This window comes from Cupressus sempervirens, chromosome 6, assembly GCF_028749045.1.
Source record: "Cupressus sempervirens isolate cs-2001-9-10 chromosome 6, ASM2874904v1, whole genome shotgun sequence".
Lineage (NCBI taxonomy): Eukaryota > Viridiplantae > Streptophyta > Pinopsida > Cupressales > Cupressaceae > Cupressus > Cupressus sempervirens.
In genome coordinates, this window is record NC_143123.1 from 28,226,894 (window position 1) to 28,298,982 (window position 72,089).

Sequence of the window (72,089 nt, forward strand, 5' to 3'; positions counted from 1 at the left end):
TATTTCTTATTTTTGTGACTATGATTTTACCTTCTTCCCTACACTTAGAGTTCTTTTTAATGATTTTACCGTATTTCTAATACATATAGCCAAAAAAAATTGCCTCATTAATAAATTCTAGAAGTATATTTTAAAAGCATATACTTAACAAAGAGTTGTCCTTGCAATAAAATAATTAATTAGAATTTTATTTGAATTAGCTAAATCATAAATTGATTTTGATGCTCGGTTATGTTTTTAACTATCTAGTGATTATGTTTATATTTAGAATTGTGCTATTACCCTTTATGCTTTTAGTTACTTACTAATTATGATTTAACCATCGCACAAATCTATCTTTTATTTTTTACAAAAGGTAGGGACTCAAGCTCTATTAGAGCTCTTATTTATATAAAGTTGATAAGTAGGAGATAATTTCCACAAGAAGTCAACTTGTGATATTCCTATCAAGATTTAACTGTGTGATTTTGAGTCAAACTCAATGACCCATTTTTCATAAGTAGTGATTCAACATGAATCCATCTCTCATGAGAATAAATGGGGTAGTACTAGGATGGGTGACCTCCTGGGAAGTCCCAGTGCTTCACCCCTGTGAGCATCACCTAGATCCAATGAGTGTTGAATTGTTCCATTTATTCTCATGAGAGATGGATTCATGTTGAATCACTAATCATGAAACATGGGTCAATGAGTTTGACTCAAAATCACACAGTTAAATCCTAATAGCAATATCACAATTCTATAAAGTTGCTTCATTCTTTGATTGTATTGACATTATAGACCTTATAGATGTTATTTTAGGTAATATTTTATATATTTATTTGATTTATTTCTTTTTATCAATATATATTAATTTCTTTTTTACTTCAAATGTTTTTGGGTGAAGTCATTTTGTCAGGTATTCAAATTTAGTTTTCTAACAGTACAAAATAATCATTTATTAGTTTTTATCTCTCTCTCTCTCTCTCTCTCTCTCTCTCTCTCTATATATATATATATATATGTGTGTGTGTGTGTGTGTGTGTGTGTGTGTGTGTGTGTGTGTGTGTGTGTGTGTGTGTGTGTGTGTGTGTGTGTGTGTGTGTGTGTGTGTGTGTGTGTGTGTGTGTGTGTGTGTGTGTGTGTGTGTGTGTGTGTGTGATGACTTCAAATATTTTTGGGCCAAGTCATCTTTGTCAAGTATTCAAATTTACTTTTCATATTGTACAAAATAAATCATTATTAATTTTTGTCAGTATATTAATTTTTTTTTAAATGCGATGACTTTAAATGTCTTGGGGCCAAGTAATTATTTTCAACTATTCAAATTTACTTTTTGCAAAACAAATCATTTTAAAAAAATCAAAACTCCTATTGACTAGTTGTTACACATACAAAAGTGCACAAATGCTAGTTAACATATTTTATATTGGTAAAGAAATTTATAACTAGTTAGACAATATTTAAAATTTAAAATTTCCTTACTATTTAATTTCTTAAATCTAAAATAAAATATGAAAAATGTTCACTTGTACTTTAATGTTCCAAAGCTCTAGGTCTAAATGGTTTTCCTCTTCCTTCAATGATGACCTAAGGTTTATTTTATCTCCACAATACAAGAATAATGTTGGAACATTAATGATAATGGGTTCAAATGTATGAGGTATCTGCACAACCTCTAAAAAGATTTTAACTATTTGACAAAGCCAAACAAATCTCAAAATTGTCATCTAGTCATGATAAAATTGAGTATAGGTAGTCTCAAAATATTTGTATAAGTAGTCTCAAAATGTTTTCTAGGTAGGCAATGGGAATGTGCTTTTGGATTTCATAGTTTCATTACATTATTAATTTTTTTTAAAAATTAGAGCTAGTGTAAATGAGTTTGTCTTTTATTAAGGCAAAAATAGGTTTTGAAGGGATCCAAAGCCCTTTACAAAAAAATTACATAGGATATAACATGAAAGCAAATCAAAACAAGAAGGAACAAACTAAGAACAACCAGTCTAGAAGAGAACATAGACAACAAAAGAGAAATCAACCAAACACAAGCATAAAGCTAGGAAAGGGACACAATAATACCAACGGAAAAATCATCACCATCTCAAATTCTTTAAAGTCTCTACCACTTTGACCTCTAATTGGTTTATCTTTAGAGATACATTTTTTAGATAACGATGTCCTTGGACATCTTAACAACCTTATTTTTTGTGTTTTCCCTAGTTCTTTTTCTTGGGCCCGATGTATCCTACATACCTTTTTCCATTTCCTTCTCAAGATCAACAAGAGGCTTATCTTGTTGCAAATTCTCCAAGTTGAAAACTAAGGTGTTCATGTTCTCAATAATTGACTTGATCAATTTGTGCCTTTGATCCATAACATTCTAAAGTGTAGCTTCAACCTTTTCAAAACTCTGGTCAACATCCTTAAATGTTTTAGCATATAATCCATTCAAATTTTCAATGAATTCCATATCTTTGGATAAAGTAATTCAAAACAACCTGCTTAAATCCTCTTCAGACCAATGAGCACTAGTTGTAGCAACTTAAGAAATATCTTTAACCAAAATTATAGGTTAGTTCTCTATGGGGACCTTCTCCGACTCATAGGAGACCTTCACCAACTGAGAATTAGTAGTAGGTTGAGTATCAACAATCACACCCCCCTTAAACTAAATATTCTCAAGCTTAGAAAGCAAGGCTCTTTGCTTCAAATAGAGGCTTTAGAGGAGACCTTCATTGACTAAGAATTAGTAGAAGGTTGAGTGTCAACATGCACACCCTCCTTAAGATAAAAGTTGTCAATACTAGAAGGCAAGACTCAACTTCAAATAGAGGCTTTCAATTTCATAAAAAGCCCATCTTATAAGTCTAAAAAAATATACAAAGTAGTATTTAGTAGTTTCCAGAACAACAAACATCACAACTTGCTTGGTCTAAAAATCTCCAAGGTTCTGATTAATAGAAGAATGAGAGTTAACATCCTTGTTGTGAGAATAGGATTGATAATTTGTAGAGGGTAAAAGCACAAACCTGTGTCACCTTTTATTAAAAAAAGGACCCCAAAACGTAAATTGTTCAACTTTAATGACGTAAAAAATGGTATTTGTGTTTAGAATTTGAAGATGATGTAAATTGATGAAATGTATGAAATTGGATGAATTTTAAGCCTATAATTTATTATTATTTTTTTAGTAAGAATTTGTTCATTTTTTAAAATTTTGAATTCCTTTTTTTAATTGCAAAAAAAAATGGTGTAGCTCTCGTCAAACAAGTATATGCAAATCATCATGTTTTGCTCTAATTTGAAAATATGTTATAGAAGATAGTATATCTAGGGAACAAAAAAATAAATATTAGTTTTTGATATATGTTTTCTTTGTTATAAGTACTTGAGTTCAATCTTATCTGAAACCAACAATTTTTACCTCCCGTCAAAACTTCCTTATCAAATCCACACCCTTTTGGAAAAAAAAAAACATATTCTTCAAGATGACTCTCTCCTCTAGGGATAAATATAAATTTTAATTTTTTAATATGGTTTACTATTTTTTTCAATTTTCAAGTTAGCATCTTCTCAAATGTCAAAATACCTACTTATAATATTTTGAAATTATAACATATTATAACTATTAGAGTAAAGGGTTAATTTTATTTTTGGCGAAGTAGAAGAAGAATTGGCATGGTGGGAAATTTTTGTTTCACAGAGGTCGAATGTTGGAAGAAATGATGGAAGTGCAGTGCAGCCTCATGGAAGATAATGAGAATCGTGCGAGTTGCAGGTGGTGGAAGTAGGGAAAGAATAGAAGGATAGCTAGTGTAAAGGCTTAAAGCCCTTTGTTTTTGTAAAGTTAAGATGAATTTGTGAACCATGTAAATGATATAGATGATAAAGTGGCAATCGATGTATAAAGCTATAGAATGTTTAGGTAAGAGATGTTTAAGTGAAGTGTAAAGGAGAAAGTAAGGCTAACCAATGGAGCCTATTTTGAAATGTTGTATAAACTCATTTATTAATAAAATAAAAAACTATTATTGATTTAAAAAAGGGTTAATTTTATTTTATTTATTAAATTACTTTACTCCCTTCTTAAGATTTCCCTTTATACACTTGTAGTTCCATTTAATAATTAAATAGTAATAATCAAATGTCATTTACCTCTTAGGTTTTCCCCTATAGGTTTTACGATTTCCTTCTATATGGATTGATCAATTGTAAATTTCATTTATTCTTTTAGTTTGATAATATAATTTTCCATATTCTCATAGCAAAACCCTTGCCTCCTCTTTATCTTTTCTTCTCTATGATGGGTTCTTGTATGCACGTGTTCTTTAGGTTTTGTGGATTTGTATTGCTCAAATCCTTCATGGTATCATAACATGACCTGCTATAGCTTTTTCTTATTTGGAGAAAAAAGAGGAACAAGGGTTTGATATAATAGATCTCATTATTTTTGGGTATTTTTTGTGAAAATAGGGGGTCTCTAAAATTCAGAACACTCTGAGGCCAAATAGACCTCACGGTTGGCTTCAAAAAATGTCAAAACCACTATTTCCATATAAAATACATCAATTTTGGCCAACTTTGCATTTTGAGGCAACAAAAAATTGCCTACTAGTGTCGTACGACCCTTGGCACACACTCCGAAGTGAAAAAAATAAAAAATAAAAATAAAAGTTGCAATTTTTTAACCATTGGTAGTATTATTAATACTGTCACAATTTATAGACGACTAACGGTTAATCTTTGGTGTTCATTGGTCACCACCAATAATCACATCCGCTCGGTTGTCATTGCGCCACCACACTGCCTTTGATGCGCTGCTCAGCCACCACCCATGCACCACCACAACTAGTTGCACTACCTAAACTCCTCTCTCACTCCATTTGGCCACCATCCCATGGTCATGTGGTGGCCAGGGGCTAGAGTTCAGCCCCTTTGTATTTTTTTGAATTTTTTTTACTACAGAGGCCCCATTGGTTTTTTGGTGATATCTTGACCATGCAGAGGTATTTTTTGGATATGAAAAAAGCGTTGAAAAGCTAATTCTAAGACGGACATGATGGTGAAGGTATTTTTTTGGATTTTTTTCAAGTTTGGTACCTTTTTTTTGTTCGAAGTCAAATGATGCTTTCCATCTTCTGGGAGGATAACTTGCTTGTTTTAGCTCCATTTTCCAATTTGAAAAAAGTGTCAAAAAACTCTTCTCAAGTAGTATCCAGATTATCTATTATCTTCATTAGTATTTCTCAAAGGTATATGTAATTCTCAAAGTGAATATTTTTCTTTTCTTTTCTTGTATACACATTCCTTCTAGTAGCTGGGGTTTGGTTTTTTGCATTGTGGGGGGTGTTTTGTATTATTGTTTATGTTATTTACATCAGTAAACTAGATTTTTTTTCAAAAAATAATCCAACACCTTTTAAAAACAATGGCTGAGACCTCTTTTTATCTAGAACTTCTGACCCCTCATAACTATCACACATTGAAGTCCTTGATGACATGACTTCTCCAATCAAAAGGGTTGTGTTCTTGTTTAGATGCAATGTAGCTAGTTTTACAGAGGCCTTTTGAGGTCATGTAGCATAGGGAAAAGATGGATGAGGCAATGAGGTTGATTGCTTTATAGGTATCTGACAGTCTATAGTTTCGTCTTGATGGGTGCAATACCCCTCTACCTATGTGGACCAAGCTTGATGACTTATTTGGTATAATGAATGAGTTCAAGACACTTTAGATTGAGGCATAACTTACCTCTTTTGTACCAAATTATTTTCCTTCCATTGAGGACTTCTTGATGATGAAGCTCAAACAACTGAGATCTTTATTGTAGGGTTGTGGGAAAACCAAGACTGACACTAAGTGCATTTACCTGATTCTTTCTAAGCTTCATGGAAACTTTTAGATTTTTTTCTTCTACCTTCTATTCCAGCAAGGATGCTTTGGGTACTAGATTTACCATGCCATCCTTTGAGGTTTTTGTGATAATTTGATTCGAGAGAAAGCTAAGCTCTTTTAGTTTGACATAGTGAGAATTCAAGGGTACCCCTATTGGAGGTAAGCTAGATCCATGCAAATAACCACACAACAAAAACACAACAAAAAAGAAATATCTAATACCAAATCATAATACTTTATTCATATATAATTGTTTACATGTAATATGCCTGATTGTAAGGCCTTCTGGGTTAGGGCCAAATACAACAATAATTACAAAATAGTTCTACAATATCCCACAAGATCCAACTCACAAACACTAATCCCAGCTAGTCTAGATCCACACTTTGGTATAAACCTCCAATAAAATATTAACTTGTGCTCACAAGCCCACCAAGCAATCTCCTAGTTTTCAAGCCGCAACTACTAGCCCTTCAAAGTTTGCATCCTCTTCTCCAAGATGGATCATCATGACTAAAAGACTCCATAAGACCCCCTACTTATACCAAACTAAGCCACAAGTTAGCCCAGTTCATTACAAATTAAATTAAAAACCCTTACATTAAATATATGTTGAGCCACAAGTTAGCTACAACACAAATTAAATACCCAAAGTCGGCTACAACATGAATTAAATACCAAAAGTCAACTCACAAATAACTCGACACCTACAAGAACCAAGACTAGACCAAGTGTTAGGAAAACCAAGCCAAGCATTACCAAGCTTCTAGTGCATGTTGAGCCCCAACACATGCCAAGCACACACAGAGTGTTGAGAAACCAACACATGTTGAGCACATAGAGAGTGCCACACAACCAACACATAACATGCAATATAGTGATTGTCAAGCAATCTATATTTATCAAGCTCCTTCAGTGATTGAGCCCCTTCAATGATCGAGCTCCTTGGCCACAACTACATCCTTCAACGGCCTAGCACTATTGTTTAGTGGCTAAGTCCACAACATTTAGCCAAGATATCTCCAACATGTAGGATTGCTAAAAACCCTAGGATGCTCCTACATCATAGTTGGATTCTCTCACAAGCTCACAAACTTATGCATTGGTATCTCAGCCATCTTCGGGATGAAGCAGAAGAAACATAAGTCACATCCTGTAGAGTCTCAAATTGATTCTAGCCCTGACCATCAGGCCCACTTCCTCCTAAGGGAGATAAACCAAAGCCAGAAAGACCAAAGTGTGCTTATTGTAATAAGCCCAATCATGATGAGTCACATTTCTATGAGAAGAAGTTAGATGGCTATGCCAAACAAGTTTTAGATTTGACAACTCTACTTCCGAAGAGCAACATTGGTATTCCTTCTACTTCTCATAGATCTTCTTCATCATCATCATTTCAGCAAGATGGTAAAGATATAGGAAATGGTCATGCACTATGTGCAACTACTACTTTACATTCTTCTAGATGGTTACTAGATTGAAGGTTTTCATCCTTGTTGTCCACTAGTTTTTTTTCTTTTAGATTGGATCCACATTGTTATGTTCATCGACATAGGAGTTCTACCATTTTGGGGGGCTATGGAGTCTCAAGCCTCTATCATGGGGGGTTTCATTATACTTATGGTTTTGAGAGAGTCTCTTGAGACATATCATTTGTACTCTTTTTTTGCTATCTCTTTTTGGAGTAGGGTTTTTCCCACATGGTTTTCCCTGTTACTTTATTTCATAGAGATTTGTTTGTGATTAGGTACCTCATCAGGCCTTGTTGACAGGACCCAAGTTTTCTTTCAACATTGTACTTTCCTTTATTTTTCATGCATTATTTGTAGCTGCATTGTTGCTCATCTTAAGGGCGGGTGTTAAAGGGTTAATTTAATTTAATTTATTAAATTATCTCTACTCCCTTGTTAAGATTTCCCTTTATGCACTTGCATTTCTATTTAATAATTAAATAGTAATTATTAAATGTCATTTACCTCTTAGGGTTTCCCTTTTAGGGTTTATGATCTCCTTCTATAAGGATTGATCAAATGTAAATTTCATTCATTCTTTTAGTCTGATAATATAATTTTGCATATTCTTAGAGCAAAACCCTTGCCTCTTCTTTGTTGTTTCTTCTCTATGACAGGTTCTTGCATGCAAGCATTCTTCAAGTTTTGTGGATTTGTATTGCTCAAATCCTTCAATAACTAATCAAAATACTAAAAAATAAATATAATGATGATATTGATGTTGAGATCTACAAAAAGGTATTTTTAGTTCTTGAAAAAAGTTGAGTTTTGATAGAGAAATGAGATTTGACCAAAACAGGTTTAGAGGTCCTAAAAGGTGACACAAATCTATGCTTTTACCCTAGAACTAGAATAGGAAATTGGCTCATCACTCTCAGAAAAATAAAGAGTAACTCCTTCCCCTTTACCTCAATCCTTCTTCATAGTTTTTCTACCCGTTAAGGGAGACCCCTTCACTTTACTATTATCTCACAGGGAGGAATTGACCATACTCTTCACCTCCTTTCTAGGTATTTTAGGAGAGGAAGGAGAAGATTACTCCTCATCCTCCTCGTATTCCATCCCTCTTTGTCTAACTTACTACTACCCGCCTTCCCCCTCCCCACCAACACTTGAGATAGAAAGAGCCCTAGAAGGGGTTGTTGGAAACGTAGATGGATTAACTGAGAGGGGGGGCGAATCAGTTAATACAAAAACAAATCCACAGATTCCTTAGATGTCTGATAAAACTATTTGCTACTGTCACTCAATAAACATACTTAAAATGCTATAACTCGGTAAATGTAGTGTATGTTAACTTTAACAGATCTTAAACATTCATAGTGATTATCATGCGAGCATAAAAGAAATAACATGAACACATGAGACACCAGATTTAATGTGGAAACCCAATATGGGAAAAACCACCAAGTAAATAGCTACTGATTTTCACTCTTATGAAGTGAGCCCTGTTAGGAGCCAACCTGGTTAAAGGTTACAAAACACACTATTAGGTGTGACCTTATTAGAGGATTTAATCACCCTGTTAGGAGTGGCCTTGCAAGAGGTCTTTAGAACAATTCAATGGAATTGTCACCTTGTTAGAGGATTTACAACTGGCTGTTAAACCAACTCTGCTAAGAGATTTTAGAATCACTACTACAATGGTAAGAAAGTAACAATGAAATGACTTGAATGAGATGCAACTGAATTTGCTGATTACAGATCTATGTTCTGCTTCACGCTAGATCCTTCTTGATCAAATATAACTTTTTTGCTCCTCAAGGATCTCTGACCAACCTTCAAATTTGCTCACACTTTCTTCTCCAAACAATCAATACACTTTCATACTTGCTCATACATTTTAGAATCTCAACTTGACCTTTCATTTATACCATTCAGATTATCAAGTCAGCCCAATTACAACTCACAATTACCAATAATCATTACATCAGTTGGCTAGAATCAATATTTGAAATAATTAAACTTCATTTCTCAAATTAACAAAATCCTTCATTGGCCGACCTTGCTTGGTAAGCACTGATCCTGAAATGATTTCTTGTGTTGACCAACAGAAACTTGGTTTACACTGTAAACTTGCAAAAATCCTTTGGCAACCGAGTGAACTCGGTGAACACTAACTTTCCTTCATTAACCATGAGAGCTCGGTTAACACTACTTTTTGCTACAATTTCCTTCGACGTCCAAGTGAGCTGGGTAGACACTGTCTATGCAGAGTAATTTCCAAGAATGCTCGGTAGACACAGAAAATTGCCTTGTTGACCAACTGAGCTCAGTAAGCACTGACTGATAACTGATATGACATTTGTGTAACATCAAAAACAACACACAATTAGACAATTGTATCCAACAGGGGTAACAAAAACTTTAGCCTTGAAGTGTTCATAGGTGAACAAAATTAAACCTTGATGAAGAACATGTTTTTTTATGGGGGTTCTCTTTATGGTCGACAATGCTAGAACTTAAAGACAAGCATAGTTTCTATGGGGGTTCTCTCTATGCTCAACAATGCTAGCATTCAAGGACAAGAGCAAGTAATAAGGAAAGAAAATCCTTGCCTTATATCCAAAATGGTTGAGCAATACAAAATGATAGCTTTAAACTTTTGTAAATTAGTCATCAAGTGTAAAGAACTTTGTAATGGCTCTTAGAAGCTCCTTCCACAAGGTCTTAATCCACTTGGGATAAAAAATTGACTTATTAATCTTGACTAGTTTCTACTTCTCCTCCTCAGTATTCAAAAAGCTTCTTGACAACTTCCTCTAAAAGCTTCTTGTCCTTGTAACATGCAATAATATGAATTTGTCTTAAGTAAACACTGATTAGTATTTAAACATACCATGACTCAAAAAGTTATTCTAAAATGCCAAAGCTATGGCAAGCCATAACTTATTTTAATTCTATGCTTTCTTCATACCAAAGCTTTCAAGGTTAGAAGGAGTGAACCACTTACATGTACAATTCATGAATCATTTTCAATATGTATGAAGTCTTTTATTTTCTGAACATTATGATATAAAAATTTGATCCATTTTCACTTAGTGTCACAGTGGGGCATCCACCTTGGGTTTGTATTGTAAGATCTCCTTCATGTTTAATAGTTAATCTTCTGGTAGATTTTAATTATAAGTTTTGTTCAATCTTTAGAAACTATTGAGATACACATTGTAAAAGCATATTATAATACCTTGTATTCACATGTTTGGGTATTTAATGACTTGGAAATATAACTAGGACATGAAAAATAAGGCTTAATTAGTGCATAGTGTGTGTTTTAGAGATTGGACAACATAAAGCATGTGATATGTCAAGAAGTAGCTTAATTTTAGTTATGTCATTATATTACATTCATTATATGGAATTCAGTCTATAATAATCGATAGTATAAGTATATGACAATGTTTTCATCATAATATATGCAACATGAAGTAGATGACATGAAGGGTGGATGCTCGAAGGAAAAATATAATAGTAATTGAACATTTTACTACCTCTCTCCACTCTCAAAGTATGCAATGCTTGATAATAATGAAGTAAAGCCAAATCATCCAACGATGAAGGAAAAGTGAAGATAATTAAATCCCAGATGAGGAAAATTAATATATGTGGATATGATACTTTATTATATAAAGCGATCACATGAATTATGAGTAGAATGAAGATAAAGATTCATGTAAACATATCAAAATCAACACGTAAAAAATTAATACCTACCAATGATAGAAGGCCATGTGAATTCTTGATGTAAAAACAATAGTCTATCCAAGCATAAGAAATATGAGGGCCACAATAATACGCATCGAGGATATAAAACCTTGGCAATAATGACCAAATGCCATGCGTAAATGAGGCACACCATATTATAGACACTAGAAAATCATTTCTCTCTCTCTCTCTCTCACTATATATATATATATATATATATATATATATATATATATATATATATATATATATATATATATATAATGTGATTTCTAAAGGGATTATGAAATTGGATAAAGCTATGATACATGAATAAACACGCCAACCCCAAAGCAAGGAGGTACATATGAAGCATGTGCATGGAAAAGAAAATCCTTTTAAAAAACAAAAGTAAATTTTAAATGTTTTTTTTTAAAACACTAATAATAATGAAAAACTCAAAAAGGGAAATTGTATTTTGAAGAATTGTATGGTTTCACTACAATGGAAAGTAGAATACACTTAATACAACACTCTAAGTTAATCTAATCTAATGAAAACACACAAACATTTAAACATCTTAGATCAACAATTATAATGCAAGTACGTGTATTTTAAAATAGTAAATGTGAAAAAAAGGCACTTACACGTATGTGTTGGTACCTCTAACCACTGTTGTCTATTAGTGTTAACCACTTAGTCATTTACAAGGTAGAGTTAGAGGGTCATCACTATGATTGAGTTACTTTACATAGGTTGATTCATGTACATAAGTAAGTATATACCTAGCTCTATAGGAGTCGAGAAAGTATTTGGATCATAGAGTATTTTTGTATACGAGCTGAGCTCATCAGCGACTGAGCAAGTTTTGAGAATACATGTGTTGAGTTACTTAGTATGTACTAAGCACAAGGGAGGTCAAGCAACAATAATGTTGAGCATCGGGAAACAACAAAGGATGAGCTACGTAGAGTTTACATAAAAGTCAAGAATGCAATAGAGTTTTCGGAAAAATGATTATCAGGCAGACTTGGAAGGGATATTTAATTTTTGAAGAGGTTGTTATAGAATATTTAATACTGTCAGAGGTTGTTACATAGTATTTACACATTGTGGATCATCAGTCACTATGTTATGTGTTCAACAATCAGGATGAAGAAGCAAAACATGGAATCATCTAGAAAACTCTTTACGAAAATATTTATATAGTAACAATCTTAACCTAGACCATATACTAGTAGAGAAGGAGATGAAAAGAGTTTATGTGTGAACATGAAGCTATTGACATAAAAGGATTGAGATCAGTTTAGAAGTCATTGAAGGGTTTTGTTATCTTCTAACAGATTAAGTGACCTAGTCATTGTAGTGAAGTGAAAGGGAAAGGCAAACATATCATATTAGAGGAGAGGATCAGTTAGCAAGGAGAAGACTCAAAATTAGCTTATAGAGAAAACTAAGAGTCGGGTACTAAATTAGTTTTAATAGACTTGAATTAGGGTAAATCTCTTAATAGGGTGGTCTTAACAGATCTTTGTAAATCTCCTAATAGAGTCCTTACATTGTTGTGAGTGTTAAATCCTCTAACAAGGTGAGACCTAGTAGTCTCTTAAGCTTTTAACAGGGTAGACCCCTCATAGGGTAGATCATATTGGTTAACTTTATTACTGCAATAATGAAGATTTGTGGGTGTCATCCCCGTCCCAGTTTTACCTTCACCTTGGAGGGTTTCTATGAAACAAATATTGTGTTATGTGTTTTATTTTCATGCATGTGATTAATTAGATTTATATGTTACAACATTATAATTTTTACATGCACAAGTTATTGATAGTCGTGAATGAATTGACAAAAAGTTAGAAAGTGTTAAAGATTATGATTCACCCCCCTCTCAGTATCTTGTTTATCCTGTTTAATCCTCCATAAATCAATAATTGGTATTAGAGCCAGGTTCTCTAAAAGAAGCTTAAAGGCTTGGAGATTAGATCTTGTAGATGGAGACTTTCAAACTAGACAAAACTATTGACAATCATATGATTGACATTCAACTCACATGACTACAAAAACTTGAGAAGGCAAGACAAGATCTGAAGGATTCCCTAAAAAGGAGAAAGGAAATTGTCATCCAAATAAAGCAATACTCTTATGAAGAAGTTAAAATTGAAGGACTGTTTGAACCAATCAATCCAAATGATAAAGCATCTATTGATCTACTTGACAAGAACAAACTACTAAATGAAGAAGTGAGAGCAATGAAAAGAGAACATGAAATCCAATCAGTAAGACTGTGTGAAGTGACCGAACAAAGAAAGAAAGTTGAAGAAGATAGGACTATGGTTGAAGAAGAAAAAAAGGTAATGGCTACCAGACTTGAAGAAAGGATATCAGACGTACACAAGCTCACTAATACACAACTGGATATGATGAATCAACTCATGCTTGCAAATCAAGAATTGAATCACAAGGATGTGGAAATTGCAAATCTCCAATCACAAAATGACATGTACTGAATAATGAAATGAAAAATGAGAAGGAATCCATGGAGAGATTTAAAAAACCAAAGGAAGCACTATAGTATTTTTGAAGAACTTATGAAGTCATCGAGTTGTTCTAATGGGTCATGACATTCATGCACTTATTTAGTCATTTGTAACTATAAATTATAAAAAAATAGTGGAATGTGATTAGTTTTAGTCACGTGACTAAATGTTTTAGTGGTGTGACTAAAAGTTTTAGTCACATAGTCACATATTTGCCAAAATGTACTAGTGACATTGCAAAAACTTGAGAAGGCAAGACAAGATCTAAAGGATTCCCTAAAAAGGAGAAAGTAAATTGCCATCCAAATAAAGCAATACTCTTATGAAGAAGTTAAAATTGAAGGATTGTTTGAACCAATCAATCCAGATGATAAAGCATCTATTGATCTACTTGACAAGAACAAACTACTGAATGAAGAAGTGAGATCAATGAAAAGAGAACATGAAATCCAATCAGTAAGACTATGTGAAGTGATCAAACAAAGAAAGAAAGTTGAAGAAGACATGACTATGGTTGAAGAAGAAAAAAGGGTAATGGCTACCAAACTTGAAGAAAGGATATCAAGTGTACAAAAGATCACTAATATACAACTGGATATGATGAATCAACTCATGCTTGCAAATCAGGAAATGAATCACAAGGATGTGCAAATTGTAAATCTCCAATCACAAAATGACATACTAAATAATGAAATAAAAAATGAGAAGGAATCCATGGGGAGATTCAACAAACCAAAGGAAGCATTGAAGTATTTTGAAGAACTCATGAAGTCATCAAGTTGTTCTAATGGGTCAGGACATTCATGCACCAAGAAAGGAGAATCATCCAGGAATGGAGAAATGAGGAATACAAATCCAAAGGACAAACAATCAGGATTAACCTCAGACAAAAATAATAGTTACATGCAAATATAACCAATACCAGAAAATAGTAGATCGCATAAAAGAGAACACAAGACACCAAGATTTAACATGGTTCACCTAATCCCTGCGCTACATCCACCAATAACAAGTCCAATATTATTATTATCTAGTGATTACAACCTAATTACAATTCGTAATCCCATACAGCTCAATACCGCCACAAGAAGCTACAATATCACCATTCATCATGAAATCCCTAACCCTGAGCCTTCTTATACAAGCTTTTTTCACTTACAAAATTAGGGCTAGAATAATAGAAAAATAGTACTCGATGCCTTTTACAATATAAGGGCATTTTTGGTTTTGGGGGCGCTGCCCCCCAAAACTCCCACGAGGGCATTGCCCCTCAACCCCACCCTATATTGTAAGAGAGAGCACACCTAGGGCACTACCCCAGGACCCCACAAGGGCGCTGCCCCCAAACCCCTGTAGAAATAATATGGGGAGAAAATTGTGCCGAATAAACCTCTGAGTCTAATTAGGCTCCACATCACAACAATCTCCCACTTGGAGACTAATTGGACTCCACAACAATAACGCAAACCAACATGCTACCACTATGGAAAACTTGGTCATACTGCAAATATATGTCAAAGCAAACATGGTATGCAAAATTCTAAACCTAAGTTTACTAGTTACTATTTTTACTGCAAGAAACAAGGACATCAAACACACGAGTTCAGGTCAAGACCGAGGAATACACTGGCTACACATAAATTTGAAGGATATTGCTACAACTATTAGAAATATAGGCATAGAGAATATGAATGTAGATCACAGACAACACCCTACTCAACAAATCATAAAAAGAATTATGTACCTAACAATGCATGTTCCAAATGTCACAAATTTGGACATCAAAGTAAGAATTGTAGGACTTAAGTACATTTAGCAAATCAGGCAAAAGACTAAGGCAAAGGCAAAGTGGACATTGAGAAAATTAGGAATGAAATGAACCAAAAAGAAAAAAAGAAAACAAAAGATGAAAATAGTGGAGCTAATGGAGCTAAGGTCACCCAATCTAATGGAGAAGGTGGTCATGTCATCTCAAACTAAGCAAGAGAGGTATGTATGGAACTGCATATTTAATTGATATATCATACATTGGTTCTTTACATATAAATGTGCCAAAAGTTTATATTTTCATATACAAGATGCATAGTAAAAAATTTGTGAAAGGTTGTCGAGTGTAAGGAAATTGTCTATGTTGACCGAGCACTACAACATGGACCGTTCATTTCAAGAATGATGGATACTAAGCAATATGGAAGAGATTGAGTTGTAAAACAAGACCTAGTTGAAAGGCATCAACATTAGCCAAGACAGGTGGCTTCCACTCGTCTAAGTACACAACATTAATGGAGACCCTAAATTGATCAAAATAAGGTATATAAAGAACTTCAAGGACATTATTTCATACCTTACATTCATATTTTTGAGAGCACAGAGCGATTTAGTGATTTTAGCAACCAACAAAGATTTCAAGGGTGATTTGATCAAGAAGCATGAACGAGTAGAGAATCTAAACTATGTTGAGTATCCAGAGAAGAAAGAACTTCAAAACCCTAACTACGATCATGGCAACTTCATCAGCCACTTTAATGAGCCAAGAGGTTAGTAGAATTCAACTGGTGAACAGTGAAGCTTGTCCTGCACCTAAATTTTGTGTTATTCTAGAGATTGCAATGAAATGAGACTCAATGGGTGCATCATCTTCAATACCACCTAAAGTCATTATGATCCATGGTGTCAGAAGCTATTATATGTGCAAAATTAGAGGAGGAGATTATGAAATCAAGGAAGATTATGAGAAGCTGTGCAATGAAGGAATCTTGAAGGAAGAATTTAAATTGTTTAGAGGAAACGGTTAACTCATGCCCTAGAGTTCCTGAGAAATTTCAAGATCGAGTGGATTAAAGTTATATTGAGCATAATTCATAACATGAAGTATTGGCTATAGAATGGACCAGAGGAGATCATAAAGAAAATGATAAACAGGGTTACAGTTTATCCAACCCTAGACAAGAAGAAGACCATGCAATGTTTGAGTTGTAAAGAAGTTGAGGCTAACATTGGAGTCGAGTGGAATGGACACGGTATGTCCATTACAAGAATTTTAAATCCCCTAATTAAACTTCCAGTGAGAGTCATTGCTCACAAATTTTATCCATCGAGAAGATTAAATAGCGTGCCTTGTATGGTTGTGGATCAAGCTTGGAATATTGTGATGAAAGATCACGAGTATGATCTTGTCAAGCTATAGAAGTTAAAACTTGCAGAGAATCTGTCATCAATAAGAAAAATAAAGAATCCAATGTGTAAGTTTGGATCCCTCATTGTTTGTATTTTCTTTTATATCTAGAAGTACTTTCCTAGTATTGGTAATGTTGTATGGGAGCAAGACAAACTAGTGACAAAGAAGGTCAATGAGTGCATTAATCAATTGGGAGAAAACTTTGATAATGCAATGGATGCTTATTTTGATGAATTTAAGCAAAGGATGAAAAGAAGAATGAGGACTCTTGAAAAAATGGTCACAAAGTACTACAGTGACATATGTTTTCTTGTTCACACGAAGAACACTTTTGTACGAGAAGTTAAGCCAAGGAAGGCTTGGTTACAAAGTTTTGATTATGAAGTAGATAGTGATATAGTGAGTGCAAATATTGAGGCAGTACTGAAAGAGGAGATAGAGGTTGAGGCTAAAAATTTTGGTAGATATTAGGAAACCAAAGAAAGGATAATTGTGAATATCAAGATAGCTTCCAAAGAGAAGAAAATGAGGAAAATGATTGAAGACCTAGAAGCTAAGCAGGGCACCCTAGGTAAGGACAAAAAACCATTGGAAATCACACAAGGTCTCGGTGAAGATGAAGAACAAGGAAATGGTGATGAGTAAGAAGAAGAAGAAGAAGAAGGTGACAAGGGTAAAGCCCTAGTTGTTGTCATACCATCGAGCAAGAAGGCTCAAGGAACACAAAAGAAGATGATAATGACACCTCCACCACCAAACAAGCCAAGGACTAGGGCAACTGCTAGTGCTGAGTAGTTTGCAAAGCATAAGGTAGTAGAGACTACTAAGCCCAGTGCCCCTAGAACCAAAAGAAGGAGATTGGTCAGAGGACTAGCTGTCAGGAAAATAAAGATTATTGATGAGGTATGTGAAACCTTGAGAAGATCTGTAGGATTATCTAGTTTTAGATGTGTTAGATATGACACACTAGATAATGATGATAGAAATAAAGTTGAGGAGGCTATGGTAGAAATGATTGCAAATCAAAAACTAGCTCCTAGTGAAATAGAGAAGAAGATACCCAAAGATATTTATGATAGACTAGAGAGAAGATGGCAACATGCTGAAGTAGTGAAGAAACATAAGAACTGACACATTAGAACTTTAGAGTTATGCAAGATTTGTCACAAGATCAATGAGATACAATTTTGGAACAATATAGGAGCAGATTTGTTCCTAAATGCAGAATGTTTTTTATATTACAAAATTAAGAGGAAGTTGTACAACAATAGAGTGAGTTTCTATGGAAGAGCATTTTTGGGTTAATAACAAAGAGTGAAGAGATAGACACTGTAAACATTGAAGATGACTATAGTAGTGGAGAAATTTCATGTGTGCTGAGTCTACAAGGCAACATGTCCCCTATATGTGTCGACATCCCTAACACTCCAGAGGCTGAGCAGTCAAGGCTCACAAACATAGAGGTAGAGGGTGAAGACAACGAAACAAATGTAAATGATAATATTGTTTCAACATCTCATATTAAGGAAGATAAAGAATCAAATAAAGTTGAACCGAGTGTGACTATTGTTGCCTCAAGCACAAATGCACAAACACGACCAAGTGGTGATACCACCTCACCAACTCCAAAAGCACTGCCAAGTAGCAACACTCCTTCACCTAGTAGAAAGAGTAAAGCAATAAAAGACATTTCATTAGATATTGATGTTAGTCTAGATGAAATCATTGAGATGCCACAATTGGATATGGAAAATCTCACCTTGGAGTGAACTATTTTTCTACAAGAAATTTTGATAAAGAAGAAGAGAGAAGAAGAGCTTAGAAGAGAGCACAAGGAGAAATAGGTACTACATGATGTAAAGCATATTTTTGTTGATGCTTTTGACATTCAAAATTTTGACAAAGATGCACCGATCATAAACTAACTTGTAAATATAGTTGAACAAGTGAATGCTAGAAATATGGAGTCAAATGAGAAGCTAGTGGATTGGTTAGAAAGAAGATTTGAAACCAAGGTTGTGGACAAAGTTTCCATAACTATTGCCGAGCAAAAAGTGCTATTACAAGAGAAAGCACATGTTATGATTGAATTGATTTAGAAGGTAAAACATTTGTACACTATGTTGTGATATGTGCCAAGATTTACTCACAATATTTAGGCACAAATAAATTTAATTTAGGCTGAGATGAAGGCATCCAACAACATTAGTTTAGAGTCAGTAGGATAAAGCATTGATCGCTACAATAATCTACTGTATGCTCAAGGCACATTGGTCGAGATTTAGGTAGCTGGCAATAATATGAGATCTAAATTGATCTCTATTCAAGTGATGATGATACTCCATTTGGAGGTTATGCAGAGAGAACTGAAAACAACCCAAGATCTTATCATAGAAGATCACAATTTATCAGTGGTTGATAGTTTAATTGATTAGGCTGCAAGACTTCACTTATAGAATCACATTTTGGAGGCAACAAGAACAACTTGGGATCATGCACTGTCCATGATTACCACAGTTCACACGGAATTCATTGAAACATATGGATTACTTCCACCCATTCAACCCCAACAATAGTGACATATAGTATTAAAAAACAAGGGGGAACGAGATATGTGTAGAAGGAAAGAGATACAAAGATGGGTAAAGAGAATTGAAGAGAGACAGAGTAATGTGATGTGAACAAAATGCAAAAGAAAGGTAAAAGAAGAAGTACAAATGTACAATGTATAGATTTGAATAAAGATGAAATGGTTGTGTTATTCATTTTTGTATTGTTTTTGCATTGTTCATAAGTCATATGAATTATGGGGAGAGTTCATTATCAGATTGTATTGTAACAATGTATATATGACAGAGTGTTTTTTTCCACTAACGTCAAAGGGGGAGATTATTGATATCTCTAACCATTGTTGTTTATTAGTGTCAACCACATAGTCATTTACAAAGCAGAGTCAAATGATCTTCATTGTGACCGAGCTACTCTATATAGGTTGAGTTATGTACATAAGTAATTATGTACCTAGCTCTATAGGAGTCGAGTAAGTTTTTGGGTCACAGATTATTTTTGTATACGAGTTGAGCTCATTAGCGACTGAACAAGTTTTGAGAATACATGTGTCGTGTTACTTAGTATGTACTAAGCACAATGAAGGTCAATCAACATCAATGTTGAGCATCAGGAAACAACAAAGGTTGAGCTACATAGAGTTTACATGAAAGTTAGGAATGGAACAAAGTTTTAGGCAAAATGACTATCAGGCTGACTTGGAAGGGATATTTGATTTTTGAAGAGTTTTTATAAAATATTTAATACTGTAAGAGGTTGTTACATAACATTTACACATTGTGGATCACAAATCCCTATGTTGTGTATTCAATGATCAGAATGAAGAGGCAAAATATGGAATCATTTAGAAAACTCTTTACGAAAATATTTATATAGCGATGATCATAGCCTAAATCATTTACCAAGAGAGAAGGAGATGAAAAGAGTTTATGTATGAACGTGAAGCTATTGATAGAAAAGGATTAAGATTAGTTTAGAAGTCATTGAAGGGTTCTATTATCATCTAATAGACTGAGTGACCTAGTCATTAAAGTGAAGTGAAAGGGAAAGATAAGCATATTAGATTAGAGGAGAGCATCAGTTAGCAAGGAGAAGACTCAAGATCAACTTACAAAGCAAACCGAGAGTCAAGCAGTCAAGTATTGAATCAGTTTTAACAAACTTAAATTAGGGTGAATATCTTAACAGAGTGGTCTTAATAGATCTTTGTAAATCTCCTAATAGAGTCCTTACTTTGTTGTAAGTGTTAAATCCTCTAACAAGGTGAGACCTATCAGTCTCTTAATCTTTTAATAGGGCAGACCCCTCATAGGGTAGATCATATTTTATGGTCAAACATTGTAACCTTAACTAGTTAACTTTATTACTGCAGTAGTGAAGATTTTTGGGTGTCATCCCCACCCCAATTTTACTTTCGCCTTGGAGGGTTTCTAAGTAACAAATATTGTGTTATGCATTTTATTTTCATGCATGTGATTGATCAGATCTATATGTTATGACAGATTTACATTATAAGTTTTACATGCACAAGTTATTGATAGGTGTGAATGAATTGGTGAAAACTTAGAAAGTGTTAAAGATTTTGATTCAACCCCCCTCTCAGTATCTTGTTTGTCCTGTTTACTCCTCCATAAATCAACAATATGTTCAATGAGCTAAATAGTTTTCTAAATATGCTACATTTTGAATGTATAATATATAGAAATAAAATATGGTAGTTTATAGCTTACCTTAGGACTTGGGCACTTGGTTTATAATGTGTTGATTTGCATTTACAAATCATGGTGAGATCAATGCTTTAAAACAAATTCACATTTAGTGAATTATTAGATACTTTACGTACATTTGCCCTTAATTTGTTGCATTTACCTTTGTTGTTCCTACTATCCAAAATTGGTAGTATTTAATAATACCTTCAAAATGATATTAGTGTGTTACTAGGGAGATGTTCTTTGAAGTCAACCTGTGTAAGACAAATAAAGCATTAAAGACACCAAACTTCAATTCTATATCTACTTTAAAGTGATGTAGGTTCTTTAAGTGCTTCAATTGAAACATTCCTAACATTCTCCTTTTATAAACGTCATTTCATGGTATTCAATGATGACAATGCATGCAATTGAATGTTTTTTTAAACATAACAAAAAATTACACCAAAATGTGCTTTAAAACCACATTTGGTGAATTATTAGATAGTTTACACAATTTTGCTCCTTAGCTTGTTACATTTACCTTTATTGTTTCTACCATCTAAAGTTGGTGATATTTAAAAATACATTCAGAAGGCTATTAGTGTGATGCTAGGGATGAGTCCTACAAACTCAAACTATTTAAGACAAATAAAACATTGAAGACACCAAACTTCAATTGTATATATACTCTAAAGTGATGTGATGTAGTTCCTTTAAGTACTCCAATTGAAATATTCCTTGCATTCTCCTTTTATAAATACCATTTGATGTTATTCAATGATGATAATGCATGCAATTGAATGTCTTTTAAACACATAAAAATAAATTACACCAAAATGTGCTTAGTCAATTTAACATGAGAAAATGATAGGTGATTATTGACCAAAATTGGTCAAATTTGAATATGTTGAGTTAACCAAATGTATTTGAAAATGAGCTTAGACAATAGAAGAGGTCAAACCAAGTAGATATAAAAGTGTATGAATAGGTCCAATAATAAGATAGATAATTGACATACACATAAATAAAATGTGAGTAAATGTATCAAAGTGTATATAAATGTACATATATAAGAACCATTAAATATGCATAAACCATTATATTTTGTATGTATGTTTTTAGATTTAATTACATAAAGTTTTTCATTCATAGAAAGAAATAAAGAAATTATTTTGACATCCATTAGGCTTAAGGTATTCTATGGGATAGATTGCCTCACAAACAATATTTCTACATTTCAACCCTTTTCTTATTCAACTTGAATTGTTCAACTATCCCCTCATTGAACAAATCATGCCAATAGTTAGCTCTCACGATATATACAAAACTACCCTCCTCTCCTTGAAGACACCACGTTCTTAAATAAAATGTTTAAAAGTGCAAAATAACCTTCTCTTTTTTCTAATACTTTTAAAATCTTTACAATCTTTACCAACACCCTATCTCACAACAAAATCATAGATTATCATAAAGGTACCATAATCAAATTGTTAGAAAATTTTACACACAAGCAAATAAAGAAAACTAATTTTAAAAAAGTGCAAAAATAACCCCTCTTTTTTCTAATACTTATTCAAATCTTTGCAATCTTTATCAACACCCTATGTCACAACAAAGTCATAGACTATCATAAAAACACCATAATCAAATTGTTTGAAAATACACACAAACAAATAAAGAAAACTAATTAAAAATGACACACAAACACGAAATATAGGACAACTTTATATAAAATTTTCTATGTACCAATTTAAAATACTTTTCTCCCAAAATAAAATAGGATTTCACTCTGAAACTAAGACCATCTAATTAACTTTGACTTTAAGATGATTTATCTAACCTTTCAATTGAAAGTTAGCTAAGACATGGGGACATCTGCTCAAAATATACCCATAATATCCCCCCGTAGAATTTCACAAAGAAGCCATGTTGATGTGACTTTATCCAGGCAATTCCGACTTTATAGCCGTGCCGTTTGTCTACAACTTTATTCGAAAAAAGTAAAAAACTATTACCTGTTAAAAAAACGCCCACCGACTGGCCCCGCTCACCTAGCCGTTTAGTATGCGCCACAAGTTCGAAAATAAAACTATGGTCTGGGGGCCCAAACTCCGAGACGTTGGTTAAAATAGTGGGATCCACCAAGCCTATGTTCTAGATTTACTGTGGGTAACTTTAAAAAAACCGCTTTACTGGGGCCCACGGTGCAGTAAAATATTCCGAAGTAGAACTTGAAAAAAGAAAACGCGAGTTTGCATCTAGAATGGAAGAATAGGTGGAAAACAAATTTTCATCAACGGCCGTCGTTCCGTCTCGAAAAGAATAAGACGTGCGCCGTCGATTTGAACCGGCCCAAATAGAATAGAAGAGAAGAGTAGGCATTCTAGTCAAACGTAACAGCGAACTTGGAATACTGCGGCTCAGAGCAGAGAGCATAATTTCGGCCCTTCATAAATCCTTACGCCTTTCTATAACATACGAATTCTCTTTAATTGTTCAAGCTTTGTATCGGAGGAGAAGCTTTGGTTTAGATTTTAAAGAAAGGAAAGAGAAGGAGAAGGAAAGAAAACAAAAATGCAGGGAGCTCATTTGTTGCTTGAGGAGCCTATTCGCATGGCTTCGATCCTCGAATCTTCCAAGACTGTGAGTTAGATTTTCTATTTTTTACCTGCAAATTTTAGTTGTTTCTTAGGTTTTTGTAGGCGTGTAGAAAGTTTTTGGTTTTAAAATAAAATTTCATCGCATCTGTGAGAGAGACGTGGAAGATTTGATCCTTTTTCCGATCGTTGTAGCTATGTTCAATTTGTAGCATGTGGATTAGGGAAACAGTTCCGGGATTTAGAGAATGTGATTATTTTAAGTGCTTTTGCTTTCAGCTGTGCTTTCGAGTCAGTTTTTGATGAAGATCGAGCGGAAAAAGTTGTTTCATGAGGAAATCTGTTCTTAATTTTTATTTTGTTGTTCGTCTGAAATGCATGTCTAGGTTTATTTCTTATTCTTTAAAGTTTGTAATCAACGTTAAGATTTTGTAGGTTATGTTCAAGGATTTTGTTTTCATCTTTATCTTTTTCTTCACATTTGGTATTGAGGGGACGCCGGTTCAATACATGTTCCGATTCTACAGCTTTGTTTGACGGATGATTACCAGAGTAGGGAAAACCGCTGCCATTTAGAGGTTGTGGTTAATTTTTAAATTGGCTTTTTGAGTCACAATGGGGTGAAGTTTGCACGGAAACCGTCGTCTTATGAAGCACCATGTGAAGATTAGTTATAGTTTTGGATTTTTAAGGGATCCGTTGTTAGATTCTGATTATTATGTAAATTTTGATTCATCCCGTGCAGTCCCCTTGGTTTTATCTGTTGTCGTTTCTAGTAACATTGATCTATTTTATGTTCAAAGACAATAAACTATTTGTGCATTGATTTGTAAATTTATATCGGGTTAACAGTTAATCTAGATGATGTTTTCTGTAATATAGCACAGATTAAAATGGTACAAGCTTTGGAAAAGAGATAACAAAATAATCATAATTACTCACATTCTTTTCACCATGAAATTCTTGTGCGTAGGATAATATCAAATTTCACTTAATTTTGAAGATTTAAATATGTTTCGTCCCATTAGCCTAAAATAAGCCCAAGACCTTATGCTTTGAATTTTAATAAATTTCTTGACAGATGCCCAAGCACAGCAGAATGGTACTTCCTATGTGTTTAATGTTATTTGTTTTGATATCCTGCTAATCTAAGGCTCAAAATGTTCAGTGCCCTTGCTTTATACCCCCTCAAAACAAGCTTGAAAATCTTTGAGCTCGGAGACAATCTCCAGATTTAGGATCTGGCATTATCTATACCTAATTTTTTCTGCTCTATAATTAGTGCAAATATGTAGCGTTACACGATATTAGATTCACATGATATTAATTTTATTGTTAGAAGCACACAGATAACATGAAACATGGGTCAGTTTAACACGATCAATTAGATGAATTCTGTGGCAAAATTTGCTGGCAACTAAACAATTAGGAGAGCTCCGAGTGCCATGAAGATGGTTCTTAGTTCTCTAGAAATGAATTTACACAAGTGGGGTTTCTGCAATTATATACAAGGTAACAATACTGGCATAAACCTATCTAATAAGAACATTCAAATGATATTTGGACCAGACGAGGCTGCTATGTCTGTGTAGATAGATAAAGAAATTGAATGCTAAATCCTTGTTGCAGGGCAGTTTTTACCAACCTGAAACGTAGAAATCAAAGAAGATTAAGATGTGAGAATCAAAAAATTATCTGTCTCCAAATGTTAGTGTAGTTTCAGTCAGATAAAACTATATATACACACACACACAAAGACATATGTGTGTTAAATAACAAACTATTATATTAAATACTAATGAATAGAAATATCCTATAAAGGGACATGTCTATCCATATTTCATTTAATATAAGAGAGATAGCTGCCATTTGGAAAACACATACCGAGAAAAACCCAGTGCAATTACATTTGCAGCAATCCGAGAAAATCAACATGATATCAGAGCTAGGCTGCGAATGAACACAAATGGAAATATGATGCAATGATTTATCACTGCTCATCGTTGACCTTTGAAACATTTAGATAGATAAGAAACAAAACATGTAAAGATGATAAGAGAAACTTTGTCTGGCCGCGTCAGCCCGTTCTATAAATTAGCACTTTTGTAGGCACAGAGAATATTCTTTGTATTGGTTGTACGAAGAGTAGACAGCTAGATTTTGAAGTCATTAGGAATGGTTGATCACACAGACTTGTGTGCATAGATTGTGAAAGATAAATTAGCAGAGGTATGATATGCAGATTTGAATAGGATATACATGGAATTGTGTGAAATGTATATGCCGAGAAAATATTCTAAAAGAATGATGTGGATAAAAAGAAGAGTATGTGATTGGTGTACAGAATAAGTAAAGAAAGTTTAAAAGAAACAAACCATATTAAAATCAAATATCACATACATGATGTGGAAAGAAGAACAGATTATAAACTGACCCAAAATTCCAAAGGTTATGCATAAAAATCAAAACAGTCAATCTGATTTAAAACCCACCTACATGGGAAATGCCTCAAGTGCTATGTTGGGAAATGTAAAGTTTATAAACTTCAAAGAATAGCGCTGTCGTCAAATGAAAAACGGAGAGAGGAGCAAAATTATTGGAAAGGTGGCATGAAAATAAGGAAAGGAATTGGTTGCAGAATGTATTCACTGCCACATCACCTTTGTTAATATTAACCACACAGGTACAGTTTTGACGAACCCCACAAGCTTAGGCCTACTTATATGCCCACCTTGGTGATTTATTAGGTGATGGGGCACAATTGGAATTTATTGAAAGATCCCAAAAATAATAACCTCAGTTTCACACAATTAAGGTAATGCATGGTTTTCAATAAGATATATAAATAATTAATATATTGTTTCAGATCATAATTACTTATGGAATTAAATAACAATGGGGTTAAAGATAATACCGATGAATATAATCATTAAGTATTATGTTATCTTATTTCTATTATTGAAAATATAAAATGAAGAGTTATGTTATAATTATTTATGTTGTTATTAGTAATAGGCATGAGTTAAATTACTAACGTCCTAATTAATAATAACATTCTTATCTGTATTTCTATACTTATTATAAGGGCTATTTGCCTTGATCTTTTCCTCCGAGTATATTCTTGCTGGAAAAGGGAGATTGATATCAGATTTAGAGGGAGTCTGACACTTCTGCTAAGTAAAGGAGCTCAGACGATTGATGTTTAGAAGGAGTTTGACACATCCGTCAGGAGGAGTGAATAGAGGATATATTTCAATTGATTTTTGAAGATCTTGATCATATCAGAATCAGAGGGAGTTTTGACTTTATGTAAACTTTTGGTGTCATATGTGTGACTATGATTTAATGGGCCTACCCTTGTGTAAATCATGAGGAAGTGATGACTTCCAAATGATTATCACTTGTATCTATATAACTTAACCTTTTATTGTGATAGACATTTTATGATGTCTAAATCAGATCATAATAGATTGTAAACTTGCACGGTGGATTAAGTTCCTTAAACAGACAATGGCCATCTATTATGATGGACATCTTATGATGTCTAAGTAGATCATGATAGGATGATATCTTGCATGGTGGATTAAGTTCCTTAAACAGACCGTGGTCATCTATTATGATGGACATCTAATGATGTCTAAGCAGATCATGATAGATGATAACTTGCATGGTGGATTAAGTTCCTTAAACAAACCATGGCTATTTATATGGTAAACATCATTGAGAATGTGTGTGTACATACCTTATGAACATTTTAAGTATTTGGTGAATATCATATGTTGATATTCTAGAGGCCAATTCTTATGATATTAAATGTGATATCAAAATGTTGAATATCTTCTGATCAAAAATATTTTTATATTACATTGAGGGAATATATGGTCCCGTGTTTTTCCTCCCTAACTAAGAGGGAGTGTTAATGTTAGTGTTGTTTTAGTTAGATAAAACTCACTATATATATATATATATGAGATATTTAATATATATACAAATATATGTGTGTTAATTAACAAACTATTATATTAAATATTAATGAATTGAAATACTCCGTGAAGGGACATGTCTATCCATATTTTATCTAATATAAGAGAGATGGCTGCCATTTGGAAAACACATACTAAGAACAAGGCAGTGCAATTACATTTGCAGTGATCCGAGAAAATCAACAGTCAGCATGTAGTTGCATGGTATCTGTTTGATCTGAAATCTTTGAAAGAGATTCCATAATATAGAGGTCTTGCCTAGGTATTGGTTGCTTTTATTGCCATAGCTCATTATATCAATAGCTGGATGAATATTGGTATTTGATAAACGAGAACACATAGGACTTCTAGTCGACTCTGATTGTCTTAAGCACCTGCTTTGACTGCCTGATTCTCAAAGCCCTGTTTAGTCATACTTTCTTAAACATGATGGCTGATCCTGCACAGATGCAAGACTTGTCCTCAACATACAGACCTAGTTCCAACTATTTAGCTCTATTTACGCATTAATAAATGTTGGGGTTGATTACTCAACCCTGCAGCCAGCTCCCAAGGATCACCTGCAATTAAACTTTTGTCACAGAAAGAGAGAAATGACAAAGCTAAGGAAAAAATGACAAAAGAAATGAAATCACATTGGAAATGCAAACATTATAGAATCAGTGAACCATAGACTGTGAATCCGGATAAAAGGAAAAAACAGAAGTAAAAGGAACCCTAGAGAAATTCTAGGTAAGGATAAAACAGGATCACAATTCCTCAAAAAAGTATAGGACCTAAGTATTCTTAAGTACTAGAGTGAAAAAAGACTTGTAACATCTTTTACTCTAATGATAAATGTAGTTAAGCTGATGAGAGATTACTCTTTCTGATTGAATAATCCCACAAGTACTTCAACAAATGCCTTGGATCATTTATCACTTTTATAGCTTTGTTGGAAAACCTTGCTGGACATAGGCATAATTTGAAGCTAGTTTGGATTCAAAACTGATTTGCATATGGTGTTGTCTTGGTTTTTGTTACACATGCTTGTATTTGACTGTTCGAACATGCCTAGATGGAACTTGAGCAAACCTATAGTTAAAAAAAATGCCTTTTTCAAACACTGAATTGTTTGCAGTTGAAATGTATTAATTTTCATCCGATAGCTTTGTGTAGTTGAGAACCTCTTCCCTTTTTGTGAGTAACTAGGTATGGATTGGATTTCTTACTGTAGAATGTATTTTCTGAAGAAGGACTTATCACGTGTATCTCAATCCCTCTTGTCATGTTGCATTCATCACGAGGATCAATTATGGAGCATAATGAAAGAGCCACTAAACATATTCATCAAAGAATTTTGTTAGACTTGGCATGTGGAAATTGCCATGCACTTCCTTCTGCATCAATTGTATTTCGACCTCTCCACATCCTTGCCATTGAACCATGTTGAATGTGATGATAAACAATATTTACATGGTGAACATGACTTATCACGTTTATCTCCTACCCACTTGTCATGTTGCTTTTAGCATGGTCATCAATGGCGGAGTTTAATGAAGGAGCCACCAGAGGTATTCATCAAATAATTTTGTTAGAATTGGCAAGTGGAAATTGCCAGGTGCTTTTTCCTGCATAAATTAACTTCTACCTCTGTACTTCCTTGCATTGAACCATGTTGAATATGATGATAAACAAGTTTTTCACAGTGAGTGGGACTTGCCACGTTCGCACACTCTTCCAAAATTTACCTTCTGCTCTTTGCTTATTGGATTGCTAAACTTATCATGTGTTCAAAAGGTTCTATGACTATTAGAAGACTTAATATTTAAGTGTGAATCTTTAAATTGAAAGAAAATGTTTTCTTGCTTTTCACTTTCTCTTCCAAATTTTGTCCTCTACTTTTTGGAATCCTTAACCCTGTTATGTGTTTGAAATAGTCATATTGTGTACATTATGAATAATAACTTGGGAACATTTAAGTTGATAAAGGGACATTATTGTAAAGGCTTTATTGTCCGAGTATGATTTTTATTATTATTAACAAGAGTAGAGAGGGAAAGACTCGATTCTGGCATGGCCTAGACCTTTGTTATCCATTGTCCAGGGAGTGTTGGAAAATGCTTTTTTTAATATTCAAAATAAAGCTATCTTATTTGGATGGAGGGGACAGGACAATGGTAGGCCTTAGAGCCTATTTGTCTACTATTATGCTTTTCAAAATTGCTCTAAAATGAGGCAAATTTGTTTCACAAGGCCTCAACAACTCCCAAGATACATGCTGCTTATATATATTCAATATGAGATGGTGGTTTTGAATGATGGTGGTTTAGTTCATCAATGGGTGATCTAGAGTTTATAGGTAGTTTGTCATCTGCCTCGATTGTATTCTATTTGCCTTGTTAAATGCTTACATCTTCCAATATATTTTTTGTTTTAATTAGTATAAAATGAAAATGTAAGAATGCTTATTATGAATATGTATCTATTGTTTTAGCTTTTGACAAGTTTTGTATATAACATTCTATCAATTGAGTCCTACGTCTTATAATTTTATCTTTTTTACAGAATTTTTTTCCAGCAATGACAAAGATTATTGGCACCCTCGGACCAAATTCACGATCTGTTGAAGTGATTGAGGGATGTCTCAGGACTGGAATGTCTGGTGAGCCTTAATAGCTTTCAATTGAACTCATTTTATTTTCTACATTTTGATATTGCTTCTTAGTAGCCTTTTGAATCTGTCACATTTCAAGAAATTGAATGATTCATCTATTTTCAAAGTTTTATGTGCTTGTTTTCTGGATTCGATTGTGTGAGCAATTGAATCCAGAAAACAAGCACATAATACATATGGATGGTGGAAATTTAATGCTTTGATATTTTCAAAGTTTTACTGGGGTACATATTAACCTAGATTTTGTCCTTCTAACATCATCCTGTAAATATCTGGATTCCGGCAGTTGCTAGATTCGATTTCTCACAGGGAGACAATGACTACCATCAAGAAACTCTTGAAAATTTGAAGATTGCCGTAAAGAAGGTTAAGAAGCTTTGTGCTGTAAGTCTAGTTATTCCTTATAACTTCTTGTTGATATTGTAGTGTACTTATTGTTATAAAATTGCACTATCCAAAGCTTCCCATGCATGACAATAAAGTATAATGCACATGACAGGTCATGTTGGATACAGTTGGTGCAGAACTGCAAGTTGTCAACAAGAGTCAGCAGGCCATTGTGTTAGAGATGGATGCTTTTGTCACTTTAACACCTGATCAGAGCAAAGAGGCATCATCTGAAGTCTTGCCAATAAACTTTGGAGGGCTTGCAAAGGTATGGCTCTTGTTCTAAACTTTATTTTTCATTGGCATGTGGACACTAGTCCATGGGAATTAAAAGAAAAAAATTGGTAATTGAATTTGTTAGATAATTGTAAACAATTATGCTGCTTTTTGGTAGCAAGTTTAAATGTATTGCTAACATACATTGTTTAGATTATCTCTGAGAGAGAGCTGTTTTTTGCAGAATTACATCTTTAAATTTTGCATCAAACTTCAATTTTTGACAACAATCTCTTTACTGTACCACTGTGTACCAAATCTAAAGCATGGAGTTTAGAAAACATTGTTTCACAGTTGGAAAACTTGCCAAGGCCTGAATTTTTTTTGGAAAAAGCTGGGGCAGTTTCCGTCAAAAAACTCAGGAACTTAAAAAGTTGCTTCAACTTAATTAGAAATGCATTCTTTTTCCAAAATTATACAAGGAGATGCATCCAATGAGTTAGTAAATGAGAACTCGAAAGAAACAAGCTTAGTCTAGATATTTTTAAACACAAAGTGGGTACAAAACTGCATCCCCGTGAGGAATGCTGATGGCTGGAAGCAACACAGTAAATAATTTATGTAAAACTAACAGTAAATGCATCATTACAATTACATCTTCCTCTTCCCAGCTCTTGTAAAAAAACTAAGGGAGGTAGAACTGGAGGGTCTAGTCCCAGAAGTCTGCACAGGGCATGACTGCGCTCCTCCCTCAGTACGTTTGATTCTGTTTATGGCTTGTCCTTCATCTTGGATGTAGCTTTGCCTCTAGCTTTTCCTTGCACCAGCAATGACTTATTCAACTCAATGTCATCCAGTGCAAAACCAAATCCATCCCCTACCTCCATAGCCGGCCTCTCCAAATCATTGATGTCATCCTCTTCAAAAACCACCTCAAATCTGCTTCAACTCCGCCTCACATCAAATCAATAGAAATCAGTTTGCAAATGTTTGGAACACAAGTGTTTGTAAGACTATTTTCCCCCTTAGCAAAATACAAGTGAAGAAATGAGAAATGAGACCTGTTTTTTGCCTTCAAGTGCTTGTATAAAACTATGACTGATTTTTTGGCGAAAACTTGGCATGTACTTGGACGAGTTTTTGGTGCTATTAAAAGTCGTAAGAAGTTGCCAAGCCAAAACACTCAGCTAGATTTTGCAACTCGGTGAGTACTCTGCCAGTAGTACATCTTTGATTTCAGCTACTGTGGGGATTTGTGAGGAATAGACTAGTCTAAGCAGAAGAGCTTACAAACTTTTGGTTTATTTTATCCTGTATATCTTCTAAATCAAGTGTTTTTTTGTAAGACTGAGAACTCTTTAAAAATAATATCATCCATACATTTTTGTTTTCACTGTTGCTGTATCCCCTTTTAAAAAGGCAAGTGCGCGGTCTATTTTTCCCATCAATTTTTTCACCCCTTTATTAATTTTGTTTTGATGTTGTAATTTTAAAGATGCAGTGCAACACCCGTACAACTCCTTTCTATAATTTTGTTGTCTTTCTTTGATGGTTATGATACTTCTTCTCTGAGTTGACAAGTGCAATACTTTTGGTATTATCAGAAGCAGGTAGATTGTGAATAGCCAAGTAGGATGTCTGTTTTTTATTCTGAAAATGTTACATTTCACTTTTTGTGATGTTGATTGAATCACAGGGTGTCATCTTCAGAACTCGCCCTTTCACCTACTCAGAGCTGACAATTACTATTTGAATATATACGCCACTGATATCTCCAGATTATGCTACACAAGGATTAACATCTATTTTGTATTTTTGATTTCCTTATTCTGCAGAAAGTGACCAAAGGGGATACGATATTTGTTGGGCAATATCTGTTTACTGGAAGTGAGACAACCTCTGTCTGGCTTGAGGTTAATGCTCTTCTACTATTGTGGCTATGAATAGTCTAGCAGAATAAAGCTTTGGCTTTTAGGGATGTGTACAACATGGATGCTGATGATTTTGTCAACTGATACAAGTGCAGGTTGCAGATGTTAAAGGGCAAGATGTAATTTGCATTGTCAAAAATAGTTCCACTCTTGCTGGTTCATTGTTTACAATGCATGTTTCACAAGTTCATATTGACCTTCCTACTCTCAGTGATGCGGATAAGCATGTAAGCACTCACCTGGATATTAGTCGTAATTGCCAATATATTTTTCTGATTCTGTGATTTGTGATGAAATTTTTTCTCATATATGATTTTAAATCATGTTCAGCACATTCAAATAATTAGTGGGTTATGATGAAACACTTGACATAATTTTGGTAATTAACTTGAAATAGTCAGATCTACTTAACATATCAACTTTTAAGCAATATATGTTTTGCCTTCAGCTACACATGTCAGTAGACAAGTTATAATTTGTTGTGAACTGAACTCAGGATGTACTTTGGATGTGAAATGGCTTTGGATAAGATGATCTTTGTAGTTTTTAAGTTGCTTCTATATCTTGCCCCAAAGTTTCTATGTTTGTGATATGGAACAGCTATTTTGAGACAACACATTTTCCCTGGGTATGTTGGGCAGTTTAAATTTTTTGTAAGGAAAACTTAAAATCTTTGAGGTGAAATTTTTGCAGATAAGATCTTTATAGCTTGATTGTACTTAAGTTGCATTTCAATTCTTCCATTTGAGAATAAATCTAATATTCAAAAAGTACAAAACAGTAAAATTGGTAACATAAGTGAGAAGTCATCCACATCTCCATGACTCTCCTGAATTTAATTTAGCATTGTTTATCTTCTATGCATGCCATACACTCACTCAATGCTAGTTTACATGTGGGTTCTTAATGCTTATGCATAGACTCGAACAAAATTGAATATCCTAAAGCTATGCCAGTATCTGGATTTAAGCTAAAATTTTGTCTCGTGAATCTAAATTCATGGTTTGGTTTATTTGTTTAATGAGTAATTAGTGTAACAAACTTTTCACTTCCAAATGGATTTAGAAGTCAGATACTGCAATAATTTAAGTTTACAGTGGGCAGCATAATCTCTATGTAAAAAATGTTTTACATCTCCTATTTGACTCTTTGAGTCTTGCAAGGGTTTTTAATTTGATTTGTTACTGTTTGTCGAAGGTTATTGCAACTTGGGGAGTACGTAACAACATTGACTTTATCTCTTTGTCATATACCCGGCATGCTGAAGATATTAGACAGGTGAGATTAGCAATAAACAGTTGATAATTACTGTTAATTATTTATTTTATTATTGCTACTTAATAGATTCGTATAATTGTTAATTTGTTTGTCCATCTACTGGGACTATTAATGTAGGAACATAAATTATATTCTTAGTTCTTCATATAAAGTTAAAATGTTTTGATTCTTCTGTCTAAATGTCTTAGGAACATAATCATTATTAAGGAAATGTTTAAATTGTTTGCTTTTTAAAAATCTTTAAGTAATGGTTGCATTATCAAAGGAACATTTGCACAAAAAATTGTGTGATGATATTCTAGAAAGATGTTAGCTTTTGCCTTTTTGTGAATTGCATATGGATTACATTTATCTTGCTTATATGAGCATCAGCTTGAGACTAATACAAGATCCTTACAAGAAAATACACTAGAAATCACACATGGAAGCCTAAGAGTAATTACCTATAAATCCAATTTTATGTAGAAACCACCTTACCAACTATGGAAGATCAAGAATCACAAGTTAGAAATTCATTTAGATGTCCCTTATGGGGAATTGAATTTGGGTCTCCAAAATAAAAAACCAAGGTTTTAATCAATTAAGCTCAATTCCTTGGACATCTTTGCTTTTATGATTTGGAGAACATATTATGATTATATTCTACCCTGAACAGTGATTGCATTTTATATTGATGAGAGCATGATAAGTCGGTATACCATAGAGAAGTTGTAAAACTTTTATTTGTGAGGTGCATTGTAAAAGGTAATTTTTTTTGAAATTTGTATAAGTGCTGTAACAAAAATTTCTTGTATCTGGTATAGACACGTGCTTATCTTGCCGAGCTCGGGAATCTTCAAGAGACACAGATATTTGCCAAGATTGAAAATATAGAGGTATGCACTGTGGCAAAAATGAAGTTTTTAAGCTTTATCTTTTCCTTTTTATCTGTATGTTTCAGAATCTTGACTGGCAATGCCCAATGATAACTGCCACCATTATTTTGATCTTAGGTTTGTTGAAACTTATTGTTGCAGGGTCTGGAACATTTTGATGAGATCTTGCAAGAAGCAGATGGGATCATTCTTTCACGTGGAAATTTAGGGATAGATCTTCCACCAGAAAAGGTCAGCTATCTAGCCCACATGCATTCTTTCATTACATCCCTGGCCCCTTTATTTCTTGATTTGTGCACAGAGTAGAGGCTATTGCTAATTATTAACAACTGTTGAACTACATGCTAAACAGTCAAATTTTAATATTCTTCTCTGAGTTGTTTTTGTGCTCATCTTATCACATTGCTTGTTTTTTTTTCCATCAATATATAGCATATGGTATACCTATTCTTGTAAGCAATTTTCTTCCTTTTGTACTATTAGAAATACCTGGGCCAAAAACTCGTATGTATGATTATTTTCATTCTTCGTATCTAAAACTTACTCTCTAAGAATCTAGATGCCTAGCAATAATATTTGATCCATGTAGAGGGCCATTCAGATTGTAACAAAAGTTGTCAGACTTTATTTTCTTTCCATTTCAAGTTCCTCATTGCTATCACAATTGTCTTCGAAGATCTTTGTCTGAAACTGCTGGAGTTAAAACTTTGCAATCCAAACCAGGCTGGAAAAGAGGGCTTTCCCTCAAGCAAAGAGTGTTCTGAAAAATGCCTTTGGCTCAAAGTATGGTTTATGTATCTTCATCAATTCTTGTTTGTCCATTATATCAATTTTTTTCTTTGATTGGATTCCATACGATGAGAAAACATTGGGGACATTGATATTTTTGAATCATAAGTGAACTGCATTCAGTGTGTCTGCCTTTTATCATGGTGATCATGGTCTTCATGGATTGATCCTCCTTATAGATCTTGATTGCATTTTTCCATGGAATTCCTGTCTACACCAAAATGGTTTTAATGCTTCTTAAAATCAAATCATAGTGGCAATTTTTGTACATTTATCATTATTCTTCCCCTTGGTAAGGCCAAAACTTGCTGATTCAAAGACTTCCATCTTCCCAACAATGGTATGCATTGGTAACATTTTTTTATCTACAGTCCTGGGTTTGTCTATTGGACTTGAAGCTACTTCACAAATCAGTCTCAAACACTTAAGCTGACCTTGAAAACATAAATAGCTATGATAATTATATTATTGTGATAATATAATTATTAAGATATAATTATTAAACGATAATATTGTTATAATTGATTGACAATATAATGACTATACTAATTATTATTGTATTGTAATTAATATATTATGTTTTGATTATATTGATAATATGATAATTATATTATATTATTAATTATACTATATAATGATTAATTATTCTAAGTGCTGACCCTTGGTGAAGGGGCACCACGGATAAATATAAAGTAATAAATATTTATTCTTCTAAAAGATATAGAAGGGAAAATAATCATATGTATGTCTATTTATATTGAGCGGTGTATTGGATCAGTGTGCTTTTTGAAGGACCTATAAGATTTGGAGACATTTAAAGGGATCATATCAGCTTGTTTAAGACCATCGGAACAAATGGTAATGAGGTTAAGGGCCTGTTTGGCTGCAGGAATTGTCGAATGTGGCTTTCATCTATGCTGGAATAAGCCCTCTTCTGGTATTTGTGCATTCTTAAAATAAGTTCTGGAATATCATTTGGACCTGTTTGGTTGACCTGGAAGAGGAGTTGAAATATGCATATTCTATGTTTGGTTGCAACAATTGAAATAGGAATTGGAATAAGTTTTGTTTTAAAATTTTAATAATTAAATTATTATTTTTAGTTTGGTAATATTTTAAATAAACAAGATTTTTTATTTATACAAACTAGGTTTTTATTAATTTTAAAAAAACCAAATTATTTTAATTAGACCTTATTTAATTTTTTAAATTGACTTTATAAGTGAAAGATATACCACAACCTTTGAAATTCATCGAAATTCAAAGGACATATTATATTGTATATTATAAATTTAATTTTAAATTAAATCAAATTATTTTAATGAGTATAAGATCAAAACTAAAATCATTTTATTTTTAAATATATTAAAGAAAATAAAAAATATAAATAAGTCGAGATAATTGATATGGTATTTAAATGATCTTTCAACATAGTTTTAGTTATAAGACTAAACACAAGATTTATTTGTAAAGATAATTTTATGAAAGTTTAGAAAAGATATCAAATCTGATATTAGTCTTTTTTGTCATTAAAAAAAAACACATATTAAACGTTAAATAATGTTGACCTAGTTTATATCATATGATGAAAGGAGAAAATAGTCCAAAAATGCATTTGAGTGGCAAAATACAATTAAACGACAAAGTCATGGACCCAATAACCCATCAAATTGGGTTTATTAAAAATCGGAATAAGAATAAGCTATTCTTATTCCATCTTTTTTTAGGAATTCTGCTATGCTCATTTTGGGGTCAAATTAGGATAGACAAATTCTTATTCCAATTTTGTATTTTGCTAACAAATGTCAAATTGGTGAATACGGGTATTTAGATTTTCCTATTCCCTCTCAATTCTTGCAATCAAACGGGGCCTAAGCAATGGATTGAATGACAATTTCTGCCAATTTATATGAAATTTTTATTCTGGATACATTTATTATTATCTTATGACAACTATGAAGACTCTATATATCATTAAAATCATGTTTGCATGACTCAGTCAGGAAGACCGAACAAATCAATTAAGAAGAATATAGAGAGCTTTGAACAACCTTCAAATTGATGTATTCATTACCAAGCACTAGAAGCATCATAACAATTTGAGGTGATAAACATTGGTCCATTCGTTGAAATCAAGGAATAATTTTTTTAAGGAGAGTCAAAGAGTCAAAGTGCTAAGTGCATTCAAGCCAAAGGAGAGCACACAGCTTAAAAATGGTCCCACTGACTATGATGAAGCAATAAAGGTTGAGCAATGGAGAGAATATTGAGATTAAAGCTTTCAAATATCATTGTTTGAAATTTCCCCTAATTGATTAAAAGGAGGGAAGAAATGCAAGAGTAAGAGGAATACCCTATGCTCGAAACATGGAGCACAATTTGTCCATAAAGGAGATCACATGGCTTAAAAATAGTCCCACTGACTATGATGAAGCAATAAAGGTTGAGCAATGGAGAGAATATTGAGATTAAATCGTTGTTATATCATTGTTTTAAATTTCCCTTGATTAGAAGTCGGGAAGAAATGTAGGAGTAAGAGGAATATCCTATGCTCGTAACATGGAGCACAATTTGTTCGTACATATCACATGCTCTACCTTATCCATGTTTATACTACCTTACTTTTTATGAACCATGATCAATGTTTCAATAATTTCCATTGCAACAATCTTGTCTTCACCCTCAGCGATGTAGGGAAGAGTTGTCTTACCTTCGTCATCTCCTTCAAAAGAATCAGCTCCTTTTAACAACTTTCAAATGAGATTCAACATGTACAATGAAAGGTATCCCTTTCTATCAACTATTGCAAACGGGTACACACCTCTCTCTATGAGCCGTTGTACAATTTCATATTTTGTGTTTGCTAAGCCTTTTTTTTTTTTTGTAATTTCAATATTGCCATAGTGCAATGTTGCATCTCTACTCACATCTGTTACAGAGGGATTTTTTCTCCTCTCTTGTGCTTCTTCCACACTTGCCATGCTTTCATCTTTTGCAATTTCAACATTTTCGAAGTGAAATGCCTATATCGCACAAACATACTAGGTGTAAGGTCCATGCAATTGGATAGAACTACATAGCGATGGATGGAACAATCAACTTCTATATTATTCAAAATGGACACTATTTTTGCAGTTACCATCCTTCCTATCAATATTGAAGATTATCATCATTGAAATATCATGGGGCCCTATAATTTAATCTCTAAAGGAAACAAATCTGTGAGCAAAGCAAACCTTTTGAATATCTCACGTATTAAAATTTAATATTATTGTAATATGCTCTATCCTTGCTATAGTGATTGGAGATATTGAATTTTTTTGTTTGAAGGGCTTGAGTCAAAGATTTGCATTGACAGATTAAAGAACTCATTTATTTGTGAGCTCCTATTTTCACGACACTTAATTGTGATAACACTAAGTCGCACAATGAGCTAGTTCGATAATTGTGATGGGAAAGATATGGAGCCATATTGAATTAGGCTCTTCAAAAGTTTGGACAAGATCCAACTTCACATTGCAAATGCCAATTCTTTGACATTGAGTGTTATACGGAGACTACCACATGATGACACAATTGCTTTTAGAACATTGGAGGATGTACTCCTGAGATCAACATAAGTATGTTGGCAATAACCAATTGGAAGAAATATTGTGATTTCTAGCATATTGATCAGTGCTCTTTCAAGCTCTTGCTCATTTCAGACTTTTTTTTTGGCCTACCTTTTTGATTACTAGTCAATTGGTGGGCATTCATTAAGGGATTCACGATGCATCTCTTGATGTTGTGATCATTTGTTATTACTTTGCGTTATTGGATGGAAGATTTTGATGTACAGTTTGGATGTTAATTGTCGTTGCCATTGCAATTTGTTCTTCAACTCATTAGACTACTAAGAATGTATATACCGTTGTGGTAGGGTTTTTGCCAATAAAAGGAAACATTCAACAATTGAAGGGGATTAGTAATGTAGTTTTGCTCAATCATTCAATAGTAGTAAGACACATTGCATAGGCCAATAGACATTTCCATATATTTAGTGTGTCCCATGAATTATAGTTAGCAAAGATACTATCGGTTGCTATGTATTGGGTGGAATCTAATAAATGATTACTTCAAAACTACAATTCAATCCAATATTCTATTTGGAAAGATTGGAGCTCTCATTTCTTTGGAAATGCCCACGAGGATCAAGTGGTGTGGATTTCGCATCATTAGAAATGCCAACTACCTTTTGCATAGCCTAAGTTGAGTTGCTAGAAAAGTCTTTCACATACATCAAAAAGTATGTTGTTGACTATTTGTTGTAGAATAGTGAGATAAGTATTCTCTCTTGAGTACTATGTTTTATTTTTTAGTCAATCACTTGTGTATAATCTTGTATGTATTATAAGAGTCATTTGCCTTGTACTTTTGATCTTCAATCCAGAGGATATTCTTGCAGTAAAAGAAGAATGATGCCAAGGCATTTATCCAGGTCAAGACAATCAGTGAGAGGGAGCAAACTGTGAGGGGATTCCGATCTAATCTCAGGATAGTCATATTCTTGTCTGTTTTTATGCTATGTCCCAGTTGGCCTTGAATCTAGCTCTTTCAGTCATGTGTAATCATGTCAGATTTTGAGAGTCTCTTTGAGCAAGATATATTTCATGATTGGGATTATGTGAGCAGCACATGCCTCTGAGACATAGGAAGCAATTAGATAATCTTCTTGAGTTGACTTCCAAGAATCTTGGTCATAATGACCCAGAGGTAGTAGACCATGTCAAGATGATTTCTATTATCATCAGTTTCTTCTAAGAGGATGGTATTACAATTAGCGGGAGTTTGAGCAGTAGGGGAGAGCACCATATCATTTTTTTGCTGAGTATCAACAAGTTCGTGTGATAGTGTAGTTCGTGTAGCTCCTTGTTTGGTCAACTTTGGAATCAACTCTATTTTTGTTATGAAAGTCAAGTAGTGAGAATGTTGCTTCTTTTCCATTCAAAGGGAGTCTGACATTTTATTAAAAGCAACCTTGGACGAACAAGTCAGAAAGCTAATATCTATTTTAGAGAGAGACACATCATCATAAAGAATTTGTCAACAAATTCCTTGTGAGGAAAAAATTTGAGGTGCAATCCCTTACTAATGCATTCTATCCGTGAGGGAGAAATTTGAGGGGAAAGCCTTTATTCCACTCTTTGATATGGTTCATGGTGGATGTCGTGTGTGACACCATGTGGGTAACAGAGGTGGTGGTACCTTATGGCATGCCATAATTGTAGTTACCCTAATCCATTATGGTGGATAACACATATGGTGGTATTTGATGCCATGGCGTGATGGTAGGTACTTTAGTTCCTTTATGGTGGTATTTGAGGACATGCCATAAAGGTAATTCTTTAAATCTATTATGGTGAGAGATTCTTGTAGTTCTTGATGACATGCTATAATGCTAGAAATTCAAATTCTTTATGGTGGATAACACATACAGTGATATCCATGTACATGCGATGAAGGTGGGAAAGTGCATATGGTGCTACCCAAGGATATACCACAATGGTAGACACCATAAATTCATTATGAAGGATAGCACATATGATATATTCAAGACATAATGACAAATACCTTAAAACCTTTGATGGTGGATATCGCATGAAGTGATATCGAAGGATGTCATAAAGGGATATCCCAAACTCACTGTAATATTTATGGTAAACCTTAATGATAAGTTCATTATGATTTAACCTAATATGGAAGCCTTCCTAGCAAAGAGGGAGCATTGAAGTTTGCTTCAGGAGGCTTACATACCCAATTCACAATAATATCTCAAATAATAAAAAGCATTATTTGTTTGTATTATTTGAGACATTAATTAATAAATTATTTGAGACTTCAGTTAATAAATAATTTAAATTAATTACTTATCATAACTATTTAGATAGATTTCTCTCATAAATAAATTAAATTAATCTAACCAAATGTATTTTGTCTACCATCACTGATTATAGTAAATGCATTGATCAATATAAAACAATGTATCATTTAGAATCATTGGGTAAATTAAAGCATCATAGGTAGGTTATCTGAACCGACACCTCTCATTGCTTGTACTATGTACCATTTAAGCAGTTGCTTGTTAAAGATAGCATCAAGAGGATGAACTAGAAGTTATCAAGAAGAATTCCTCCCTAGCTAAGAGGTAGTGTTGATGTTATTGTAGCTATGGCTGGATTCCTTCAAGCTGATCTAGATAACATAAATAGTTATGATAATATAATTATATTATTGTGGTAATATAGTTATTAAGATATAATCAATTATATGATAATGTAATTATTGATTAACAATACAATAGCTATTCTATATTATTAGTTATACTTTATAATGGTATAATTATTGTAAGAGGGGACCCTTGGTGAAAGGGCACCCCCAATAAATGTAAAGGAAGTATATTTCTTCTTCTAAAATATATAGAAGGAAAAATAATCATATGTATATCTGTTTATATTCAACAAGTTTTTCCATGACAGAATATTTATATAATGTTTCTGCCAAGGGAGTGCAGGGCTGAAAAGCTCATGATATGTAAGAATTTACCTCCCCCCTCCTTGCAGAAGTTCGAACTGGTTTGAAGTTCGGGTCCTGTTCAAACTTGGTTCAACGAGGGTTCCATTTCTTGCCTGCTGGTTTGAACCAAGTTCAAACCACATGCTTTCTGGGCCCTGTGGATGGCAAATAAATGTTTTCTTTGCAAAATTTATGAAGTTGTTGGCATCCACAACCCTAAAAGGCTGTTGCAAAATGCTTTTGATGACCTCTCATTGTCATGTTTTGTGGCCTCTCATTGTCTTTTTTTGAAGAATTTGATGCCAACAGCATTGTTGCTGCTGCTGATCCCATTGGCCTTAGCTCTATTGCTGAGGCAACTAATGCCCGAGAAAAAGAAAATGAAGAAGGAGAAGAAGATGAATATGAAGGAGAAGATAAAGATTGAAGAACATAGAATTTGGAACCGAACCTGAACCAGTAACTTAGGAAAATTATTGGTTTTTTACTTACACTATGCAAACTAGATGTACTTTTTGTTGTAATAGACGGTTGAGTTTTTTTTGCATTGATCTCTACTCACAGGTCATCATCATGACCACTATTTCTTCAGCTTTAAGAGGTGGCCAAGTTGGGAATTTACTAGAATTTCCTGAGTCCTGCTCCTTCCCTTAATATTTAGGGAGTGAATCCTTGGCTGCTACTTTTAATTTCTATTGAAATCCTAAGATTGCCATGAGTGCTTTCATGAACTTTCCATTTGTTATCTCTTCCCATGGATTGGGAAATGTTTGCAACATTTGCTTTCAATCTTAGAAGTTTCCATCTTTTTATCTCCACTCACTTGGAAATTATTTGATTCTTGAGCCAAGTACCCAACCTTGTCGAGGAAATAATATTCCACTGCCAGCACCTAATTGGACCTCTACTCTGAGTGATCAATCTTGATTGTCTCTTTTTTGGGAACTTTTCTGTGTTATGATGTTTCCGTAATGCTGTTTTTAAAAGTGGAGCTTGTATGAGATCTTATTTGGACACTCTTCATTTTATTAAAGTCTTAACAAATCTTTTTAGTGACTAAAGCTCTAAAACTTTAGTGTTGAGTATCATACATACAGATTATCATTTAGTTAAACTTTAATGTTCTGAGTACACAACAATTGTGATGTTTATCATTTACAACTAGATCCATTTTGGATAAACTATGTGAACAGTAGTTGCACTGAATTGAAATCTTCAAAGAAACTTCATTCCTGCTAAACATGGAGATCAATTTTGAAGCAAATATCAAGTTAATTCAGTGATCTGGAAAACTAGATGAATTGAGTAATCATAACTTAGTTATACTGAACTCTTACCTGTTACTTTATGTAGATAAGATGTAAGGATACTAACAAATGGGACAGCACTGGGAGCAAATATGTAGTTCAGTTACTTTCTTAGTAATGCAACAAAATTTTCCCTTTCCGACTGCAGGTGTTTTTATTCCAGAAGGCTGCTGTTCACAAGTGTAATATGGTTGGAAAGCCAGCTGTTATTACTCGTGTTGTTGACAGTATGACAGACAATCTACGCCCAACTCGTGCAGAAGCAACTGATGTTGCAAATGCTGTGCTTGATGGTGAGTAAATTCCTAATCTTACATATGAATTGTTTGTGACTTTTGACATATATAGCTGGGACTGAGGAGGATATGATGAGTTATTTTGCATTAGTTGATTGACACTCTTTGAAAGTAAATTATTCTTGAGGTAATTCATGATTACTCAGCATGAAATTCATGATTACAGGTACAGATGCAATTCTGTTGGGTGCAGAGACTTTTCGTGGATTATATCCCATTGAGACCATCTCAACTGTAGGAAGGATCTGTGCAGAAGTGAGTTTCTGTGTTGTAACTTGTGTTTTTCTTTCCCTTCCCTAAATATATGTATTGTGATTTCAATTTTGATATGATATTATAATCTGAACAACTGCTTAAAAGATAACATATGCTTATTAATTCATGCAGGCAGAGAAAGTGTACAATCAGGCTGTTTATTTTAAGAAGACTCTCAAATGTCAAAGTGAGCCAATGTCTTACTTGGAATGCATTGCAACCTCTGCAGTAAGTACATGAAATTATTTTAATTCCGTTTGCTATGACTCAGGTTTTGTTTACAGATAAATTTTATTTAGATTGTAAATTATTATTTGTTTGATCTGGGGAAAGTGATGAAATCCAATTTAATAGAAGCATTTATGATAAATTCAGGTAAGTGCAGCAATCAAAGTGAAGGCTTCTGTTATAGCAGTATTTACAACATCCGGACGAACTGCTAAGTAATTGTTTTCACATCGTACATTATATATTCTTGGACATTTGAAACTATTGAATTTGGGGAATTGGTGATAAGTTACTATTTGGTTTCACTTTTGCCACTATTCGGGGTTGGTTATCATAAAGATTAGCTAGCTCATAATCAAGGCAATTTTGTCAATTCTAGATTTATCTGTTGCCATTCTCAACATGAGATTTATGTTTTTTGCCCCAGGCTGATTGCAAAGTACAGGCCTACTATGCCAGTGATTTCTGTTGTCATCCCAAGATTGACAACAAATCAACTGCGATGGAGCTTTACTGGTGCATTTCAGGTATGCTATACGTATTATTCAAAAAAGAAAACTGTTATGTTTTTTCTTCTGCCAGAGTGACATGGATTGTGGTGATCAAAGTAGCCTTATCATCCTGTTAAAGTTTGTGTTCAAGTCAAAATAGAATTTATGAAAAGAAATCATCAGGATTGAATGAAATTTATTTAAAGAAGAGGCAGAAATCGATCATTAAGAAATCTTAATCAATGTTTTCCAGCCAAATATTTTATGATTATCTAACAGGAGTTTTTATATATCAAATTCGTAGTGCAGCATTACATTTCAATAGTCCAAAAATTATGACAGCTAATGAAAAGATTGTGACTATCATCAAGAGGTGAAGAAAACCCGCCAAACTGAGATTTACCAACCTCCTCACTATTGATAATTAGGTGTGTATGACATCTAGATTTCGAACTTGATAATTAAGGTTGACCACAATAACTAAAGCAACGAGGCCAAAAATGGTGGATCTGATATTCAACACGAACACTCAGCATTGACACTCTGGTGGCATGAACTGCAATAAGACAATTAAATTATCACAATACTGGTTTTAAAAGCTTCCAGATTTGACTGTGTGACCATTTTTTATAGCAAGGATTCTGGTCTTACTGTATGATTACATTATTCCATTAGCGGCAGGTACACATGGGTTTTTAATCTTAAATTGTTGTTAATAAAAAAATTGCTGTTCACTTATGATTAAGTAAATATACAACATGATTATCTAGACTCGGTGCAATTCTTTGTATTGCAATGTCATGATTGTACTGATTAGCACCTTCCAGTTATGCTCCAAGCCTCCACCTGATCTATTCCTGACGCAGGAGTTAATTGCTTGATGAGGTGCTACACCTTTTCCTACAGGGCTTTGTATTTGTGCGTATATTAAATTTTTATTTTTTTATTTTTAATTTCTATTTCTATTTCTTGGCATACCCATCGAGGCCTTGTTTTTGGCAAAAACCAAATCAAAATTAGATGAGAAGGGGAGTGCTTGTCTTACTAACGTTCATTTTTTTGTCAAATATAGAGTAGTCTGTGGCATGAGATGTTGAATTATTGTATGTTTGCATTAAAGCCATAAACAAAAGTTGGCGTTGAACTCTGTATGAGATATGTGAGAGCATTACAGATTATCGACATTGGCAAGATCGGTCTTGTTTGGTATTGTCTCCAAGGACCAGGGTTAAAAACACTTACCTTGATGAAGTATTATCATAGTAATTAATGATGCCATTAGACTTATGACATTGAGAGATTCAAATACGCAACATTGGGAAGCAGCAACAAGTGGTGGATCTCTGTGATTTTCAAAATAGAAAAGCAGAGGAGTTGTTTCCTTTTCGATAATTTAATATCCTTGGTTCTATTTTCAAAGAATTAATGAAATATAAGTTGTATTTATTTTTGACACTTTCTGAAGGCATGAAGAAATTAATGTCTGATTGTAGTGTGATGGTGTAAAAACATATCTCCGAGGAAGTACAACTGTAAGCCATAAATTAGGATAAAACTGTCACAATTATATTCAATTATTAATGCTGAATATAATGGCAGAAAGGGTGGAGTCAGTGATGTGAGTGTGTTAATGTTAACTGTTTACCTTTCTAGATTAAATGTGACTACCATCTACACGTCAAAATTTTAAATTTAATTATAAATAAAATATATTTATTTAAGATATCTATACTAGTTTAGACAATGTCTAGATCTCTTCGTTGCATTTATTCTCTGGAACACTCAAATAGGATGTAATTGCAGGGTGAGAAACCTTTTGATTTGCAAGGACAAGATTTTTTTTTGAATCTCATTTTTCTTAGAGCAATGGTAGCAATGTTTTTTATCTACTTTTTATTCTATGATGTTATTAGTAAAATGTACTTAGTTACTATTTATGAACAGTGTGAAACATCGTAGCATTATCTTTGCTGCTGGCCTTTTCTTTTTTGGAATTTTATAGTCATCAAATTTCATGCAGAACCCGAACCAGTTGACTTTGGGTAACACAACGGTTACATATCCAGAGGATTCAAATTCATGGTCTCTTGTATCATCAGACAGATCTGTTCTTCAGGTAGATCTCAAAACATCTCAATTCTGGTGACCATGTTTGGCATTGCCTCCCATTTACAGGGAGCTATATATGTGGGGCCCTACGCATTCAAGGAATGATGGAGATCATTCTTGACATATTATATTTTGAGGAGATTTTGGATACACCAAAATCAGTTGAAATTGTGTGCACGCATATGTCTTCCATGGGGGAGAGGACCCAGTACTTGAACACCCTAACTTCACGCTTATCAAAATCCTATGTGGAAATTTCAAATCACTCCCAATTTTCTACAGCAGCTTATTTGGTGAGTCGTCTACTTATAACTAAGCTTTCAAATCCACATCATCAATTATGATGCCACATCAGCATGCTTTTTGCCAAGTTGTCCAAAACAGCCCAAATAAAAAGTGAGACCATTGGTCGTGCAAAAAGAGTACCCATACTTGCACAGCTGATGTGGCATCACATCATTGTTTACTTTTTAGATGAAAGGGTACATTTTCATTCATTTTTTGGTGACCGTCGTTGTACTAACAACTTTAAAGTCACAAGTATTGGTGCAGTGTTGTCAAAAAAATTGGACATTAAGTCAGTAAGTGTAGATATAAAGTAAACAATTTCTATCACAACCATTGGAACCCGTTCAAGTACTGGGTCCTCTCCCCTAGTTGAGAAATAACACGAAGACTTGTGACATGTGAGTTGATGTAGTGGCGACTTCTGGAAAATCGGTGATTTAATTGCAGTGTTCACCAAAAATTTTTAAAAATGTTATTAACCTCAATGAAAGACGTCTGTAATGAATTTCCATGGAAGTCTCGTTTTAAATTTGTACTGTGCTCCCTTTCTGTGCGCTTTTACAATGACATCTGAACAGCAATTTCTGGTGCTCTTGCTAAGTGGATATAGCATCGATCAGCTGGGGAATGCTTTCTCAGGTATGTGGCGAATCGTGATTCGCTCTTGGTGCTGTGGGCACTGCGAAGAGGATATTCAATCACTGATGAATTGGCAATTTTGAATGGCATTGGATGAATCGACAGCAATGACGGAGCGCCTGATTCTTTTTAATGTATTTTCAATCTTATTTTTCTTATTGATTTTAATCTTATATTTTTAACATGAAACTTTTAGATTTGATCTTGATGATTTAGAATTAATCATTTTATTATTAATACATGTTAATATATTTAACTCTGTTATGATAATTTAATTTTACAGTGGTGTTGGGTTAATCGACAGCAATATGGAGCGCTTGAAATATTTTATTATTATTATTATTATTATGTATTTTCAATTTTATTTTTGTTGTACTGTAGTATTTAATATTTTAGGCTTAAATTTTATGATATAATATTAAATATTTATTACTAATATATACTAAGAAATACAACTTTATCATCATAATCATCTGTGATGGATCACTTGTGTTGGTGGAAAAAATTATTAGAAAAACATTAAACATAATGAAATGCAGAAACTCTTGCAGATGATTATTATAGAATGTAAAAAGATTAACATGGATTGTGAAAATTTCTTTTCATTTATTATTATTATATTTTTATTTCATTATATTTATAATATATTTAATATCTTTATTTTTATTTACTTAAACAATTTTTTCTAGCAACATTTCTAACCAAACAGGAATGATTAGCTTGAAACTCTTGCAGATGATGACTATAATATATTGTAAAAAAAATAACATGGATTGTGAAAATTTCTTCTAATATTTTTAATGTACGATAGCAAATTTTTCTATAAACATTTCTAACCAAACAGGAATGATTAGTGTCGTTAAGGCAGTGGCAGATTTAATTATGTGTTAGTGGGCCATTTTTAAAAATCTACAAACGAGGAAACACTCCTCAGTAATTGATTTTTTTAATGCATGTTTCTCCAGAGGATTGGGTAAATATGTTTCTTTTTGATGTTAGGAAAGTGTGCCCAGTTTCTACCGTCCGAGACATATTTGGGTCTGCGAAGTTTACTGGATTGAATGTGTTAAAACCACTACTAGTACTTTCTAAAGGGTCTGTTTCGTTCGTGGAATTTTAGAAATTGAGATTAATGTTTACAAATTTCGATTTAGCCAAATCAAAAGTCTGTAAATCTTGAAAGTGATTTTCACAATTTTAGTAGAACCATTTGGTTCACCTAGAAGATGAGTGAGAAGATTCTATTTCTGCCTTTGGTTCCTCAAATAAGAATTGGAATTAAGTTTCTTTTTTAAATTTTGGTTCCACTGCTGGCAGAAATACCCGATCTTGAGGTCCATTTGACATGGTATGGGAAGTTCAATGCGGTCAAGCGTTCGATTATGGGCAAGTCATTGAAGAGAACTGACATTGGAACTCTGGTGTCAAAAACTGTGTCTTCTGGAGCTCTGCTTGCGGATGACAATGTCATTTACTTTGTCCTGATGTTCCACGATGTGATTGTGGAGAGGTTTTGCATGAGCTCCTGTGGATTCAATGCAGGTTTCCAAATGAAACAGCTGAGGAGCCAATGGAGTGTGAAAAGGTTTCTCGGGTCCGCACTGGACTTCGACAAATTGACCACATCAACCTGATCAATAACAGGACCCTACAGAAAGCTCCTGTCATCTGTCCTGGTATTGTAGTATATACTGTAGAATGCAATGCGGGTGCGTTGGGCCTCGGCTGTGAAGGTCACATTGTTGCGTTCGTAGATTCGTATTGCTGGAGCACTGTAATGGAATTTATCCACCTGGTCTCTGACAAAGGTCATGACCGCCATTGGATTCTGAGCAGTAATGAAAGTTATCCGTCTGGAGCAAATCAGAAACCCACACCCAAAACAAAAGCGGAAAAAATGGTAAATGAAGAAATGGTGAATGCAGTGCAAGAATCGACTTCAAGGAAATGTAGTCCAATGTAATTTTGAGCAATTTTCAAAAAAGTGTAATCAGGTTATGATTTCCAATTCCTAGTTTAGATAGGGAAGCGTAGTAATCTGATTTTGAGGCAAAATTAGAAGTCTGATATCCTAATTCCATTTTGCCAAAGTGTAATCAGGTTACGATTTCCAATTCCTAGTCCGGATAAGGAAGCGTGGTAATCTGATTTTGAGGCAAAATTAGAAGTCTGATATCTTAATTTCCATTTTGCCATTTTCGATACAAATGCAAAAATTTTCAAATCCAGATTATGCAAATGTCAATTCCTGCCATCTTCCATGATCTAAGCGGACCCTAAAAGTGAAGTGATTTCCGGAAGAAATGTATAACTAGTATGAGGGTTACGTTTATGCTAATTTAAATAATTTCATTGTACCTTGTGGGTAATGCCTCGACATCCTGTGAGTATTACATTTCGTTTCTATTGGATACATCGGCCTTTTCATTAAAAGGCATTAATTTCGTCCGGTCTTGACTTTTTCCTTTTGCAGTGTACATTTGTTAAGCAGCTAAAGAAACCGGGCTTTGTAGCTCACTTTCTTATTATTTTAGGGTCACCATATGGAATTTGTATTGTTGTTGAAATGTATTTATAAAAGCAACAATTCTCTATTTCTCATTGAGTTCTGCATGCATTCTCTGATGTTTAGTTAGTTTTCAGGAGTAAACTTTAATCTCCTTGAATACAGATCTAATACAAATTGTGGGGAGATACCTTGAGATTCATGATGCATCTTCATTTTTTTGTGCTTTTGAAATTCACTCTTAAGTTTAGATAGTTACAGACTTACAGCACTTCGCGTGATTTGGTATTGGAAGTTAACAGACTATTATTAGAAAAAATGGAAGAGCTAAGGGTTTGTTATAATGATTTTTTTTTTTCCAATGCAGGCAAGACAGTCTCTCGTTGTTAGAGGAATTTTTCCTATGCTGGCAGATCCGCGGCATCCTGTAAGTTGTTTTAACTTTAGGAATACCAGTGAGTTCCTTAAATTTCAATCATATCCGCTAAAACTAGTCCTCAAACAAAGTAGTAAATTCCTTGATTGCAAGCATTTACGTTGTTATATTATGCCCATCACTATTGTATGAGTTGAAAACAGAAGATTACGGAGAGTAATTTAGGCGATAAGATTATTCATTTTTAAAAAATATTACACGTAAACTAATCTTCAACTAAAATTTAGAAGTTTTTTGGCCCAGTAATAGTAAGAGGATTTATCAGCTTGACTATTATGATATTATATAATAACAGTATCTGTTGAAACCGTATAATTCCATGTATATCATGTCTCTTTTCCTTGTTGGGCTAGGAAGTGAAGGATTTACCCTGCGTGATTCGTCAAGGGTTCAATTTAATTCTCCCCTGCACGAAGTAAATTGTTTTGACATGTAAATTATTTTCAGGAGCGATCCGCATTAATTGATGCCAAAAGAACTTAAAATGGAATGCACCATGGAGGATGCCCAATAGTGTGTTATAGTTTCTATTAAATCTTAAAATGCAACAATAATTAATCTTTGATAAGCTTTAACCCATTTTATAAGTTTTAATATCATTTTAACCATTGTTTCGCAGGCTGAGTCAACCAGTGCTACAAATGAGTCTGTATTGAAGATTGTACTGGAGCATGGTAAAGCATCGGGATTGATCAAGCCTCATGATCGAGTCGTTGTATGCCAAAAAATAGGGGATTCAGCAGTTGTGAAGATAATTGAGCTTGAAGATTAGAGGGATGGAAAAAGATGGGTCTGGTTATTTACTGTATTTATGCTTTTTGTTGAGGTATTTGCATGTACCTCAGCAGCGAACAGACGGCTGATAGTTCTCTCTCAATTTTGTAGACGTTTTAGGTTGTATTTTGAACCGCTTAGCAAAATATATGCCTTTTTTCAGCAAGCAAATTTTGATATTCAAAGTTTTGTTTCTGGTGATGTAAGTAAAGCGCTTAGTTTTATGAAATAAGTTTTGCTTCGGCCCAGTATTTAGTAAGCAATTACAGTACTTTTTTCCATACAAATTCGCATGGCGAGTCTGTTGTCGGGTGTAATGGTAATGCTTGCTAATGATTGTGTAAATTCCACATTATATCAGACATATTGGTATAAGAGACATTAAGGAATGCATCACTTCAATTTTCCGAATTAGAGAATGTACAAAATAATATTTCGATCTCCACGTCAAAACAGTGATAATAGGTTAGCAACGTGAGCAGGATAGGAAATGTTGCAGTTGGAGGTAATATTGCTGGTAGGACTGGAGCATACAAGCTGAAGCTGATGTTAACCTACCAAGCATACAGTTTGTTAAACTTAGTTTGTGTGGAGTCTTGTGTGAATCCTCAGCTGTAATGCTATATGATATGGCCAATTTGATGTATATGATGAATGCCATGTACACGAACAATTGAAAGTCCTATATTGTAAAATTTACCCGTATCCTGTATCCATTAAAAAGATTTATCCCCTAACATACCAGAATGTGTACCCCGCTGTCACCTGGTCCAGGAATGCTAAACAACGGTACAAAGAGTTTCTTTAGATGTATTGAAGTAAATATTGTATTCCGTTGAGAAAGCTGATCATGGTTTGTGTCCTAATTTGTATTTGTGAGGAGGATTTGGCGAATGAACATAAATTTTTATAAGAATTTCTTTTTGGTAAAGTGGGCTAGGTTACATGTATTAGTAGGTGAGAGTGGAACTTAAGACCACTTATATGAAGGTCACTGCACTTCACCTCTAGATCTATTGTTAACACAAAGTGGAAATTGCGACATGTATTAGTAGGTGAGAGTGGACTAGGTTACATATATTAGTAGGTGAGAGTGGAACTTAATAGATGAGAATGGAACTTAAGACCACTTATATGGAGGTCACTGCACTTAACCGCTAGATCTATTGTTAACACAAAGTGGAAATTGCAACATGTATATTTATATGCTCGCAGGATATACTTTAAAGCATTTTAAGATATTAAAAATCATCTTGTCATTTTACAGTGCTTATCTAGCCACAAACAATGATTCCTATTATCCTCTTAATTATAGACGATATATTTGCCTCTCTTAAGCATTGCTTTCCAAGAATGCAGATTATTTGTAATGTTATAATTAAAAGAGGATTATATCTTTTGGGTGCCACCAACGGATGCCACTCTAAGTGATTATAATTATTAGTATGTCGAGGGTCTTTCTATAGTGACATAATACTTCAATCTAAACTTTTTCTACTATTAATAAAATTGACAGTTGTTCCAAACTTCTCCAATTTAAATTCAATTTTAGAATAATTTGAATACTGTCAATAATGTGCAACTTTAACAGCTGCCACTTGACAAATGTATGTAGTGTTTAAAATCCACCTATCACGCTTCACAAACTGCAATATTCTCCTATTGACACGTTGATTAATGAGCAACTCAAAAATAGACACCATGAATTATGTTGGATGACAATGAATGGATGAAACATGTTAATTATCAATTTATGTATTTTGCAACATAAAAATGAAACAAGAATTATGAGTGGTTATTACCACTGGTAGTTCAGTCTACAAAACAACCAAAAATATCAACTTCGACTTAATAGGAAGATTTACCAACAATCAACAAACAAAATGTGAGGAAGGTGGAAGGAGTTTTGTGTTACAAATATTTGTCAAAATATTAAAAGAATCTTAGATTACAATAGCGGCTAGAACAATCTTGTTAGAAATATTAATCTTTCCTTGGATGTATTTAATTGGGATATTTTAAGAATCCTTAAATGTAGTTTGTTCTATTGTACACATGTGGAAGACATGTCATTTATTTGTCTTTTAGTCCACATGTGAGGACAACTCATTTTTATAATTCCTCTATTAAGGAATTTAGTTTATCCTCTTTAAGAGGTTCTTGAAACTTTGCACACACCTATTATGAATGTGGCATTCGTAGAAATGGGAGTTACACATGCAACTCCTTTCTCATCTCTTTAAAAGAGATGATCCTTTCTCTTTCTTTCTTTCACATCACTTTGATGTTATTGTATTGAGTTATTTTGCTCCTTTACTCTTTCTCTTCTTTAGGCAATTGCTTTCATTTATAATACTCACAAGGGGTTTTCTTTACTTTCCCTTTTCAAATCCTTGTCTCCATTGTTGAACTATCTTGGTGTGTGCTCTTGGATTTTGCTTATCTCATGGTAACATCATTTCACACTTAACTTGGATTGTTTTCTTACCTTGCTCTATCTTATCGTTTCTTGCAAATCTTTAAATACTGTTGAATATGTAGTGCATGTCCTCTTAGTTGAAGGGATAGCAAGTACATTTGTGTTTTGTTGCAAGTAACAATTTGCCCACAATTTTATAAATATTTGCCCACAATTTTATAAATATTATCTTATCACACGACAACTTTGTATGCCATTACTTACAAAACAAATAAACTCACCATATTTCTCTACAAAAACACTAATTTTTCTCCACAGATAATATGACAGATTTTCATGTTGAGTGAAAATCTCAAAGTTTTCAAAGGTGAGTGAATAGTCGAGTTGGTGTGAAGGCAAGTCGTGAGACGTATTGTTAGGTTAATGATCTTGGTGCTATGCATCAACTCCGATTCTAATCACATTGGTTACCACAAACCCTTTTTAGCCCCCACAGGTTAGGCGAGCTGGTTTGAGGTTGTGGGTAGATCCACATGGTCTTGGGTTCAACTCCCTACCTGTCTTTACCCCACCACACGCTTGGGGGACGTGTTGGTTATCTCATGGTCAAAGGGATTAGTCTCGCTCCAAGCTCACCACATAAAGGGAGGAGCCTGTTGAGCTTGGGTCACGAGGATACCCTCTTAAAACCAAAAAAAAAAATTCAAAGTTTTCTTAACTTCAATTACGGATATGTTTTTTTAAATTAAGCAAATGAGGATTATGGAGATGTTTTTTCTTATCAGAAATATTTATGTAGATTTTATTCATAGTATAATGATCAATTTTCCCAAGATAAGGGTATGCTATTATTATTAAAAGGTTAAAACTTTCATGAAGGGAAAATGCCAACCATTCTATTGTTGTGTACTTAATTTATTAAGATATGATTGACTTGATAAGGAAATAAAAGAGATTTCATAAAATAACTTAAATTTTCAATTTTGAAATAAATATTTCTATCATTTTTTTTTATGATCCTTTATTTTTACTATATCCTAAAATTTTGTAGTTTTAATATTCTAATACTTATTATAAAAATATTTGTTTTAAAATTGAGTACATGGATATAAATTATTGAGTTGAACAAACTATATAATATATCTTAAAGAATATTCAATATTTAATAATTATAATTTATTGTTATAGTTTGACTAGCTTATATATATAAATTTAAAGATATCCTTCTGTAGGTGCCTATTTTCATAAATTGTATAAGTACAATAAATGTTTAATTATACATTCAGGTGGAGGGGGATTCCGTGGTAATAATCATTGCTTGTATTAAAGGAGTATCTCATAATTGGAAATTGGCTTATAATCTTTAACAAATTTGGCACCTGTTTGACTCATTTGTTGAAGTCCTTATCTCACATACCTTTCGTGAAGGAAATGGTTTGGTTGATTATTTAACTAATAGGGGATGTAACAGATTTCATCAAGAAAGGACCATTCCACTTAGCAATGCTATTCTTGATGAAGAATTTCATAAAGTGATTACATCAGATAAAAAAGCTCGCAAGTAAGTGGGCTGATTTGACATTGAGTTCGTTGACATGAGTTCTTATAGTGTATAGATCTGAGGGATTTTGTTTTAAGATGTTGTTGTTGGCTTTCTTGTAGCCAATTTTGTAATAGGTGAATACTCTCTAACTTTTTTTTATGTAACATCAATCATGCTGGGTTTTCTTTCCTGATTCTTTCTCGGTTAAGACTTTGAATCAGATTTTATGAATAAAATACATATAGTGGCCAATCCACTTTTGCTTAAAAGGCTATTTTTGCAAATGTAATGATACTACCATCATATATTGATATGTTCCAAATGCAAGTTTGACTTATAAATATGAGAGGAGGAGAAAGAGACATGTAGCTATGGTTAATCATATCATTAGATTATATATATATATATATATATATATATATATATATATATATATATATATATATATATATATATATATATATATATATATATATATATATATATATATATATATATATATAATCTTAAATTGTATCTGTTGATTTTTATAAGATCATTTTCTACAAATGTAATGATACTACCATCATATATTGGTATGTTCCAAATGCAGATTTGACTTATAAATATGGGAGGAGGAGAAAGAGACATGTCTCTATGGTTAATCATCATTAGATAATATATTAACAATAATATATATCAACATATATCCAATAACCATAAAAGAATTATATTTGTCTAAATGATGATTTCCCAATAACCATAAAAGAATTGCCTTCAGGTCAATTCAATTTGATTGAAGCTACAATCTTAACACTTCCTCTTGGCGAGGGAGGATTGTTATAGAATACATTATGCTCTCAAGCATATAGAGAGATATCATCTCAATATGATATGCCTAGAATGATATCAATCATGAGATATTCATCATACTTATATTCTTTTGCTATGTGCACTAGCTTGCATCAAATCCTTGATGTGTACTAAAAGAATATGTTATATCTTAGAAAGATGTGCATTATTTGATCTTCGGCACTTTGGGACAACAACTAAATGTAGTCTACCAGATAACAGAACAAGAACAACAAATATAGTATCATTCATGTTGTCAATCAATGTTTGATACATGAGAGGAACTATCACTGTATATATATTATCATATATAGCCAGATTAGGGCATGATCATAAGGTATCAAATGGCATGAGGTATCAATATGTGAAGTAAATCAAACATATACATGTATGTATGTATATGTATTTACATATGCATGTATATAAATATGCATACGTATATGTTCCATATACTGATATTAGATCCAACTGAAGCTATGACTTTAACACTCTCTCTTAGCGAGGGAGGATATGATCAATTTCTTAATCTCAATAATCTCATATTCGAGTTTGCATAAAAATGTTTATACACAATTATATCCCTGTAAGAATATATACTACTAGATTTCTGACACATTCTGGGATACATAGTCAATTAGATAGTCAGTTTTGATCTCATAATTTCTGGCTCAATCTTTGACTATCATGGTTTACTTATTGTCATGACATTTGACACAGTCTGGAACAACAAGTTAATGTAGTCTATCATGATAATGGATCAAGAATAAAGCACAACCACAGTGTCATGATTTTTGGCTCATTTTGGGACAACAATTTAATGTAGTCAATCATGATTAATGACATATTCTAAGACAACAAATTAATGAAATCTATCATGGTAACATGGTCGAGCTATTGCTAAGATCATCACCTTACAGTAGCAACCTCACACATATATCAAATGAAAGATCGTCACTTTTTATGACATAAATCACAACAACATCATGTAGTCACATGATATCCACCATGAACTAAGTTAGAGGGTGGACCCACCATAATTGCTCCTAGAGCGTGGAACAAGGGTTTTCACCTCAAAATTATCTCTCACAGAGGATAGTACATTACAAATAATTTCACTTCGAACTTCTCCCTTATAGAGAAAAGACTATTAACAAGGGATCACACCTCAAAATTCTCCCTCTAAACAATGCTCCTGGGAAGTCAGGTCCTTCAGTTACTCCATTGGAAGTTGTCTTCGCCCAAGGATATCTATCAGACTCCCTCTGAATTTGATATCAATCTTTTGAGCTCCTTTGTTGCCTTTAGAAGATGTGTCAGACTCCCTCTTAATATAGGAAGACACTCATAATCTCAATCATCAATGATATTTGCTTCAAGAGCCTCACTTTATCCAATCTGATCATTATATGACTCTAAATCACAACTTCTTTAGATCTATTGTCATAGCATGGACTCTACATAGTATTTGGTAGCATGTGTAATGTTCCAACCTTCTTTTATTGCAAGAACATCCTCAAAGACAAAGGAAAAGATCAAGGGAAATAACTCTTATAGTACATATAAAATTTCCAATAAGAGGGAAACTAAAGTGAGTAGATAAATTTAATACTCAAAGATAATGAATACTTATTTGTGTATCCTTGATACAAGTTGCTCCAATGAAGGTCTATATGCATTAAATCAGAAAATTCCTCCAATGGGAATGAAACATTGGTTAAGGTAATTATTACCCCCCCCACAATGTAAAATTTCCACATACTTCATTTTATAGAGTTTTCAATCAATTTGAACCATCAACTGGAACATCACTTCCACTTCTAGAAGAATATTTACCATAATATTCCTATTCAGTCCTTTTGAAACAATCCTTGTATTCTTGCTTTGGTTCTATACCATAATCCATATCCTTCTCATCTGATAATTCTTCTATGTTCTCTTAACATTCCATAATACCAATCTTCAATTCAAAGGTACTTAGTTAACCATCCAAATTTGACCTTATAGTAGGAGTTCCACCACTGACTCGCTATACTGAAAGGCTCTTATCCTACTCTTCCTGTGGCATTTGTCTCACTCTACAAAGCTTCTCATCATGTATCTCCACACATTTATTCTCTTGCTGCCACATTACTTTTGACTAGTTTGACCTTCCATCATGGACAAGTTGAATCCTTCTAAAGCCTTTTCCAATCGCTTGTAACACCTATGGGAAAATTTACTTTGACCCCATGCTCATGATGATCGATACTATGCTTAGGTTCAAGTTGATGTCTTTAAGCAATTCTTTAGCCAGTAATTCTCCTTTGATAGTTGTTGGTGAGCATCAATCTATTCAAACAAAATATGATTCAAACTCTTGTGCCTAGGAAATCAATCTCCTCATAAAATTTGAGAGCTTAATAATTAGACTTCAAAATTTCTAGTAAATCCCTTGCATATAATTCTGGATTTTACACTAATCCTATGCATGATTCATCTAGCACTTTGATGGCTTTTCAAATGCTATTCATTGTCAATTTCCGTGAGGATACAAATTTCTGGCATGGGGAAGTTTTGAGTGTCCTATCAATTATACATCCACCACTCTGCAATTTTGAAGATTTACAATCTTATAGCCAAAATATTAAGTCAAATAACTCATTGCTTTGATGTTTTGAGTTAATTGGTGGTTTATTATTTGTGCCTAGTCGAGTGGTTCTTTTCAAAGGTCTTATATATTAGTGAACGTAAAGTCATATATATTTTATTTTAATCATACAATGATAATATTGTTCTCGTCTCCGTTAGAGATCCCATGCTTCATCTATGAAGACATCTCGGTTAGCTTACAACTTATACCCTCGACACTATGTTTCATCGATTGGGTGCCTCTGTTAAAGTAGCTTTATATTTTATTGAAACACATTTAATCTATGTTTGATTCCAATGCATGATATCACCCTTTAACAGGTGTATTATGCACACATCTTGCTAGTTCGCATGTGTAAATGATTCTTCATGATATTAGTTGAGTTGTTCATGTGCAACGCTAGTAAGAACAAACTCTACAAGTTTACGGTGTTGTCTTTAGAGAATCTCTCAATCACTCTTGTAAGATACACTAGGTTCCGTATGACCAATAAAGCAATTTCATCTGGAAATAATGTCATCTCCACTACTGACTTATGAACATGACGTGTTTAAGATATTTTTAATCCTAATCATGACTTAAAAATATTAGTCCCATTGTAATTTGAAACTAGAATGTCCATATGATCTGTTCAATTGTATTTGATACAATAGTACGCCCACAATTTGCAAGGAAATAATTGATCGAGTCTTTCAACAAATATGACTTCATATCAAATGTCATTTTGCAGTAAATTGTGCACTTCCTATATCTAAATTGGCTTTGGTAATTATTATGCAACCTGTGATAACTTATAATATCTTGTCACTGTTATATAGTGGAAACAAGGTTTGCTCGATACATTTAAGCATTAATGTGACCCTGCTAAAGGTGTCTCCTAATATGAAAGTCGATGGCGCAGATTTTAAGCAAGTTGTGCGTGATAGTCATATGATCAACTTAAGGATCTGCACCTACAATAATTTATGAATTTAGATGAAGGTAGCCATCATCAAACTCCAATGTTATTAATGGGAATGAAACTCTAGTTTCACTAATCGGAATAGCTTAACGAATAGATTTCACGACAACCACAACATTTGTATGAAGAGTTCGACAGGATTATTATATATCATGCACCATTAATGTTTCATCTGTATTGTATATTTGCAACGTCTAGAAAAACCAAGCCATGTAACTCAAATCTGACGAATCCTCTTACTAAGTGTGCCTTATTGCTAATAATATAACAGTGTGCTAATGTATATTTATAATTTTTTTCACTCGATGTTTACAGAATGCACTGGACTTGTTCCATCCATCAATAATATGAATATACGCCAGAGGTAACTTGCTTCCCTCGTTTTGTGATAGATGGGATGATCGACTTATGCCTTGTGCAGCCTGTGCTTTCCTTCTGTACGTGGTATGTCAGTTTGTGATTCGGTTTGATATTTCCAAACTATATATTATCTGACGGTCCATCCATTTGACTTGCTCTGACCTTGGAACTCGCAGTATATCTTCCCTCTATTACGGTGACACAGAGGATTTTCATATTATATTTCTAGAGTCGTTCCCAAGGCCCAAGTTTTTTTATTATAGTTTCATGTCCAGCATTGGCACCGTAATAGAAAATTATAATCTCTGCCAGCATATATAATCATTTTCTGCAAATGTAATAATACTGTTATCATATATTGGTATTTTCTAAATGCAGATTTGATCTTAAAATATAAGTTAAAATATAAGAGGAGGAGACATGGCTCTATGTCTAATCATCATTAAATAATATATTAACAATAATATATATAACCATAAAAGTAGATAGATTTGTCTAAATGATGATTTCCCAATAAGATCAATTCAATCTAATTGAAGCTACAATCTTAACAATATCAATGCAATAGATGCCTAAAGATATCTCTCCGTTTATTTTATATATACAAAAAACATATAAGCTAGTTAACAATAATTATTATTAATAACTAGTTGTTGCACACTTTTATAACCATAAACATAGGTATTTAAATAATGAAATTATTTTTTAAATATAATTTAATATGAATAAAATATAATTATAATTAATTATTAAGTAAATTAATATTTTAAATTGAAAAAATACATAATATCTACTTATGTTTAATTTATTATATATAAATAAAATGATCATCTAAAAAGTTTTACATAAAAAAATCTATTATAAAAAGTCAACAAAAAAATAATATGAAAAAATATCATAAAAATAGTACAAAATAAAACTAAGAACAAAAATAAGCTAAAAATTAAAATAATTTTAAAATTAAAAACTAAGTTAATTTTAAAAATAAATAAATAAAATTTTATAAAATAAAACGAAACTAATTAAAAAAATTAAATTCAAATTTCAATTTCCTAAAAGAGAACATAAATTAGATTATATCCTAATTATAAAAAACAATGAGAAAATAAGAGAAAATAACTAAAATGTATAGATAGAAAAGAAAACTTTCAAAAAAGGGGCTCACAATTTTTTGGGGCACATAATTCTCATATAAAGTTTAATATAGTTATTAATATAATAATTAGTATTTAATTTTATAATATAACAATTATACAATATAATCAAGCAAGAGCCTACAATGCAATGGTAAATTGTGAGTCTCTTATCTTTATTTGAAAGGTCTTGGGTTCAAGTCTACTCAAGGTTTTGGGAAAAGGGGTAAAAACTTTATTCAAGAAAGGCTTAAGCCAAACAATTCCATATTGTTATCAGTTACCAAGAGAATCTCTAAGATTGCAATATAGTCTAGAGGGAGATCATCCCTCCCCTTGATGTCTCATTCACCAACATTTTTGGAAGCCCACTTTGCCAAGCAATCAGCATTCCACTCATGAGGAATATGATGAAAAGAGAAGAACTCTAGAGCTTCACAAAGTTGAAGAATCTGCTCGACCTCAGAGGCTAAAATCTAACTGACACCAATAAAATTTTGATTGTTTAGCATATCCATCATAATTTGAGAGTCAAATTCCATCATATTTTTCTTCTAGTTTAAGGAACATCCATGCACAATAGCTTCCTTAATAGCAAGGGCCTCCAACAAATTATTGGAATGGTGCTCCTTATAAGTAGAGAATAAGAAAATAACTTGACCATTCTCATCTCTTCTTATCCCGCCAATACCAACATGACCAGGATTGCCCCGAGAAGAACCATCAATATTAACTTTCAAAACCCCTATTGGGGGAGGTATCCACCTTCCCAATCTATTAACACACTTCTTTTCCTGGTAAAATCTATAATTCCTAGTCTTCACCACCTCCAATTGAGAAAGTTGAAGGTTCCAGAGAATGATTTTTTTTTGGTAGACACATTCTCGGACAAGTCACATCTCACTGTGATAGTCTCTTGAAGATTGTGAATGATCCTTTGCCAAAGTTAGAGGCTGGCAAGATGGGAATCACAAAAAATCCACCTATTCCTTTCAAGCCAGAGGTTCCAAATAATAAGGGAATGCCCAATAGACCAGGCCACCTGAAGAAAAGAAGTTCTCACTGGAGGTCTCCCCTGACTCTCCCAAAACTCAGCAAGGGAGGATGTGCGAGTGCAAGCTTGTTGCCAAACCTCCAACAATCTATGCTAGATCTCCTTGGGAAAAATGGCATAAAAAGAACAAGTGGAAGCCACATTCTTCACTCTTCCAACATAAGTCGAAAATAGAAGGTCCATGAAATCCCCTCTTACGAAGATTATCCCAAGTGAGACAATTCCACTAGAACACCAACCATGGGAAAAAAATTACACTTGGGCCATGAGAAATTATTTCATACCTTCTTCCACCAAGGGATAGTAATCTCACCATGCACTTGTCTACCCAACTTAGCATAACCATCTACAACAGTGAATTTTCCTTTTGGGTTATGATCCCAGGCTAGTGCATCCTGCTTATTAAGGGATCTACAAGACCTAATCTTTAAAATAGATTTCAGTGTGTCCCGATCCTCCTTTGATCCATCAGGGGGCACTAAAGAGGTTCCTTCCATCATGAAACTTGGATATGACCTATTTAATTGGTAGTTTTAAAATTTTCTACTTTTCCCCAACTAGCCTCTGTAAAGGTGTTGCAAAGATATTGAAGTTGTGGATAGTTAGATATGATAGGTAGATGGCCAACCCAAGAGTCTACGCAAAACAACACTTTTGATCCCCTATTGTAGATCCAAAAAAGGCCCTCCTCAATAAGCTGAGAACCCCTTTTCAAATTATCTTAAATATAGGATCCTTTACCTACCAGATCATAGTGAGGTATCCCAGAACCAGTAGCACCAGGGAGGTACTTAAGGGAAAGAACCTTGGCCCAGTTGTGCCCCTGGGAAACACACCATCTCCAATACAATTTAGTAACCAAGGCATAACAAACTAGGGAGAAGGAGTGAAGCCCAATCTCACCTGCACTCTGTGATCTACAAACAAAATCCATTTGACTAAACTCCAATTAGAAGTATGGATGCTTCCGGACCAAAGAAATTGTTGAGAAATAACATCAAATTATCGAACAAAACTTGAGGGAGGAGTTTGCACAAAGCACCTATAAATTGAAAATACTAGAACCACCATCTTCAAAAACATCACCCTACCAGTAGTAGATAACCACCCGTTGGACCAATGATTGACCCTAGTCCTTATCTTATTGAAAATATCTTGCCAAAAGTCTTTATGTTGGGAGCCCAAGCATAGGGGCACACCAAGGTATTTCAATGGAATAGATTCAATTTGGAATTGAAGAATTATGGTGATCCGATTTTGAATACTACAAGGAGTATTAAATAAATAGATAGAAGAATTATCCTCATTAATCTATTGACCTAAGGCTCTCAAGTAGATATCCAAAGCCTTCCTAAAATTCGTATCTTCCTTGATCTGAGCCCTTCCCATTAGGCAAGTGTCATCCACAAACTAAAGTTGTGAATAGGAGGGTAACTCATCTCCCCAAGTCCATCCTTGAATAAACCCCCAATTCAGCTAGGAGGTGAGAAATCTACCTAACCCCTCATCCATGGTAATAAAAAGGTGGGGGTAAGGGATCCCCTTGTCTTAGGCCATGAGATGCTCCAAATAAATCTAAGCTCCCCATTAATGAGCACAAAGAAGGAAGAAGAGGTCACACAACTGAAGACCCAGTTCATCCACTCTTCAACGAAGCCATAACTCAAAAGATTTTTTTGTAAAATATCCCAACTCACCCTATCATAAGCTTTGGCCATGTCGAGTTTGATAAACATGGCCTTCTCCTTGGACTTTTCCATAGAATTACGTAAAGGGTTATTCAAATCAACTTCAACACAAAGATGAGCATAAGTGATTACCTTATGATCTTTATTCTACATAGAAGAACCAATCGATTTCCCAAGAACTAGCAAAATTGAATGAAGGATATCTTCTCTCCAGAACTCCAACGGGAGGCACGACAGTTGGATCCACACTGGCACACAAGAAGGTAATTCTTTGGTAGAGTTGAAACCACTGTGCCAGGGTTTGATGAAAAGTCCCACCTAATTGAAGAAGTAAGGTCCCCCTTTAAAGACCCTATTCCTATTAAACATGTTGGAGAAAATAATTAGAAAGTAGTTATTTAGAGCCAAAAGTAACTCCATATCCCTTTTGGGATTCCAAATCTGACAAGCCCATGAATCCAAGACTTGGGGAGAAAGATGGAGACCCGTGAATTCGCTCTAATATTCAACATCTTTGAAAACCTAATCCGGTTCAATAACCAAGATAGGGCACATGGTGGATCTCTCCAGACATCCATTGACCTTTTTCATTTGAAACTAATCTTTGAATCCAGAGGCATCTGCACCCGATTGGTTTTGAACCAAACTCTCCTTTCTCTCTCATGCATTGGAGCATTCATATCTACCATTTCCAAATCCCCCGAGTTAGTTAGGGATGATGACATGCCATGATTCACCATTTAACAAGAATCCCAAGCAAAGAAAAGGATAAGGGAAATGGAGGATAGAGATGTCACACCCCAAACCCTAGCACGGTAACCGAGGGAAACACTTTCCATGCCCTTTAGCAACCAAAGGGGACACCTGCACTCAGAAGAATCTTGCTTCTTAGGCCTCCAATCAAGAAGGAAGCAACACATGCGGGAGAAAGAGTGCCCACCAAAGAACTGGTAACCATGGTTTATGAACTATGAGTGACAATTTTAAGATCATGCTCCCTTGAATCGGTTTTGACTCGTAAAGGTTAGTTGTATTTCTTAAACTTTGAAGATTATAGAGAGTAAGGTTAGTTGGTTACCTATCTTTTTTTATGGTCTAATAAAGAAATACAAGTTATCTACAAGAATCATCTCTATTATACATCCAATATTTTAGTAGATCAAAGCGAATGGTCTTGAACATTGTGGAAAACCATCAATGAAGGTATGCTTGTTTAATATTTTTTTCCCAAAACAACACATTGCTTCATGTATTGAAATAAAAAAGTAATGGCTACAAATACATGATCAAATATGTAGTTTGCTAACATGTTTTTGATCTATGATGCAATGTCCATCCAAAGTTTTCTAGATTCTCATGTACATATAGAAAGTTATTTGTTTATAACCTCCCAATAACCTTGTAATGAATTGCATCCATATTTTTAGAATACGTATAAGAGATGATTAAGGAGATGTAAGAAGTAGTTAGAATTGACTTCCAAAATTATAATATGTTTGTTATGGTCACCTTATATTATATTGAGGGGTCATTTAATGCAACACATAAGAAATGGGAGGATGATTGAATTGTAATATCAATTTGTATAAGAATTATCTCTTAAAAAATTGAGGTTAGTATTGATTCAAGATTATTTGTCTTAGAAATTTTCACACTCTTCTTTGCATCATGTGATATTAGAGCTAATGGTGATTATATGGAAGAGCGCTAAGTGATAGATGAATCTAAGTAAGTAATGACACATACATATAATTGACTATCATAGAAAGAAATATTTTTCTCCATATGTTTTTGAAAAGATAAAAGAATAATTGGTTGAAGATCTTAATTTAGTGGAGAGATAGCCTCTATGGATTATGAATTAAAAATATTCCCCTTGGATTTTCTAGCAAAAGGATGTCAAAGAGATCAATGTTTGAAGGCATAAAAGTGCTTTGGCCTACCAAGAGTGAAGAATGGGTTAAGAGGTAAAGTTTGAGACATTAAAAGTTTATCATTAAGAGGAAGATTATGAATTCATGAAAATATTAAAATAGTTATTGTAGATCTAAGATTTGAAGGTCGAAGAAAAAAAATCATTTTCTCTTAATTTATCCTTTGGCTTGTATGGATGTTGTTTTAAATAAAGAGAGGTGTTGTATGTCATTGATAGTAATTATTGTGAAAGAAAGGAGTTACCTTTTAGAAATAAATGGACCTAATGGAATGCTTGTACTAAGAGAGTGATTGTGATTAAGACATAGCCAAATTGTTGAGGACTCGCTCTTCTAGTTTAGTTAAGGGGTCATTAGTGGTGAAGCTTCACTATTCTATCGTGGAACCATAGTTTGAACTGAGGAGGATATGTGGATTTTTTTCTAATTTGTTGAAGTTTATATCACATTAGTTATAAAGTGAAGGCATTAGCAATGGAAATTATTTTATGGAAGAGAAAACCATTCCAGTAAACCTATATTATGATTAAGAAAATAGTTTTTTAGTTCTCAGAAAACCTGGAAGGTCCCAAAATATTTATAAACATATATGTGATATGAAAAGTACTTTTGTTTAAATTAGTTAAAAATTAGTTAAGGGGAATCACGTTTGTCAAGTGATGGCATTGACTGGTAGTTCTTTAAGATGAATTAGCTTACAAATAAGTAGACAATTAGAATTTTGGTTCTAGAAAATATTGAGTACATCTATAGGTTTTCTTTTAACTATTATCAAAATTACTCAACTCAAAAGAAGTCATTCTACTGACCAAAGCATCAAAAGTAAGCACATTACAAGGAATAGCTCTGAATTATTGAATAGTGATACTCTAATAGCATAAATAGGCAAAAATGTTCTGAGTACTTTATTTACAACATCTTCATCACTTATGATTCCTCTATCATCTCTAATGGTACTAACCACTTCCTTGATTCAATTATTGTATTGTGCAATGTTCTCTCCTTCTTTCATTCTCATGTCATCGAATTTTCATCTTAGGCTCTTAACACAATCTAATCTCTTCCATGAATAAGTACTAGCTTATCCCACATTTCTTGAGCAATGACACAATCTTTGATATCATCAAATTCAACATCATTTAGAGAAGAACCAATCTCTATCATTGGTTTATTGTGTTCTTTATTTGCCTTCACCTTCTCAACTGTCATAGGAGGGGTTGGAGGTGTGTACTAGTTGTCTAGATAGTATAGTGCATAGTCTCCAATCCTTGACAAGTACAATCTCATCCTTCTTTTCCATTATTTAAAGTTATCTTTGTTCATCTTAGGAACCTCTCTCTTATACATCGTTAGATCTTTAGCTCAAGTCTCTTCAAACATTCTCCTTCAAGAACTCATCTTTGCTCAATCATAATCTCAATAAATAGATCAAACTTCACAATAAATAGATTAAACTTCACAATAATAACTTATTCAAACTTTGTAGTAAATTTTTAACTTCATATACTTCTTCTACCAAGTATAAGTGTAAACTTCATGTATATACCATGTATATTGAATTGGAACATGAAATAAATATGCAACACAATAAGCATTCACACATTTTGGCACAAGTATTTCAATGTGGAAACCTTATAATGGGAAAACCAACTAGGACTGACAACCCAAAAATTTTACTCTTCTGAAGTAAGCCCTATTAGGAGCCAACCTTGTTAAACGTTACATGCACATTGTTAATGTGGTCCGGTTAGAGGATTTACACTAGATATCGTCTGGACCTTATCACTTCTCATTATGAGTGGTCTATTCTAAAGGACTTACAAACATTTAAAATAATGCCACCATACAAATGGATTTACAAATAAGACTGCTAAGTCCGCTCAGTTATGAGATTTTCTACTATGATAATTAGAGAGTAATAGTAAGATTATCTATTTGAAATAGCAACTACCTTTTCTTGATCAGATCTCAATTTTGTTCATTCTTTGTCCTTTGTTCATCCTCTTTCTTTTTTTTGACTGGTCCACTTGCATATACATCAACTTTGCACTTCACTTGCTAGATCTCACAATCCTGCTCTGCTTAGTTTCACCTTCTATCTTCTTCTTTACAACCAACTTGATTAGTAGCAATGAACAATTTGTGCATCCCTTAAATAGGAAATTATTCCCACTTTTTCTACTTAATCACAATCATCTGATCCTCATCCAACTCAAATTCATTAAATCTAGACACTCAGGTATCATGCCTTCACCTTGAACTTTGTACTTTATTTAAAATCATTAAATCTCCTTCATCATATCTTCTTTGGATTTATCTAGCCATATATCTCATAACTAACTTCATCCTTATCTTCAAAACTTCTTGAACAAACCATATTTTCATCAAATGTCAACCTCAAACCAATTCTCCTTGAAATTGTTCTTCTTTTCATTACTTGGTAAAAACTACGCTCACTCGATCAATACTAAGCTCATCTAATAATGTTCTTGCACAATTAATATTGTTCATCCTTCATTCACTTTACATACGCTTGGTGACAACTGTAATAGCTCGATAACCATTAGTCCTTCATTCACCTATCTTACTGACTAGCTCAATGAAACTTACTATTAATTTATCTTCTCACTTCATGACTTCATAGCTTATTTATACATGCTATCAAAATTAATCAAATAATATAAAACAATCAAATCAACATTATAGTGTAAAAGTCTAACTCATCCAGTTTCTATTACAATTCATACACTTATCAATACTTTATTCATCATTATACTTTCTTCAAATCCTCTTCATCAATCAAATGATATGGCACTCTACTGAATTAGCATAATGTTTTACCAATTCAAACTTGACATCAATGAAAACATAACACCTTATATGAATCTTTCATAAACATTATTTCTCATATCATTAGCATCATCATTTGGGGCTAATAGATATTAGCTAAGATATATGGGTTGAGGGAATCAAAGTCATTTTTGTAGTAGGATACCCTATTGGAGATATAGGGTCATTCTATAAATAACAATGATGGTAGAGATGATGATGATGACAAAAAACCTGATTATGATGATGATCTTGTCTCTAAGAATAGAGAGGATGTATAGGGAGGATATACTATAGAGGGAGCATTGATGGACAAAGACCAAACTATAGAGGAGGAGCCCACAGGGGGATAGATGCTACAACACTATTGAGTTTTTGACCAAGAGTATCTTCATTAATTCCTTTTAGAAAGGACACCCATGTATGAAAGAGTAGTAAAATTGTAAGACTAAATTTGAATGTTAGAAATGTATATATATTTATAATGTAAATAATTTTATGCATGTTGCAATTCATGGTATCGAGGGATGTAGATGCTTTGTGAGTGATATCACATATGACATTGTCTTAGTGTCAAGGATTCATTCATCCTCTCAAGTGAGATTTGAGTCATGACAAGATCCTGGATGACACAAAGATATATGCACATCCATGGAATTAGAGATATAGCTAGTGAAAATGAGAAGAGATTGACTCAAGTGAGAGATGGGAGAGACACAATGTGAGCTTCAGGAGCAATAAAGGAGTCAGAGTCATAGATTTTCTAGAAGCCATACCAACTTCAACTTATCAAAGACTATCTAGCCAAACAAGACCATCATCTTCTCACCGTGAACCAGAGAGATCGGGGGGTCATCATCCTATGCATGAGAAATGATATGATGTATAGATTAGACATGTCTTAGATATATAGGGAACATCTTGTACAGTGTTTACTTATGTACCCAAGCTCTTTGATATATGTATGGATGTAACTAATGATTATATGTTTATGCCTACTTTTGATGTCTCGATGATTGCTTATAACCAATAAGATAAATAGTGTTAATCATGTGTCTTATGTAAATAAATAACATTTAGCTCAACTAAAATTAATACCTAAACAATAACCTATTCTAACATACCATTGATGAAAAGAAAATGTACAAGTATCTTCCAGGTAACATCTAACCATAAATGATCGACATATTACACATAATATTCAAGATGCAAAATGTATACTTTTACAACAACACATAATGTTCTAAAATAGAATAAAATAGAATACAATGACATGAATATTAGAGAGAGAGAGAGAGAGAGAGAGAGAGAGAGAGAGAGAGAGAGAGAGAGAGAGAGAGAGAGAGAGAGAGAGAGAGAGAGAGAGAGAGAGAGAGAGAGAGAGAGAGATTCATGCAATAATATTATTGCAAGTTCATAGCATTTATAGGGTCCTTGAGTTGAAATATGATACATGTCAGCAAGCTTGTAGGTGCCATAACCATAGACTTTCTAATGTTATAAGGATCAAGCCATTTAGGACTAAACTCTCCTTCTTCACTAGGGGGTGTGTGCACCAAGTTGGTGTACAAAAAAAGTGGACAACCCCCAGAGAAAGAAAAATTTTCAATAACCCGGTCGGGTTTTTTGAAATATATTATTTAATAACCTGATCGAGTTTTGTAGATATATAATTTGACTATTTCCGGCATTTGAGGGCATTTTTATACCCTCAAACGGCAATAGTAGCTTTGATTACAGAGGAGAGAACCAAAACCCGATCAGGTTTAGCATTAAAAGTCAATTTTGATTGCATCTTCATCCATGACGCCCCGCAAATGAGGTAAGTCTTCATTTTATTTGTCATTTATGTATTTTTTTATCGAATATTGTAATGTGGTTTTGTAATTTATATGTTTTGTAATTTTAAAAAAAAAAAAATTAATATAGATGCATCAAAGAATCCAAGAAAATGAGGGACAGAAGAAAGACCACCTCCTACACAATCAAACCCTCCATCTGTCATGACACAACCACAAAACACTCCACCCGTACAACCACAAAACCCTCCACCTATACAACCAAAAAACCCTCCACTCAATGTCCTTGTTCAACAACCACCACCTCCTATAAACCCTTTGTGCATACAATTACATCATTTAAGTACTACACAAGAGGACCTCATAAACTGCCTCTCACAAAATAGTGCTAACATTACCCAAATGGTCAATAGGTTGTGGTCATCTTCACTTTCTCACCACTCAACCCTAGTGAATACACTTGAACAAATGGCCCAAAATGCAAATGAGGTATCTAGGGAGGTTACAAAATGGGGTACATGGAGGGATATGTGTCGTGTATTTTATGTCGATGGGTTATCATATTAGAAAGTGAAAGATAAAGACATAAAGAAAGGTACTATATGTTATCTTTTCACCGATCCTATATCCGACAACTCCCTATTACACATAACAAAAACTTTTCCTATTCATTCGTGTACTCATGCTAGGATGAGATCATATTTTTAGGATAGGTGGCATATGGTATTTGAGCTACCACCATGTAATTAGTATGAGGTGTCACTATATTTTTTGAGAAATTGGGAGTTCATCCTTGGCGAGAAGCCAAATTACTTTGACATCCGTCAGTTCCAAGGTAAAGGGAGAGGCTCTACGTAGGATAGACTTGGGGCTCATAGGGTGGTAACACAAAATTAGAGGAGACATACAACACAAAAAAACCATGCCTCATGTTGTGCTCCCATCAATTGTAAAGGATTTTATTGATTTATAGACTCTCCATGCGGTTGCATCATTGAAAAATGTTATCATTCAAAATGGCTCACATTTAGGTGGTTTTCCTTCACCTATGGCACCCCGACCATCATCTAATGCACCTTTAGGGTCATAACAACATGTGATAGCTCCATCATTATCACCTATGGCACCAGGGTCATCACAACATGTGACATCTCCATCATTATCACCTATGGCACCTTGGTTATCACAGCCTATGACAACTCCATCAACATCACATGCACCACCAGTGTCATCTTCGCTTGTGTCACCTGCACCACTAGTTTCATCTTCG

The 72,089-nt window shown here is 33.6% G+C and overlaps 1 protein-coding gene across 2 annotated transcripts; it reads left to right on the forward strand.

Annotated features, from left to right (window-relative positions):
* Nucleotides 1–23,441: 23,441 nt before the first annotated feature.
* LOC149550926 (pyruvate kinase 1, cytosolic-like) lies at nt 23,442–51,810 on the forward strand. 2 transcript variants are annotated; one of them, XM_089786492.1, is made up of 17 exons: nt 23,442–23,689; nt 30,174–30,270; nt 30,569–30,666; nt 30,782–30,937; nt 32,721–32,798; nt 32,912–33,043; nt 34,014–34,094; nt 34,898–34,969; nt 35,111–35,200; nt 43,766–43,910; nt 44,080–44,168; nt 44,301–44,396; nt 44,544–44,611; nt 44,824–44,923; nt 46,908–47,003; nt 50,797–50,856; nt 51,485–51,810. In XM_089786492.1, exons 1-17 carry the CDS (start codon nt 23,621–23,623, stop codon nt 51,635–51,637), a joined length of 1,680 nt encoding a protein of 559 aa, XP_089642618.1. In that variant the 5' UTR covers nt 23,442–23,620; the 3' UTR covers nt 51,638–51,810. The 2 variants fall into 2 exon arrangements, with proteins under 2 accessions (XP_089642618.1, XP_089642619.1); XM_089786493.1 differs by lacking the exon at nt 46,908–47,003.
* Nucleotides 51,811–72,089: the final 20,279 nt, after the last annotated feature.

Excerpts from the sequence above, each read along its gene's own strand:
- LOC149550926 (XM_089786492.1), top strand. The coding sequence starts at position 23,621 with ATGCAGGGAGCTCATTTGTTGCTTGAGGAGCCTATTCGCATGGCTTCG. Across the intron at positions 32,799-32,911 it reads CAACCTCTGTCTGGCTTGAG|GTTGCAGATGTTAAAGGGCA; the intron begins GTTAATGCTCTT and ends ATACAAGTGCAG. Across the intron at positions 34,095-34,897 it reads ATGCTGAAGATATTAGACAG|ACACGTGCTTATCTTGCCGA; the intron begins GTGAGATTAGCA and ends TATCTGGTATAG.